We start from the raw sequence: 72,089 nt of genomic DNA on the forward strand, positions 1-72,089 counted from the left end.
TCACTACCTTGGGAAAAGTGTTATCCTATTTGCCCTCCACAGTTCAGGCCCAGCTGGTTTCAGCGTGTAAGTTGGCTAGACTTGACTATGATCTGCCAAGCTCCACCTTAAATGGGCTGGGAAGAATACAAAACCTAGCACTTCGTAAGGTTGCTTGTGTAAAAACAAATATGACCATATTTCTAACCCAAGGTAACAACTTATTTGGCAACCAATACTACTAAAAGGTAAATTTAAGGTCCTATGAATGACGCACTGTGTCTATATGAACAGTTTTTAATCTGCGACCCCTTTAGAGAACCGCATTCTGCTTCTGAGCTTTTATTGCCATTCCACGTAATTGTCCCGCTATCGGGGACACTTCATGTTTTTTTTTTTGAGTTTATGACTTTTGTTCCATCATGACATTCCACAACACCAAGATGCCCTGGTAGGTGGATGCTAGCGCCCAAGAAATACAGAAATCAATCAATCAACCAAACAAACAATCAATCAATCAACCGACCAATGAACCAATCATTCAACTAATCATGTCTTTTCTGTTTATGAAAAAGCTTCAACTCAGTGAAATTCCAGGTTAAAATAGTTTCTCTGGAAAGAAAAACAAGAAACACACACCACCATCACATATAGCTACATACACTATAGATAAGCAATCATGTAGATAGCTCGACACACACCCACAGACACTTATGCCTGTACACATTACAAACACTCCACACAAATACATACCAGCCACCAACAACCCAAAACACACAGCACAAGCATAGATAAAAAATGTAAACACGTATACAGACACTTCAAAGAGAGCACAAACACGCAGACACTACAAATACCACCTACAGACACTCTTATAGGTAAATAATAATTTTCTTTGATAGGCAAAACATGACATAAGACTCCAGATGATGCCACTTCAGAAGAATACTATTTTACTTTTTTTAAGCACAAACTGGATGGTGTCATTGCTGTAAAGCAACTCCATGAGTGGCCTCAGGTGAAAGACGCAACCGTACCTCAAGATCAAACTGTAAACTTATGAACCAGTTCTTACCGCCTCCAAATTCATTGCAATGCAGTCACTAGTGCTCTGGATATCCCTCAGCAAACTTTATTGTTACCTACGTAGAAACCTGAAATAAAGTATAGGTGTGTGGGTCTGCCGCTGTGGTCATCAACTGGGGAGTGCTCCAATGCCGCGGACCCAGAGAAATGAGGTAACATTTTAAACCCAGTATTTACAAAACTAAGGGTCTCATTATGACTTTGCCAGTTGGAATGATCCAACCGCCAAAGACGTGGGGAAGAGGATGCCGTCATACCATCAGTTTCCCCCTAGTCGTATTATGATGTTTCCACCGGGCTGACTGGCAGAAACATCGTATTACAACATTCCAGACCTGTGGAAACAGTGCCAAGGCATTGGCCTCAGCTCCCATACAGCACGCTAGGAATGCACATTTTCTGCACAGCACACAGTGCGCATTCCAAAGGTGCTGGCAGGGATCCCTGCCATGACATGGTCATGGGAAGTGCAGGCCCCCCCTGTTGTCTCCAGCACAGGCTTTCCGCCAGCCTTTTCAAGGTTGGCGGAAAGAGGACTCATGATCAGCATGGCAGTGCTGAACTCTGCACCTCCACAACTCCGACCGCCACCAACCTGTCGGGATCCATGATCCTGGCGCTGGCAGCAGTCCCATGGCAGTCTGACCGCCAGGGTTGTAATCTGGCTGTCCTATCGTTACCATGACTTTACCGGTCCTCAAACCACCAAAATCGTAATTAGGCCCTAAGAGTTACTTCAGAGTTTTTACATTTATCTGGCCTGTACTCACACTCATCTAGCTCAGGAGTTTATTTTGCATTTTGGGACTGGCAGTTTTCTTTGTTTTTCTTTATCACAATATGAATTTCAAAACTTCAAGTATCATATTGCAGCGTAAATATTGGACTGCAAAGGCAACCAGGGAAATTCACGTGCTCCATGATCTGTTTACTTAAAAGTGCAGAGCCATACTTTCGAATGGTTTGAAGGAAATTTGAGGGCTTTATGAAACAGAGATAATTCACTATGATAATATTCCAGCTCCGATGAAGACGTGGGCACCAGGGGTTAAAAAGGCACCTGATACCTCGGCCCGAAAGCAGATCCCTTTGTCATCGAGCAGGAAGTCTTCCCTCAGGCAAGAATGACCCAAGTTTTTTTGTGATTAACTAATTTATCCCTACGAGCAGCAAGGTCAGTTTCTGCTAGTGGTAAACAAATCTGTTGGGTGCTTAAGTGAGAAGATTGAGAGGCTTCTGCAGTTGATGCTCAAACATGGCAAGACGTTTTAAAGGAAACACCTCCTTCGCAGTCGCGGCTCGTGCAAATTTAAAGGGGTGGTGTGCGGGGGTGGGGAGGGGGTTAAGAATTAAATTAAATTAAATAAAAAAACACCTGCGCTCCTGTGCCGCTCCTCTGCCTCCTCCCTTCTTGCTGCAAGCAGGCACACGCTCTCAGCATGCCTTGCGCCAATCCTGACGCTGCTCTGAACAGTGTCATGATTGGCTGGGAGTGCCCAGTCAGGTTGCTCCCAGGCAGACTGGGAGCCTGTGCAGGCTCTCTCCAGCCCAGCAACCGTGTTGCTGGGCTGGAGAGAGCCCACAGTGCATGTGTGTTTGGCCGGGTCTAGACAGCCGACCAAACACACATGCGCTCTGAGAAAGAAGTGCTGTGCACTGTCCCTCAGTGCACGTCACCCCCGTGGCCCCGCCCCTTTTCCCAAAAAACGAGCATAAACACAGTTTATGATAGTTTTATGGGAAAAGGTTTGCAGCTGCCGCTGCTGGCGGGGGTCACACTTCTCCATTCTATGGGGGAGCCGCCCGATCCTTTGTCTTCATTAATTCCTTGTTTCTGTAAGCCAGAGACCTCAGTGAATAGAGCATTGTTTCAGACATATATTTGCAATATTTAGACACTTCTAAAATCCTAGCCTGGCCAGCTCTGCCAATCATCCTCTAGAGGTCAACACACTCAGTGGAATCAAGTTAAGAAATATTAACTCCTGCACTATGAAATGGAAAGACAGCAATATCAAGATACATTTTGAAGAGTTATTCACAATTACTCATGAACGTGTATCATGGACGCCACCTTTAATTTGCTACGCTCACTTTAAGTCCCATTTAATCATGCTTGTACTTTGTATTCCAGCACAAACCTCTTTTTGCATCCTCTACGGATGCAGCCACAGCTCTCAACCAGCTCTCAACCATGTAACTTCCTAATTTTAAATTGTACGTTGCCTTACATTGCTACATTAAAGTGAGAACTATTGACATTGCCAATGATTATCCTGTGTGTTAGAATAACAAGCATATAGTCTGAATAGTGCTTAAATCAGCATTTTTCTAGTTTTTTTTAATCTTAACTTAATGTGATGATTGTATATTCTTGTGCACGTTTTTGCATTTCATACAACGATTTATCAACTTTTCAGCAAGGTCCGTGCTTTCTATAAAAATAATACTACTTCTACTACAACTAGTTAACAGTGATAATATGTAAGAGAGATAGTGATAAGGAATCTGTTGCTAATGTATCCCTTTCCTCCAAGAGTCATCTTGACTCTCTACCCACAAAGACCTACAGAAGGAGTTGTCTCAACCTAAGGGGGTCATTATGACCCTGGTGGTCTTCAGACTGCCAGGGTTGCGCTGGTGGTGTGACCGCCGCCAAAGCGGTGGTCCTGGCACTTTGGCGGCAGTCTGGCCACCACATTACGACAGTGGCGGTTGCGCCACGGCCGGACCATTAGCACCGCCAGTTTTCCACCAGAGGAGGGACCAGCAGCGCTGGATGTCCAAATCCACCAGGGCAGCGCTGAAAGCAGCGTTGCTCTAGGGATTACGACCCCCCTCTCGGACAGCTTTTACATGGCAGTAGCATCGCCATGTGAAGGCTGGCGGAGGCGAGGTGCAGGGGGCCCCAGGGGGGCCCATGCACTTGGCATTTGCAGTGCAGGGGCCCCCATGGCCAGCCCCCTTGTGCTGTTCAGTGTCTGCTTTGCAGAGAGTGAACAGTGCAATGGGTGCTAATGCACCCTATACACTGCAGCATTGCCGGCGGCTCAATTGTGAGCCGGCGTCAATGTTGTAGGCTGTTTCCCACTAGGCCAGCGGTCGGAAACACAGTTTCCATCTTTTGACCCAGTGGAAAACTCCTAATGGAGCCTGCGGGAAGGCGGCCATACTGGCGGCAACCTGACCACAGGAGTTTGGCGGACAGCCTTCTCCGTCCACCAAACTCATAATGACCCCCTAAGTTTTGTGCGTCCTCATCTACCTATTGGGTAAACAATCATTAGCAGGTATTTTATGGTGTGGACACTTTCATTTGAGTACACTAGTCTTTCCAATAATGAAAACATATTTTGTGGTCAGGCCAGTATTTTGTCATGGGGGCTCCGTATGCTCAAAAACACCTATTTGAGTTCCAGAATTTTTCACCTGACACTGTCCATATTCTGTGGATGCCCCATATGTCAAACTTGCTTTCTGTATTTTTGGGTCAGAGTTTTCTCATGGTGCCAGCCCCCAATCCCCATATGCCAAGGGTGTCATTGCTTATGCCAAGAATTACTTCCAATGCCTTGGTGCTTGTGTTTTGCCATTAGTGGCGCCCATATGCTAAGAATTATCCCCAGCATTTCATGGTGACCATTTGCCTGTAGTGCTCCTCTTATGCTAACAATTACCTTTTATGTGGCAATGCCAGATTGTTGCCATGAGTGCCTCCATAAGTCAAGAAATAACTCAGTATGGCAGCACCAGCTATAGACTCCGAAGCAAGTCACACATTCTCACTCATTCATACTCACTCCCACTCACTCACTTATTCTAAAAGTCATTCCCACTCATTCATTCACCTTCACTCATTCTCCCTCACACTCATTCATCCTCACACACATATTCCCTCACACTCATGCTCTCTCACAACCATACAGACTCACTGATTTGCTGACTGACTGACTGACTCAGTCACTCCCCATTCTTTCAAAGGGAGTCACCACCACAGGTAGTGGTATCAAGGAAGCTTTTGGCTTCCCCCCTGTCTTGCCACTGACTTAACAAGTGACACAGGAATGACAGAACTCCTACACTTTTTTTATGCATGTGAGCCTAATAGAAATGGTTAACCAACCTTTTCCTACGTCTTGTTCTTCCCCAGATGTCCAGCTAAGGGTATGTCAAGTGTCAGGTTGAAGATTAACTCTCTGCACAGCTGGGGGACCACAACTGGTTGCCTCTTATTTGGATTCCCTTGCTTCACTGTACAGGAATCCCACCTCCCAGTATACCTTTTGGGTACCACTGACATCACCTTGTTCTTGCCTGATAGCTAGCTGTGTCTGGCCTTCAAGAGTGGGACAAGTATTTGTTTTACCTGGTCCCTCTCCAGAGGGACCCCCCACTCCTTGGAGTTCTGCCAAGTCTGACATGTTTCCTAAAGAAGTAGCATAATTTCAGGCAACAAGCATTTCCCCTAAGGGTTAGGCTCCTTCTAGGCCTTAACATTTTTGGTAATTGGCTCACCAGCCTTCCTGCCTTTTCTCTTGCTGCTAGGGCCTTGGGCCATTCTTCCAGACTCCAGTATTTCTTGCCCTTCCCTCAAGACCTTTTGTGCTCTTGTGGAGGCATATACCCATTCAGGAAGAGCCAGCATTTCTGTATGAGCCCATCTCACCACCTCTGCCCAGGCAGAAGATTCAAGGTCATTTCCCCACAGATGTTCCACTAGGATGGCACAGGACACAGCTACCTTCTTTGGGCCCATAAGTCCTCCCCACTCAAGGTCAGCCACAGCTAAGGGATGTGACCTTGTAACAGTGTTATAAATGACACTCTGGCGCACCCCATCAGGTTGTATTTGGTCTGGGGAAACCAGTTTGACCTTTACCATGGTTCTGCCAGCACCTTTATCCCTCAGAGTCTGTATGTCAACCCCAATGATTCTTGGCCACTGCCTATACTTTCCCACACTTAGAGGCCATTGGGTGAAAGATTCAACTTCCACTCCTTCCACCCCACCTAGGGAATCTAAAGTAGCCACTATGTACCCTTTGTAATTCCTTTGTAATTCCCAGGGACAGCTTCTACACCTATCCCTACACTAGAAACACCTATGGGATGGTCACCAGTGGGTGACCTTTTGGTGCACAAAGCATCTCCCTTCTTATGCCCTGGCTGTTTAGCTAAAGCACACCCCAGACTTTGAAGGGTCTCAATTCTTTCCCAGGTAACCCTCAACATGGATTGGGATGTGGCTCTGGGCTCCTGCCCTTGGGCAGCTTTTGGGGACTCTTTGAGAGACTCACTTTTTATCTTTGCACTCCTCTTTCCCCTGAAGAGGGCATGTCCTTCTTTTTCATGAACACTACCATGGGTCTTTTTGGGCACCCTGGTGCATATCCTCTCATCTGCCATCTTGCCCAACCTTCCCGGGACTAGACAGCTTCAAATCCACCAGTGCTGGAGGAACAGTTAGTGCATATGTGCTCTTTGACCAACAAATTTTAGAGCCACTCATATATATTCACTTTGTTACCCTTTATCCAGCTCCTTAGTGACTTCACAGAAACATCCACAAAGTCCACCCATGTGTGGATGCCCTCCTGTAAGTGTTTCTAAACGTTTGCCTGTGTTCTTAGGGGCTCAGACCAAACAAATCATATTTTATATGGGGATCCGATTCAACTACCTCATTCTCTAGGGTTAAAGACTATTCCTCTCTACTGTTAGGTCCAGTTCCAACCATAGGGACCCTCCAGTGGCAGGCACCCAATCCCCTCGTTTCTTAGAGCTCACTTAGAGGGTGCTAGCTATCTTAACATGTCACCCCCCTCACCATACCTAGGAACAATGCCTTTGGATTATAGGCACCCCTTGCAACTACCTCTGGAACATTGCTGCCATCATCTTCTTTGGCTTGATGCCCAGTTTGGTCCTTCTTTCCAGTACAGTCAGTTTTCTCTTCTCTAAGGACAGTTTTCTCTCCTCTAGGAGGCTTATCTAGGCCTTAAGGTTTTTGGGCCCCTCTCTCAAGTGAAACTCTTCACACTGCCAGATGTGGAGGGCTTCTTTTGATGAATAGAAAGGATCAGGGTGTCATTGCCCTCCTTATTTGCTCCTTCAGAGACATCCCTGTCATCCTCCTCATCCCCCCGTCAGAGGTAATCTGACTTTCCAGTAGTGCCTGGACATTCCCAGGTTTCCTTCCAAGCCCTGAGGGTTTTCTGCACGTCCTCCTTTTTGACAGAAATGCCCAGGCTGATCTTTCTCTCTCTGCACAGTGCCCTCAGGTTGTTGATCCTCAGGAGGGACAACAAGGTGGCCAAGCCGATTTTCATGTTTTTCAAACTTTTTGCATATTCACAAACTTTTACCAACCCTTTCTTGAACTTTCAGAAAATCTTCTAAAAGTTGATAAACATTAGAAAAATGGGGCCTTGGATAATCATAACTTTGCAAAACCTTTAAAATGTCTTCTTAGGTGTTAATTTGGTTAAGTCGTTGGTGGTTACTAACTTGTTAATTATCTGGTACACCTAAACACGTTCTGGAGCCCACAGCTAGGCATCAATGAAAGTAAATGTGCTGTGGTTGTGTGACCTCACTGTAGAATATACTCATGTTACCGACTTTGGTTCTGTCAGGCTCCTTTGTTAAACCTTAACCCAACCCTTGGTAGCTGTGGCTTCAAGCAGTTGGGCTTTAACAAGGGAGTAAGTGTAAAACATTTAGAAGTACTAAAACAACAGAATAAGAAAGTCATGTAACACAAAAGAAATCCACCACTAATTTCTAAAAATAGATTGAATATTTATGCATTTGTACACAGCTGTTACACCTGACAGCCCTAGGATGGTCTCCCCCTCTCCACTTTTCGCCTGTCCCCCCCCCCCAATTTTGTGATCTCATTTTTGCTGACTTTAAACCTCTGTGCACTGTTAACCATACCCAATTGGCATATTTAATTCACACATAAGTCCCTAGTAAAGTGCACTACATGTGCCCAGAGCCTGTGAATCAACCGCTACTAGTGGGCCTGCAGCACCCACTTAATTATCCCCTTGTCCATGTCTTAGGCCTGCCATTGCACAGCCTGTCTTTGCAGTTTTACACTGCCATTTCGACCTGGCAAGATAAAACACCTGCCAGCCCTAACCATTCCCTTTTTATACATATGTAATCCCTAAGGTAGGTCCTATGTGACCCACAGGCAGAGGGCAATGTATTTAAAAGGAAGGACATTTACGTTTAAGTTTTGCATGCCCTAGTAGTGAAAAACTTTTCAAAATCGTTTTCACTACAGCAAGGCTTATCTCTCCCAAATGATAACATTATTATTATCTTACTACATCTTATAATTATAATTCACAATCTGGAAGAGATAAGTTTGTCCAGTTTGATGTCGCTGGACTCACAATTTAAAATCTGAACTTATAGTGAAGGCAGCTTTTAAACTGCAGTTCTGAATGCCACTTTTAGAGAATTGGCATTTTCTTACTTTAGCCAAATGGTACCTACTACCTGTCTCCAATACACTTCTTGGGCGGGTGACAGCTGGGCTTGTGCATTCCCTTTAGACAGCTGCACAGAAAGGGAGCCTACGTGTGACTGATAAACTATCAACATCCTGATGACCATCCTGTGCAGGACAGGTTGGAGGGATTGACATTGACCCCTGAAAGGGCAGTGCCCTGCCACACACAAAGAGCTGCATACCCCCTTGTACTGAGTCTGGAGCAAGGGAAGGAAGGGAGGGCCTCTGTGCACTTCAAAGACCCTTATTTGAAATTTCCCCCACTTCACTTGGTTATATGTACTGGACCTCTGACACCACCAACTCAATACACTTCTGGACCTGTAGATACTCTGTCAGAAGGACTACTGTGCTGCTACCAGTACTGCTGTCTGCTGTCCTCTTGCCTGGGAGTGAGAAGGACTGCACCTGTATCTCTCCATCCCAGAACCAAAGTGACTCCAAGGGCTTGTTGACTTGCCTCCTGTTTTCTAAAGTCTCAGGGGCACAAAATACTTCAAACACACTTCAAACGTATGTCTTTGCTACCCAGCTCTTTTGTCCCTGGAGCTGGATTCAGGAGATCAGCCAACAGGTCCTTGGAGCCAGTGCTTTGTTCTAGGGTTGGGGCACAACGTTTCCCCACACCAGGGTCCACAGGCACAATCCTAACTGTCGTGAAGACCTCTAGGACCCGGGTTGGTCACCCCTGTTTAGCTTAATTGCTTAATTTTAGCATTCATATTTTATTCATTTCAGTAAGGCCACCTTTTAGCTATGAACTTTACATATTTTTATCAGCTGGCTTATTCTAGGAAAGTGAGAGACAGACGGTGTTTTTTAGTTAGCCTTTGCACAACATATAATCAGTACTTTCTGTCCAATGCTACAGAGCTCTGCTTGCTGGTTTGTATTGCCCGTTGAGGAGACAGCTTCTACCCCACCTAGACATAGCATTGCATCAGAACTGTATTTCCAACATGGTATGGTTCATTATATAAATGATGTGCTGACCCAGAAGGGGCAAAGGGCATTCTGACCATGGCTATCCTGGGACACATGCTGTGCAACACAGTTTGGCCTGCGCTGATCTTCCACCCTCCTGAGGGATTGCCATCCACATCCACGACTGGCTCCTTACATTATATCAGGTATGGGGTTGGGACTAATCCCTTAGATCGGGCTCGGAAGAAGGGTACACCGCTATGCTCTCAGTGTAGACACAGTTTAAGTAAGAACTAGTACATCCAGAACCATATACATCATGTTTGGATTTTTTATCTTCTTTACCATGTTTGCAATGCTGATTACCTTGCTTTGTTTCATCTGCCTAATTATAGCAGCTCACTCTCTATATGCTAGATTACAGTTATTTCAATAAATGACTTGGACATTTATCTTGCATTTTTTGTGTCTCGCTTTGGCATGCATTTGTAACTTAGAGAAAGTGATATGATCTGTTTCCATGGATTCACTGGGGATTCGGAGTGTCAAGTTCAGGTTGCTATAATCGCCCTTCACCCCCTTAGGTTTGGTGCTCGGGTAAGGAACTCTGAGCTAGCAAGGAGTTAGGCCGACAGTTACTGAAGGTATGAATAGGACTCAGTCTCCCACACTTCTACCGTCCTAAAAATGCAGCCCTATTACTAAAGTAGGAACCTCATAACACAACTTCACTAGCCCAAGGTGCAGTTCATCATGAGGCAGCAGGGCAGTCCTTCTTCAGTCGTTAGTCCAATCCCGGTATAATCTCCAGTTGAGGGTGCCAGAGGTGGCATGTTTATCACAGGAAAGTGCCCTGAGGGGACCATGCAGTCAATATCAAAGGAGATACCAGGTCTCCTCCCCTGGCTTGACAATTTTCCACTGGTGAGTGACATTTGGCAATCCCAGAGTGCACTATTTTAGCCACTCTGAAGATGACTGAACCTTCCCCCAACGGTGAGGACCTTGGTAGTCCATCCTCGAGATGTAGCTACCTGGGGGCTACACATCCATGGAAAAAATACTGGCACTGATCTTCTCTCTGTGGCCCTGTCTTCAGCCTGTATGCCTTCAATACATTCTTCTTAATTCTATGTTGCAGTGTTAAACAGAAAATTATTCTCAATCACTAAACACTAATACCTAAGCTTTAGTTAAAAAGAACAAGCGGATTATATTTCTTGAATAATTTACAAATAATTGTTGTATCGAGTTCTTGAACTCTATATTAGGTTTTTATTTCATCTCCAGCTTCCTCATTGATATACTTTTTTCAAAATATATTCACAGTATTACTTCTATATTCCTGAAAATACTATGATTTTATTCAGGTTTCAGATCAACTGTTCAACTGTTCAATGAGTCAGACTTATCTTTTTTAAATTGTATCAGAGGGATACTTAAAGAAAATAATTTGTTATTTAACAATGGAAAAAGCAGTGCACTGCTGAGAGCTGAACTCAGGGTCTTTTGTGTACTAACCAGGCACTTTAACCAGCTAAGCTACAGGACCCTCTAGGCATAGACTTTTGGAATAGATAACTCAATGTTGTTCGAGAGAATTCTGCATTTTCAGTTTCAAATTATTTTCTATGTTTGCGCAACTCTGTGCTCATACACTACAGACGAGGACACCAAGGCCCTAATTACGAGTTTGGCGGGCAGAAAAAGCCGCCCGCCAAACTCCAGCGGTCAGGAGACTGCCAGTACAGTCTCCTTCCCGCTAGCCTGATTGTGAGTTGACCCAGCAGAAAATGCACAACAACATTGATACTGGCTCATAATAGAGCCGGTGGCAATGCAGTTGTGCGTCGGGTGCACATGCACCCATCGCGGACATCACTGTCTGCAAAACAGACTGTGATTTGTGTGACGGTGCTGGCCAGGGTGGCCCCGCACTCCCCATGCCAAGTGCATGGGCAGTGCAGGGACCCCCCTGTGGCCACCTGCACCCTGTTTCCACCAGGCTTTATATGGCGGTGAAACCGCCGGTGGAGAGAGGGGTCGTAATCCCCTGGCAGATTGTGACCGCCCACACCGCAAGGCCGCCGGTCGGCAAAAGAATGGCGGTGCCGGTGGTCCGACCGTGGCGGTAACACCACGTTCGTAATGACGTGGTCGGACCGACACCGTCCGACCGTGACCCTGGCGGTCTAGAGAGTTCCAGGCATAATGAGGGCACAAATGTATTTAGAGACATGTCAGTAATGGGTGGCTTATCTTAGTTATAGAATATTGAATTATGCTTTGTTCAGAAATGAATTAGCTTAATTCAGCTCTAGAGCAACTTTTCATCTCTTTCCTCAAGGGGCTAATAATGTCACTTTGTGTGGCTTTGTAAAGAAATGTAATGCAACGCAGCAGCTTGCACTGCATTTCACTACATTTGAAGCTGGGAGGTGTACCATGGGTGGGCCATGACTGTTACAATGCATCCACATATGGATTTTGGAGCATTTCATGTTTATTTAAAAAAAAATCATAACTCCAGTTCCACTGTTTAAATTTTTATCATTTTAGTCTTGTTTTATTAAATTGAGCTCTATTTTTCTCTTACTGTTTGAAGCACTGCAAAAATACTTTACACATTGCCTCTAGATTAAGCCTTATTGCTCTGTGCCAAGCTACTAGGAAGTTGAGTTCACATTAATTTGGGGTTTGCTTTGACTAGAATTGTGGTTTCTGTTTGCTCAGGGCTCACACCCCAGTCAACCAAGAACCCAATTTCTAACAATGTATAGGAGATTCTGGGATTTTTATCTGTGTGGGTGGTGGTATTTTACCTTTGTGCATCCAAACATAATACCAAACAACAAAAATTAATAACAACAAGAGACAGATCAACCTAAAAACAGCCTGACCTGTTGGCTTTGTCATTATTTATATCATAAGGCAGTTCATCCACTTTGCTCTGGAAAGACTGAGCCATAGCAGCTTGTAGTTTGTTAGTGATACCCATAATTTCTAGGTCCTCTTTGGTGATACATCTTTCAAGGTGAGGACTTTGCCTTTCTTGAATAATATTTCTTCTCACATCCACTTGCCCAGAAACCTATCAAGGGCTGACTGTTGAAACAAATATGCTTTTGCAAGTTGTATTGCCTGCTTTTTGTTTTGATGGGATGCTGATGTTAAGAGGTCTTCTTCATGTGGTCAGCATCAAAAACATTCCGATCTTCTAATGAAATCAAGGTGTGGTCATTAAGAGGATTGTGGCTGAATCCCAATCTCTCTTTATTGCCTTTCACTAGCACTACAATTCCTGCAGTATTTTTACATTTTACAGTAGCTAACCCACATACACACCCCTGAAGCTAACAGTGACACACCATTTCACCATCCCATGTGTTACAGTCCCCGTGCATTCAAGTGCCCTCAAAAAACATCCAGATGCATGAGGCATGGCAAACAAACAGCAGATGATATAACATAGCATAAAAGATTTTAAAACCTTATAATATGCTTTATTATTTAAATCGAAATGAGAATGATTTATACAAATATTGGTGAATAAATGTATTGTCATGTTTACGAGTTATACAATGTAGTTGAAGAGCAGAAATGTCTATATGTTATTGCATAAGACTTAACCTCCACATCTTCCATATTTTGCAATAATTCTTGCTTACCCTCGTATGTCCAATGTTGTCAATGTAACATCGCCATGTAACACTGTGAGTCTGCATCTCCTGTACTAGATTTGTGTGCCTCTTATTTAGAGTTTTCTTCTGAACTAATCGGAAATATGGAAAAATCAGCAACTAGATGTGCTTCACCTTCTTGGTTAGACTTGCTCCCCGACCCATTAGATAACCCTTTGTATTCATCTCAGATCTCAGCAGTATGATATAGCACTTGGGAAAAAATATACAGGAAACAAGGCCAAAGCTGGAAGCCAAAATGGCAAAAACCTCCATGGCCACCATGTACTTGCCCCGGGTGCTGAGATAGGCTGGAATAAAAGAGAGCCAAACACTGAGAAAAGCGAGCATGCTGAAAGTGATGAACCTTGCCTCGTTGAAGCTGTCAGGCAGTTTTCTAGCTAGGAAGGCCACTATGAAACTGATGGTGGCCAGTAGGCCAAGATATCCAAGCATGAACCAAAAGGCAATTTGCGATCCATCATTGCATTCAGCTATTACTGTTCCAGACTGAGTGTGTACGTCATACTCGGGAAAAGGGGGAGACATAATCAACCAAGAGGCACACAGGAGAACCTGAGTTAGTGTGCAGACAGTGATGACCATATACGATAACTGAGGTCTAACCCATCTCCTCAAGTCGCTGTTGGGTTTAGTTGCATTGAAGGCAATTACAACCATGATGGTTTTTGCTAGGATGCAGGACACGCACAAGGCAAATATTATACCAAAAGCAGCCTGGCGAATGAGACATTTCTCCTTTGTGGGATGACCAATGAAATTCAAAGAGGATAGGAAGCATAAAGTAAGAGACAAGAGCAAGAGGTAGCTGACGGACCGGTTGTTTGCTCTCACAATGGGAGTATTCCTGCAGTTAATGAAGATTGCCAGGATGGATAAAGGGAGCACGGAAAACAAAATGCTACATGTAGTTAAAGTAGTTCCCAAAGGCTCATCATAGGATAGGAACTCTATGGTCTTTAGCCTGCATTTGTCTTGTTTCTCATTGGGCCAATGGTCCCACGGGCATTTGAAGCACTCAACAGAATCTGAAATAGAAAAGCAGTGTGCCTCATGAAGCACTCCATTGCACCTTCATAGCAATGTCATCTACTGATGACTTACAATACTTACCAGTTTGGTTGGACACTTCTCCCTGAGGACACAAAACACATTGAAAGCAGCAGATGGGCTTCCCTTGTATGGCAGCTTTTCTGAATCCCATTGGGCAGCTAGGGCTGCAGACGGAAAGTGGAACCTGGAGGAAGCATGGAGAAAAGATGAGTAAAATATGCTTTGCTTTTGAAGAATTTATAAAAGCAAAATGTCTGTGGATGACTTTGGAAAACCAGATACCATTCATGTCATACATTTCTGTCAGAGTCTGTTAACATCACATAATGTTCATCCAGAAATACCCATGAATGGCATATGGAGGGCGGGTGTATTTGTGGAATTTCATCAAATAGAATTATATTAAAAGGAAATGAATTGATAATATTGCATGTGATGGCCTTTTTACAGTATTTTAAAGAACACAACCTGCATTCCCAGTCTTAAAAATACTAATACCATACATTAAAATATTCTAAATTGTCAGCTAGTAATTTCCAAGAATGAAACAAGAGTCTGAAGGTATTTTCAAGCTCATATATGGTTGACTTCAGTGAAGAAGTCACTAGTAGCTTAGAAGAGGAAGAGACTAGGGGCCCAGAAGTAGCAAAATTCTGAATTGCGACCTGCAAATTGTGAGTCAGAGCGACTCGCAATTCAGAATGTTGGATGGTTTCCCTGACACCATCTGCGATTCGCAAGGGGGTCGCAAATGTCCATCTCATGAATAATCATGAGGTGGGTCGCAATTTACGAACCCCTTGCGAATGGCGGCCCTCACAGGGATGGTGGGCTACTGCGGCAGCAGACCACCATGTCTGTGACTGCATTTTAATAAAGCAGCTTTTTTTTGTGATGCAGCCCATTTTCCTTAAAGGAAAACGAGATGAATTAGAAAAACGAAAAATGAAACGTTTTCGTTTAAATTTTTCAGAGCAGGCAGCGATTTGCTTTTTGCACGTCGTAAACAGCAAATTTGCTGTTTGCGACGTGTAAAAAGCTTCGTACATGTGGCCCTAGAAGCATAATTCACACTAGCTGAGCCGTCACAACACCCTCTAATCCATTTATTCTGAGGGAGGTGTTTAGAAATTCCTGCAATTACTTCTAATTCTACAACAATCTTTTCAGTCATTTTGCTTTGATGTGCCATGAGGAGCCTAGCATCCAATCTTCAGTGTCAATCGCTGCCATTCTTGCTTTTCAGGATGGAACCCTTCTAAATTGAATATAGGATATGACCTAGTCTCTGATTCCTATCAGAGCTGTTCTGCAGCACATCCCTATAACGGAAATGTCATTGCCATTGCCAGCATGAAAATCAATGTGGCTGGTGCATCATTCCTGAAAGTTCTGTGTTTGACATATCCAGTGATTAGATGGTAGTGAAAAGCACATGATAGATGATTCTGAAATCTGTTTTCCCAAGGCTCTTGCTCACCTCAAAGGGAATACATCTTACAGCAAGAATCCAGGCCAATGGTGCCTTCAGTCAAGGCCATTTCAATCATGATATTGGAAAGCCCAGAGTCCAAGATGGGCTCTGTGTCCCTCAGTCACAGGGTTAAAAAAGTGTTCTTCACATACTTATATTATAGGAAATTAGAGGTTTTAGTTAAAAAGAAATGTTTTAAGTATTAATGCGGCACCAAAACAGTAACAAAGACAAAGTTAAAACACAAGAAAAACACAAAAGAAAAATAACGGGGGGAAACAAGAATTTTAAGAGTTTCAAATACAAATAGTGACAAAAACTATTAAGCATAAATATGGGTCAACTGGTAGCAGTAGACCAAGGTGTAGACATGATTTGAGGCTGACTGGAATAGAATGAGTCTCAGATACAGAAAGCAGGTATGTGACCAGAAGCTTTACACCGAAACTTAGTCTAAAAAATGTACGTCCAAATTCTTCAGTGGGGAAAGGCGCTAGACTGTGATTGAGGAGTGCTCCACAAGGTTAGATAACCAGGGGATGAAGTCTCTGTAAAGCTGTTGGGTTTTTGCTTGAAAGCTCTGAGCAGGAGAAATTTGAATTTCACCACCAGGAAAGGTCCCTCACCATCTGGATACCTTTGGATACTTGGCTTGTTTGATGTTTATTCATTTGTATAAGTCATTTTTTGGACCTTGGATTCCTCCAGCAGAACAAGGCTGCTGGCTATAGCTGAAGAGGGCTCCACTAGGCTGGAACTTACCCCACAAGATCGCACTGAATCATATTTGCTGATGTAGAAAAGCTTCGAACAGGAGAAACCTGAATCTTCAACCCAGCAGCACACTGATCAGATTGGTGGGCAAATTTGTCACAGTTCTTTGGAGGTCTTTGAAGTCAAATAGTTGCTAAGTCTCAGGTTTGCAGAGATGGTAGGAGAATCCTACACAGACCCAGCACCTCAGGTTAAGAAACTTGAGTGGGGAATCACTCAGGCAGAGGCCAACAGCAGGCTCCAGGCCAGGTGTAGTTGGCACTGGTCAGATGGAAGTCTTGAGGAAAGGCATCTTGTAGATTGATGTCTTCCTGTAGCGTAACCAGCTGTTCAGTCTTATGATCCTTGGAGTACACTTCTTTTTCAAAGACAAAACAAGTCCAATTCTTCAGGGCTCACCTCAAGGCTCATACAGCAGATTTAGTACTTTTCAGATGCTTTTCAGGTTAAGAAGAGTTCTGAAGAGGTTACAGGTGATGCCAGGTTTATATCTGGCACCAGTTTGTGGGTGAAGAAATTTGACTCCTACTTAACCAATGCGGTAAAAGTTCCCTGGAGTTACCCTCCCCCTTTTGCAGTTTCTCCTGTGTGCCCTACTGCAAACAATCCAACAGTGTCCCTCTCTGCCTAATTTCAAGATGGTGAAACCCTTCTTCCCTTGTGCAGCGGAATGGCCAAGGAAATGAGCAACACCTCCTTTGTGGTCACTTAAAATCAGCTATTGGGGCAGCTTCCTCCACACTGGGATTGGAGCCTGGTTGCCTGGAGGAACAAAGTAGGGGCTGTGCACATGTCATCTGACATCTGCCTTGAAAGGGGAGGCCATGATGAAGTTGATTAAATTCCTGGACACTACCCAAATGGTCATCGTGGCAGAGAAAGAGAAAATCCTGCCCACACCAGGCCTTTGTCTGTGCAGTTTTCATACCTCATTCGGGGCATGGGCAGTAGGAAAGCTACAACTGGATGCTCATGCTGCTAGGTCCAGGAAACACTCAACTGAATTGCTCCAGGAGTTTGTAGAAGTGAAGTCATGTCCATGAATCCCCCTGAAGGCTGGCACCATGCACAGTACACCAACAACTGTGTACCAGGAGCAGCCCCCAATGGAAAGGGGAGTGGGAAAGAAAAAAAGAAGAAACTCATCTGACTTGTATGATTTGTGTGGATGCTGTCTAACTTCCTTGTCTTGGCCAGGAAACATCAACTCAGGATATCAGGGAGGAGGGTAATTGCCACAACAGAGTTCGATTCCTTATGAACAGATAAGTAGTGTTGAGGCTAAGCAAAAACAAACAGGACAGTAGGATAAACAGACTCCCTTCTTTATCTTTAGAAGTTTAAAAGCCACATAGTTGGCATGTGAAGTTTCACAGCTTATATACAAAAGCGCTCCCTTGATGGTAGCCACCGCCCAAGGCATGGGAGTAGGAAGGGTATTAGGGACTGTAGGAAGGAGGCCAAAATTAAAAGGCAATGACTGAAGGAAGGAGGCCAAAATTAAAAGGGCAATTGCACTGTGGGGCTACGGAGCACTGTAAAAGGGTATAGGAATATGGGAAGTTTGGAGGGTCAAGATAGCAGGAAGAAGAGAGTGGACAGGATCTGAGGTGCTGGGGGACATAACAAGGCAGCACAAACGGAACGGACAGAGTGAGAAATGGCACATGCAAATTAACTTCCAGAGGCTTTGGGCGGGGAAAGGGTAACTTTTCCTCAATAATTATTTAAAATTCTACCCAGGATTTTAAAATTTTACAAATAATCCAAGAATTACATTTGAAGGTGTCTTCTAACTCCAGATAACATTGTTAAATGTAATATTGCATCCAAGTATTTCTCTATGGAACAATATTCTATGTACCATGTACTCGAGAGTTAAAGGTCACTAGAGACATATAGGTGAGTTCAAAATGCCAATCAGGGTTATGCCAATTCAACCATGTTAAAAAAGGGAGCACAGGCACTTTACTACTGATAAGCAGGGGTAGAGTACACAATGTTCTATGGCCAGCAAAAAGAGATGAGGGAAAAATATAGAGGCACATCACACAACAAATGGATATTTCTGACACCCATTGAGTCCAATGCCTTATCTCATGATATAGTGGCTGTGTAAAAGTGCATCAGGTGTCCATGAAGGCTAAGAGATAACAGTTCCCCAACTCAAAGAGTATTTTACTGTCACTGTTTACTTCCCTAACAGATAGCATCCCTTGCACTCCATAAGCAGCATTAGTGGCTGTTGGAAAGTGGTTTGTTAGTTAGGGTAGGGTAGGTACCTACATTTAGTAATAACACCACAATCACAAATAAGGTCCAGCTAAAGACTCAGTAAACTAACCCTTGCTCAACCCTTGGTAGCTTGGCTCACGAGCAGTCAGACTTAACTTAATAGACCGGTGTGTAAAGCATTTAATAATCACCAAAACAGTAACTAAGTAAGACACAACGCGAAATAAAAATTTAATGCCAATAAGAATAGGAAATATATTTATCTTTAATATAACATTAAAATGACAAAACTCCAATGTAGGGAACCGGAGATATACATTTTTTTAAATTAAATGTAAAAATGTGCTTTCTAGCTCCAAAAAGTAAGAAGTGCTAACTGCAGCTATCTGGTCTCACCTGACCGGGCCAAAGTCAAATGTTAAGGCTGACCACGAAAGAGCGTGGGTCGGCTATATTAAGTGGTAGGCCTCAGTCCAAATTTTAGCTTCGGACTTAGTCACGTTTTTGGTTCTTTTTCTTTTGACTCCAAGTGAGGCTCCTCAGCAGGCTGGCTTTCAGGTCGACTGTGGTGGCTTGCTTCAGCATGAGGCCTTGGTGAGATCTTGGAGTTCTTTATTCTTGTCGTCAACAGCAAAGACCTCAGGAGCTTCACCAGGGTAAACGTGAAATCGAGGCAAGGTCACAGTTTGACGTCATTGGCTTTACTCTTGATGACGGGCTGGTCAGAGACGGAGTTTTTTCATAAAATGTCTCCATATTTGTCAAAACTTCTGGATCTTCCTCCAGAAGGCATTTTTGGGGTCTTGAAGTGTCCATGACACCAGCCAAGGTTCCAGAAGCGCTGAGTTGTTCCTTGGAGAGTTGAGTCTACAGTTCCTACAGTGCTCCTGGTCAAATCTTAAAGGAAAAAGCACAAGCGCTTTAGCACCGGTTAGCAGTGATAAAGTGCAGAGTCTAAAGCCAAGAAAAATAAGGTCAGAAAAGTGGAGGATGTAGGCAAAAAGTTGTGGGGGAAGACCACCCTATCGCTGCCTGCCCTAAGAACTCCTAATCACCATCACAGCCATTCTCGAGATAAAGATCTGAGGGGTCCAAGGAGTCCAGCTAATTTTCTTATAAATCACCCTCCCAAAAATCAAAAGTGACAAGCATTTCCAAAACAAGTTGCCAGACTTACACTGTCGTACATGGACAGACCAATCATATATGATGGATTGTAGTTCAGATTTTCTATGTTTTCTATGTTGTAATATGGTGTGTGCCACCCCCTCCCAACAGATAATTATGGGTTTGTCTAGTTTAACAAACAATTCACCACATGCAGTGCTGAAAGATATCCTACCTAACCTCTACCTTACCTCTCTGCTTCCTTTCGTCCACAGGAGGGCACTGACATTGAAGAGCAGGGTCTCTCCAATAGGGGCACTTCCATCATATTCCCCCACCTTTCTGTGCCACACAGTGCCCTGGGGCCACTTTTGCCAGTTTACAATATCGTACCGCGGTGGGGGGTTGCCATCTTTATCAAAGAACACTTCAGTGATGTCTTTTCTCGGCAGGCGCACATTTCTGATGTAGTGTAGCAACTGAAGGTGAGAAAAGCAGGAGGAATTTTAGGCCCTTGCAATTTTTTGTGTCCTTTGATTACTTTTTACGGTTTGACTCTCAAATGTGTATGCATACGTAAGTTACTTTTAGATTTTCAAATATCAAAAATTATGATTTAATTCCACTAGGGTGAGGCACGCAATGAACAACAAAATATTGCTTAGCAATCATGAAGGGGTTTATTCACATGGAAAATGTCAGCAGAAGGACCTAATGTTTTATGTGAGCAATGCATTTCACAGGGTGGATGGCAGGTGCTTCAAGGTAGGAATACCTGCCATAGTAGATGAACAGTCACTTGGAGAAGTACAGCATTATTTTGTAAAGTCCAATAAAGTTGTCAATTTGCTATAAAGGTAGGCACAAGCCTACATGCCTAAATGTATGATGATCTTTGCAATCAGGCCATCCATATTTAAGATAAGCGCTGTCCCTCTTGAAGGGAGTACTTTATGGAAACTGAATCGATTAGAAATTTACCATCCTTACATCACAGCATTTCACATTACTCATCTGAATTTTTTCAGATTATTGTGTCTGTAGCCCCCCTCACTTGCATTTCTAAAAGAGGATCATCACGAGCAGCTTTCGAGGAGTTCTCTTGGGAATGATTTATCAATAGTATGAAGTCCGAAATGTACTGCAGGAAGACGATGAGATTATCACCACCCATACTTATCTGACTTTTTTGTGAATAGAGTTTAGTGACTTCAACTCTGTTATGATTATATAAATGAAGGTCACTTACATAATGGTTTAACTGAGTTCCAACAAACAAGAGGAGGCGTATACCAGAATAAAGTCAATCTCTGCTTGGAAAATAAATTTGCCCTTACCTGGAGGCACTAGGATTGATATCAATAATTTGTGCCACCAGGTGCCTTCTAAAATAGCACTGCTCAGCAAGGCCAAGCATGTTCAAACAAAACGATTATAATTGTATTGCTCTTACAGTGTCATTTCTGTGGTAATAACACACTTCTATAGACAGATTATATTTGAAAAACAAATTAACAATTAGTTGAGGAGGAGGAGAACCTACCTCAAAAAATAATCACAATGTCACAATCCTGGTCAAGCATGGTCAATCCTGGTCAAACATCTCTAAAATGAACCTGTGCTGACCACTCTCCTAGTTTAGGGCAAATCAGTCAGGCTAGAAACAATGTGTAAATTATTTATGCAGTGCTCAAACAGTAATAAATGAGAACACAACACAAGAAAAATCCCAAACCAAATTAGAAAAATAAAGGGAACTTTAATAAATAATATAAGAACAAAATAACAAAAATCTGATAAGTAGAAACAGAGAAATGAGTTTTTAAAGTTTTGAATTAAAAACAGCACCAAAATGCACAAAGCATCAACCGTGGTGATCTGGTCATGATAGACCATGTCAAAGTCAAGCTGGCCGCAATGGATTCTAGTGAGATTCAGGGACCGTGCTAGTCCTGGTGGAAAGTTTACCTTCAGACATACAAACTTTCATGAAGCAAAAGTGGCTATTGACAAATCATCAGCGGAACAAGCTGAAAGGTACATCTGAAGCAGGGCTCGATGATGACAGATTGCTGAAGAGTGGTGTCCTGGTGCTGTTGTTGGCAAAAATGGGAAAGATTCGAGGTGGAAGGTTGAAGTCTGTGCCCAGGAAGGTCTCTACAACGATGGGTTGCTGCTCAGCTTTGGTCTCAATGAAACCCTCTATGTTCGGACTTTGAAACTTGTCTGCAGTCAGATCTCCTTCAGGGGGACAAAGAAACATGGTGAGGCTCACAGGTAGTTCACATCTATGGCTGTGGCTTTGACAGTGATCCCGGACTCTGATGATTCTTCAGGTAGAAAGTTGCTAAAAGGTTTTTAAATCCTAGTTTTTGCAATGTGAATAGGAGGAGTGTACTCTAACACCAGCCAGGGTTTCAGCAACTGAGAGGTACCACTTGGGGATTAGTCTTCACTCCAACAGATTCCAGCAGCAGGGTCAGAGGGGAGGTCCTGATGGAACTAGTCAGCTGGGAAGTTTGAGGAGGCGAGGCCTCTGAGTTTTGTTGTGTCCCTGTAGTGCAAACAGGATGTCAGCCAACTGATCATTGGATTCACTTCTTTGGTCCGGGATTCAAGATATGAAGGTCCAGTTTTTCTTCAGATTCTTCTGAGAGTATGCCACTATTTCTTCTAATTCACCACAGCCCTGGGAATATTATCAGGAGGTTAATAGGGGTGCCACATGAATGCATAGTGCCACCCTGTTTGTGGGGTAGGGTAAATTCTGCCCACGCCATAACCAATGGAGTAAAAGTCCCAAGGGGTGATCTCTGCCATTTTTGCAAATGTGTCCTTTGTTTTTTTTTACTTTAAACTACCCCACAGTGACCCGCTCTGCCTAAATGCCAATGGAAGAACCTTTCCTTCTGTGGTCAGACCTCCCTGTGACCACCAAGAGGTGTGGCTATGATAATGGATAAACCTTCCCTTGTGGTCATTCCAAACATATTCAAGGACAGCTACCCTCCCACTGGGTTGGAGCCAAGGTAACAAGCAAGAAACACAAAGGAGGCAGGCCTAGGTGTGACCTACATCTGCCAGTGTCAGAGTAAGTAACCTCTGTAGCTCAGGAAGGGCTAGGCACAGCTCTAGGCTATCGTGGAAAAAACACCACCCCACACCCAAATATTTGTTTACTGTTTGGATGCGATACACATCAAACCTATAGGGAACCCATCATCAGTCAGTCGACACTGGTCACTGAGAAAAAGCTCCTTTTTGGCTTAGGCAAGAAAATGACAACTTTCTAAAAGTGGTTCTCCCACAATAGCAACATAAATCCAACTTCATCTTTATGTTGGATTTTAAATTAGTATTAAAATGAGTCCCTGGACAATTTTCCTAGCTATTCCCAAACTGGTTTTAGTACTTATTAAATGTAATAAGCTAATCCTGCAAAGGCGTGTAAAACAACTATACATGCCTACTGGTGTTGTACCCTGCCCTATGAGTATTTATGGCTTATTATAGAGGTGACTCATAAGTACTGAAATTGAAGGTTTAGGACTGGCAAATGTTATGTTTGCCAGGCTGAAATGCCAGTTTAATATTGCAGAGCCAGACTGCTGGGGCCTAAAGTCATGTTTTACAGTGGTACTTTAGTGGGTGGTACAATGAGTGGGGCAGCCCACGAGTAGCATTTTATTTACAGGCTCTCAGTAAAAGTAGTATCATATACTAGCCACTTTTAAGTATATTAAATGTGTTAATTAAGTCTATGTTATTTTCAGTATTTCTAAAATGTAGAGCACAGGCCCTTTAGCACTGATTAGCAGGACGAACGTGCAAAAAAGTCCTATGGCCAACAAAAATGGGTTCAGCAAAGAAGGAAAAAATCTGGGGAATGCCTCACAAATTACGGTGTTTCCCAGCAACATTCAATAATTTAACACTTCAAGCTATGAATAAATTCAAATTCTCTGTATTCTATAATACTTGCCAACAGTTCTGTATGCTCAGGGTTTATTGCTCTTGCCTAGTCTCATTAGAAGCTTTCTAGATAATAGAAGGTATTCAAAGAAAGTCTGAGGAAACACATAAATATACACAAGGAACAGCAAGAAACAGAAAAATTACATAGGTGCTACAGTTACACAGCTAATTAACAGATCTTGATCCAAATTGCTGGACTAAGGGGATACAAGGTCAAGGCTCAAAACTCCTCTTGCTCCTACATGAGTGTCCTTGAGTTATCTGCACAATTCAACCGGAATTGCAATAACCTGGTAGTAATCTCAGTAACAATCTTCAGTAAGGTACTATAAACATTCTCAGTACCCTTCCCAATTCTAGGAGAATTCTAATGCCTACCATCCCTGGGATAAAAGAGGATAGGCATTAATTAGGTACAGGCACAGATGCTTAGATATGCAATATGTTTTAATAGTTTTTATATCAAATTTTCACCTGTGCAAAAGAGTCTTAATTTCTTGCACCAGGTTCCTTCGATCATGCTTATTCCCATGTTCTGTTCACAGACTATGCCCACGTTTACCTGCTTAATGGATATTTCTTTACCTGCTTGATGGTTATTGCAGACCTTGTAGCACAGCAGAAGCAGCTCAAATCCCCACGTTTTACCATAGCAGCTTCCCACTACAAGGACCACAATGGTGACCTCCCACTGAAACAGGATAGAGACAGCACAACAGATCCAGCACAGCAGCAAAATATCGTCTGCTGTTACAGCCCTCCAGGCTGAATGCAGACAGGTACCCAGCACATTGGTTGTGGCCTCTAGATTGATCGTCATGTGTGAAGTGTCTACGTCAGCTGCAGCCTTTGAGACCAATTGAGCAACCACCTGAGCAATGACCCGGCTCCAGTGCTCCTGCGTCAGCTGCAACAATACCTTTTCTCAGACCCACAGCAGGCTGTCAGATGACATAGTGATGTTTATGCTTGAAAAGCCTGATACAGTTCACAAAGGAACCACACAGAAAGGCAGGACGACCCCTCCACAGCCTGGGTTGTTCCTGGCTTCACTCTCTAAAGTCAGCTTTCTCTGGCAGTTGGGGCATCCCCTCCTGGACAATCAATTTTCCTGGAGGTCTCTGAGCAGACAGGCATGCTTCATGGCACTGGTCAGGCTTCCAGCATCTCTAACAGAAAGTTCAGACTTCAGTTGATGTCTTCCCACCTCTGGAAGACTGTGATCATCTAGACATCAGCCCTGGTCACACAGTAGCCTCTGAGTATTTTCTGGAGCATTCTCTTCCTTGGTTAAGAAAAAGGTAGAAGTGCAACAAAGTGAGGTATTCTGAATCCCACTTTTTTACACATTTTTCAGAAAGGCGATGTGAATACACTCTCTAAGGCTTCATAACCAGTTTGGGCTGGTCCACCAATGCATCATTTGTGCAAGGGGCTGGCTCCCGCATCAGGTAGCAATGGGGCTGGAATGTAGGACAATGGAGTGTGGGTTCTCTCACCTGGCTGTCACCAGCCTTCCTGAAGCATTAATGAGGCACACAGAAAAGGAAGGCCCTGCCTAGAAACATTTTTACCTTGAACAATGGAAACTGCAATCAAATCCCTCAATGCTACCATCTACCAAATGACAATGAGCAGGACAACTAATGAGCAGTCACCTTGCTAACAAGGTCCTCATTGAATTTCCAAAAGCAGCAATACACTTTCCTTGTCTGGGGAAGCAATTCTTTGTCTATTGCCATAATAAATCAAGGGCAGCCAAAATGGTTCCCACTGGTCCTAGTACTAAGACCCTCATAACAGGCAACATTATATTACCATACATGTGCTGCACACTTACTGCACGTATATACACTCAACATGCACCCAGATTATCAGCACAAGGTTCTGGGTTTCTCATAACAGTGGAAGTTTACAGAGGAGCCAGTAGGCTCACCTATCCTGAACAAACAGGAAAAGGCCTTTATGTGATGTACCCAGAACATGGAGAGTATTCCAGTGTCCAGTACGAGGACATGCAGGGTCAGCTTTTCCAGATAACAAGGTTCAGAACCTTGCTTTGCCATGGACAGGCACCTGCCTCTCAGTACATACTAAATTAGTGTGATGCACAATAAAACAAAAAGTCAGGATTCCAGTTTCACAGGTAGCCAAATATCAGTTTCATAGGCAGGGCTACATGTCTGTTTGCTATGGAGGGGTCATTTCCATCCCAGCACCTTGGTCGCCTCTTAATATTCCACCTATCACTGAAAGCATGAACACAATACACCGATGGCCACTCTGAAACACCAATACACTCTTGAAAAAAGGATACAAAAGAGCTTTGTTCTTTCCTGATCATATTAAACTCCCTACAAACAACCACCTTCACCCTTGATTTCTGGCCCTTTCCCAAACATACTTCAATCAGGTGTAATCATATTACGCACAGACCCGTACATAGAAAAAGATCTTGCATCAACTGCATACACAAATAGTTACCATTTGACTCCATATCACTTTTCCAGTCCTGCGCTGTATTTTTATTATCCATTTTTTTTGTCCAATTAGATGCACTGAATTACAGTATGTACTGCAGCTCCAGATTGCACCCATTTATTAAAAGTCCAGGACTAGAAATAGCATATCCCATTGTTATGGAGTTCTTTGTAACCTTATACACTATCAAATTCATCCAAGTGTTTACTTAAATAATACATCTTGCAGTTGATTGTTTCCTTGTTTCAAATTACCAAGTTGACTGGAAATTATATCACACATCCTTCAATCCATTATCATATCTTTGTGCTACATCGCCTTCTGTAAAGAAAATGCTGCCAGTATTATTGCACTGAAGTATACACTTCATTAATCAATTCAGTGATCAGATTATTCATTCACTGTTTCTCATAGAACATACTTGCTGTGGTCTCTCTGCTGTTCTAGATCAACGTTAGAGAAATGTAGAGGAGGGGCCGGGAGCAAGGAAGGATACCATAACAGGTAATTTTGGGAAGTGGGGATTTATATCTTTCTCCAAGAATTCTGGAACAGTGTATGTAATTTGTGACTAGGCAGTCTATAAACAATGGTATGCACTAATGGAATTAGCTCATGAGAGTCCTCCCTTAGCGGAAATGTAGGGTGGCAGTTATGCAACTTGTCATCTATGGATTTCTGCAACCTCCTCTTAATAAATTGCCTCTACCAGGGGCCAGCTACCCTCAGAACAGTAAATGTGTTTGTTTGATTCAAAATGCACAATGCACTCAATGCAGTGGCACAAGTCACTGCATTCAATTAAATTGCAAAATATACAAGCCATCCAGATTATTACCTGCCATGGTTGAAAATCTGCACTGTCCACACAGATTCCATTATAGAAGGGTCCACTTCCTGATCTGCATGACATCATATTATGCAATGCATTTGCAGTAGCACGCACCGCTGTGTAGATGTTATATTTTATTCGGAAGGTGGTGAAATTATTGAGATGTGCATAAACACTGTCCAGCTTTTCATTCCCAGTGCACATTACTGTTGTGCTATTCTGCACTTCTGGGTCAGGCCACTTGCAGCCAAACACAACTTCCCAGAACTGTCTAATATAAAAGTAATCTGGAGAGTTTAAAGGATTAATTTTGGTGAAATACTCCCCTAAACTATGGACGTACCCACTGTTGACATCAAATCCAAGAGTCCCACTTAGGATTTCTGAGTATTTTTCATGTGAAAGCAACCTAGAGGTTGTCCAGCCATCAGTGGAAACCCAGGTCTTCCCAGTTACTCTCTGCTGCACCAGCTCATCCAACAGTGGGATCATGATGTAGTCCGTGGAGAAGATGAGAACAACATTGGCTGTTGAGTTTTTGATTACCCAGGCAATGTGAAAGGTGTTACTTTTAACTCTGTTTGTACGGATGGTCTCAAAGAAGGCAACACAAGCCCCTGCCCGGGTGAGCTCTTCTTGTACAATGTGTGCACCTTGTTGGCCATAGTCACTGTCTTCAGCCAGAAGGCCGATCCAGGTCCACCCAAAATGTATTAGTAGTTGGACCAGCCCTTGAGCCTGGAAGTCATCACTAGGCATGGTCCGGAAGAATGAAGGGAACTGGTTGCGATCACTGAGAAGTGAACTTGATGCCGAATAACTGATCTGGAAGAAAAATGTTATATATGATTCAGATTTAATAGAAAGGTACTGCTGTTCGTTACTTCGTCTGTAGCACAGGAAGTCAAAACTCAGGGCCATATTTACAAGGAAGTGGTAGTGATGCATCAAAAATAATTGTGCTGCGTCAGAACTGCTTACCACACCATGGATGCATCATATTTACAATATGGTGCACTATGGATGGATCTTAAGGATGCGTCAGAAATACTGATGCATCAGAGGGGAGGATGCTGCAACGCATCTGGTCATAAAGTGATGCATCGCTGCCATTGGGCTTAGAACAAGTGCAACGTCAGCACTGGGTTACACAGGCGATGCATCCGTTCTGACTCACACAAGTAGCCTAATGTGTGGGGACCAATGTAGTAGAGTAAGAAAATGGTGGAAAACTAATCTTTTACTGAAGAACACTGGTCGTGGATGTAATACAGACAAGGATGGAGTATGGCCATGTGTCACATTACAGTAGGCATAGTCTGCTTACATGTACGCTTGCACCTAAGTATGTGACATAGTGAGGGACAGTGCAATGTGAGTGAATGCAAGTATATGTTGTAATGTAAAGTGGCAAATAATGTGGCACCTACCTTATGTGTGTACTTATCTGTTGTACGTTGGAGTACGCTTGGCTGGACTTGGGGACCCATTCCTATACTGAGATGTGTCAATCCTGGCCTGCCCCTTACATGGTGTACACAGAGTCACATTACATTGCTGCAACGGATGTTGATATCTCAGGTGCCATGGTCCCAGGTTAGACAAGGGGTTCTGCAATATGATTGTTACATGTGAAGGCCTACAACTGTTTGAGGGGATGTGATATAATTACACATTACTGTGTGTAAAGTGACTTCAGCTGGTCAGATTTCTATGCAAAATCCACTGTGTCATTCCCATCGCCTGGGTTAACGAGGCATAGGAATTTTGACACACTACAGGCTTAGCGTGACACATCTGAAAGATGTGTCACACAATGAAAATGTTTTAAATATCCCTGTGTCAGTCCTACGTGTGTTTTTTTACAAGGGAACGCATACCCTGCATACATTATAAACTGTGTGGTGCAGCCGGTTTCAGCACAGGTATTTTTTGACACAGGCCTACAAAAACTGACACATTGGGCCTAATGCGTCACCTTGTAGAAATGGAGCAATGAAAGCACTGCCACATCGTAAAAAAAATGAAGCAACGGCAGAGCAAGCTCCTTGTAAATATGCCCCTCAGTGTTACACCTCTCTCCCAAAATTCCAAACAAAAGTACCATTTTGTTAATTTAAAATGACATCAACAGGTGATTTCTCATTGCAGCACTTAAAATGGGTGGTTAACCAATATCTAATCTAAGCATTTCTATTTTTAGCCAGATAAGATGAATGAGGTACACAGCGATAAAGTGACTTTTGCTGAGCATGGCTTGATCATTTGAGTGAGCTAAGATTAGTTTCCACTAGCCTGATTTAAAGTTAGTTGGTATTATAAAAATCCCAGATTTCTTGAGGGCTTTAAAAGAAGCCTCTAAAACCTTTCTGTTTAGGTAGAAAATGTCCAGCTCACTCACAGCACTACCGATATTACCTGTGGTTGTCTGGTAGCATCAAGAAGCCACTATTGGATGTAAGCTCTGCTTTATAAATCAGTACATCAAAACAAATAGCCTGGCGGCTGTTACAACTCCCATGCAGAGCTCTTTTGTTTCCCAGATCAAGGTGGGAGCAGTTGATTCAGCCAGATTTCTTCTTGGCTTCTAGTACTTGTAGTCCTGAATTTATAATGGTGTGACAAACACTACTCTGTCAAAATGCAAAGGAAAAACCTGGACTGGATCAACTATTTGAGCATGGAAAAGGGAAACTTGACTGCAATGCCACTGCAATAAGGAATGCAGAGAAAAGCAAAAGGCTGATACTTTACAATAGAGATAGGTTTATGTACCCAGTAAATACTTGAATACAATTTAGCTATACCAGCATCTAGGCAGTTCTGTAGCATGATGTTTGGAGAAATTACATCATTTTTTGCTGCCCAAAGGTGAAAAGCCAATGCCTCTTTTGGACAAATCATTCCTTGGTTTTCCATAGAACCCCTTTGGTTTCACACCCCTGGATAGAATTACGTTTGGAGTCCTCAAACAAGCACCAGTTGATACCAGGCTGAATGAATCTGAATCAATGAGCACTGGAGATGCAGGTTCTATTTGGGAGTGGACAGATTGTGGCCTTCATTCTGAAGGGTTCATAGAGGCAAGGCACTGATCTGCCTTAGGCAGCCTCTAGGTCAATGTTGGCCAAAGTAGGTCCAGGAGAGCCAGATCTTTGACAATTACTGCCCATATCCACATAAGATGGGTTTGCTTACTATTTAACAAAATTGGGCTAATATATATATAGGAAGAAATCATCCTGAAAGTGTGGCATGGATTTGACTCATGAGAGGGCACCTTGGACACCTATACTCTAAAGAGATGGCAGGACTGAGAGGAACACAGGCTTGATGTGTGGCAGAAGCCAAACAGGCGCTGCTGCCATTATCTAGGCTCCACACCAATGAGCCCAGAACCCCGTCACTGTATTGTCCTATATCCTAACTCCAAGGACTAACAGCTAATCACAGAAAAGAAACATGCATCAGTGGGTGACAGATGTACCTCAGAAAAGTTTGAGCCACCTCTTTGAGGATCAGTGTGATCAATATGTTTGGCTGATTTCCCCCCTTGGAGCAGACAGAGAATGTGCTCTTTTGTTTATAGATGCTCAGTTACATCCATCTTCATCTGGCCCTTTGTTTCTATTTGCTGTAGCTAACACAATGGAGTGGGTGATCCATGGTTTGTTTCAGTCACACACTTTCTGTGAAAGCTCTGATACTAATACATTTTCTCTCATTGTATCTTACCTGGGGGTGTTGGTACAGACCGAGGATACGAGCCATCACAACTGAAATTGATGATGTCATCTCCCCTATGATGGTGGCGGGTGGGTTTGTCCTAGAGCACTGATAGTTTGGAATTGGTTCCTCTAGCCCCGTCAGCATCCATAGGGTCCCCTTGATCGCATGTTGTATCATCATGCAGGAGTCATAGATTCTAAAGCCCAGAGTAATGTTGGGTAAGAGCTCGGAGTTATTGTTAATCTCTTCGATGGCGAAGACCATGACTTGAAACCATTGGTAGTAATCAGAGATTAATCTGGAAAATACATTGAGAGAATACAATTTTTATTTTAGACTCTTCCTATCAGAGTTTGGTAAAATACATTGTACATTTAACTCACATTATGCAGAAAATCTTGTGTTTGCTTTTATTTCTCTTAAATATATCCGTGCACATGGCTGCCACACATTGCCTGCATCATGCCATTCATGGAAAAGAGGAAAGGGAGTGATTATTCCATTTAAGAGAAAACAAGTTGAATTTTCAAAACAATCTGGTGCATTTCAATGTATAGTACGGGCTTTCCTATGTTACAAGGCCACTCGTCTTTGAGAAATTGGACTGTTGGTTAACTGGAATGTGAGCTCTGGTCAAGCAACAGCCACAATCCTTGCAGGGTGCACCAAAAGATGTCACTAATTAACCTGTGCTTAACCCTGGGTAACTTGCCACCAAAGGCAGCCAGGCTTAACTTAGAAGTAATGTGTAAAGTATTTATGCAGTACACAAACAGTAAGAAAGTCAAAACACAACACAATAAAAATCCCAAGCTAGTTTACAAAAACAGAGAACATTTTAATAAATTATGTGGCACCAAAACCATGAACATCCAATTAGTAGAACAGGAGTTACGAATTGTATGGTTCAAAATAGCACTTAAAAACAAAAAACGCCAACCGTGGACAACTGGTCAAGCTAGACTGGGGCAAAGTCAAAATGTATGGCCGGCTGTACAATTCAGGTTCACAAAGTGGATTGGGCCTGGTCAGCGCTTACCTTCAGACTTAAAACATGTTTGAAGAAAAAGTCTCTGAAAAGGTAGAAGTTCAGTGGGGCAAGGCGGCAGGAGTGTCAGAAGAAAGAGTGTTGTCATCTGATAGCCATGGAGCGAAGATGCAGTGAAGATTTATAACTTCAGACGTAGCCCTTGAGATGGAAGTCGAAAATATCCAGCGGGATGAAGTAGAAGGCTGAAGCTGAAGGCAGTTCCACAAGGTTGGCTATCCCTTATCCTGAAATGGATTTGAGGCTGCAGACAAGAATGTAGCGTTAGAGGCTGGGAAGGTATTCAGACCGGCGAAGCACCAAGTAGGCTGGTTCCTGTCTCTTCCTGGTTCTGAGAGCACTTTTTGGCCAAATTTTGTCTAAGTGCCCAGTTTGGGAAATTAGCCCGTCTGGGCACCTTTAGCACCACAAACAAGAGTCCAGGAGTGGATGGAGACTTCTTGGGGGTTTAGACCTGGCTGGGTCCAGGTGTGGGTTCAAGATGGTGGGAGCCTCTTATGTGCCTGTGGCTCTGAACAGGAGGCCAGCAAACTAGATCCTGGAGTCAATCCTGGAAGTCCTGGGTGCAGGTGAAGATGCAGGTTCCAGACAGCAAAGTAGTCCTTCCAGTTATAGTGGCAGTCTGGCAGAGTTTACAGCAGGTCACAGAAGCAGGCAGTCTTCTCAAAGTCCTTCCACGGGTCCAATACTAAAGAGTGGGTCTGAGAACTCTATTTTATACGCTGGTGCACTACTCCTAGCAGGTGGGGAACGTTTCCAGAGAAGTTCTTTGAAGTTCCAGGAGTTTCCAGCCTTCCCCACCCTGTCTAGCTGCACTGACAATAAAGAATTGTTAAGCCTAATGTGCGAAGGCAGAGTACAGCCTAATCATGTACAAATGGGGCTGTGATCAGTTCTACCCTCCCCCCACCCCCCCTCCCCCCTGTCCTGCCAGGGGAGAGCCCATTCAGTCTCAGCTAATCCCACTATTCTGTGACTTCCTGGGGTGAATTAATAAAGACTTAACTGTCAGTTACACCTAGTCATGTGACCTAAGGTAGGCTGCAGGCACAGAGGGATAAGTTCACAGATACCAATCATGCCATATCTATCTCCTCTCCTTTAGGAATGACAGCTTATTAAATATAATAAACAATGCCCAATGTTATCCTAAGGGACGGATAAGTCTTACAGTAGTGAAAAATGAATTTGGGAGTTTTTCCACTACTAGGACATGTAAAACTTAAAGATAAATGATCTACCTTTTAATTACACAGCACTCTGCCCTACAGGCTTCCTAGGGTCTACATTAGGGGTGACTTATATGTAATAAAAGAGGAGTTTAAGGTTTGGTAAGAGGCTTTAAATTCCAAGGTGATATGGCAGTGGGACACTGCCTCCAGGCTGCAATGGCTGGCCAGGGACATGTTTTAAAGTGCTAATTAAGTGGGCGGCAGGCTTGCTGGTAGCATTTAATGTACAGGCCCTGTATACCACTCTACAAGGGACTTTCATGTAAATTAAATGTGCCAATCAGGTATATTCCAATCAAGCTATGTTTAAGGGAGTGAGCACAAGCACTTTATTACTGATTAGCAGTGGTAAAGTCCTAAGGCCATCAAAGTAAAAATCCAGCAAAATGCAGGAGGAAAGAACTCTGATTTTTCGGGTGGTCCTCTAGAAAGGGCCATTTCCAACACTTTCCATGTGTATACTAGCCTCCAAATTAAAGGCTAAGTTCACTCCTGTAGCATTTATTTTTGCGTACAATCTCAAAAAAAAAATCTCGTAAAAGAAGTGTTGCCTGTTCTTCTACAGTAGTTCACTTTTCCACCCCTTTTTGGCAGCCTTACTAGTCATAGATTTCCCTCAACCTCTTCTAGGAATTGCCAACTGAACATCATTAGTTTGTTTTGGAAAATTGCCTCAAGTTGATCAAAGTAGTGCTATGCACAACCTTGCACTACTTTGAGTCAAAGGGGTGTATCATGAGTATTTCCATGCAACCATCCATGGTTTTTACCATGAATCTCTATCTAATAACATTGGTTACCGGGGATTTGTGTGAAAATGTGATGCCTACTCAAGGCAGGGATAACAGTGGAGCAACATTTAAAAATCTCCACATTTTTCTAACTTTGCATGTGTGCTGTGTAGTACAGCACACATACAAAGAGGAAAAAGCATAACAGCGTAATTTCTGCATTGAAAGGCTCCCCTTCCTGTACAAAACCGATGCTTGATAGAATGTAGGCATTCTTACACTACGGTGCAAGGGAGTGGTCATTGGCGCATAGCAGTCTAAAGTGCACTAGAGCTGGGACAGTGAAAGGCAGCGCCATATCTTAGGTGATATGGTGTTGTATTTTTCTCTCCCTTTGAAGCAATGCAATGAAGCAACTTTGGTTTATGTAGTTGGTTGTGCCAAAAGTTAGCAAATTGGGCCCAAGAATCACAGGCTATTCTTATGCAATCTGCAATGCACAATAACTAGCACATTTGTTTATGTGGTCCCTGCCTGACCACATGTCATGTCATCTTTTAAGGTGGACCTCAAAGCTCTCCCCTTCTAACAACACCTGGCCAAACTTGCTCCCACATCCTCACACTCCTGCCAAGTGTGGCCCATTCTCTACCAACATGACCAATTGTTGTCCATCTCGTAGTACTGTACCACCTGCTTGTCACTACTTTGTCTTCCAATGAATACATGTGAAGCACTGTACCTCATAGGGAGAGCAATGTGGTGTCCTCTCCACGTTTAACGTTATATCTATATTTCCTATTGGTTATTGATTTGTAAAGCACCCATTTCGTACCACCTAATTGTAACTGCTATGTTTCGCATTGAAAACATGTGAAGCGCTACACCCCACGGCGAGGCTAGCAGAGGTCTGCAAGAGAACGTAGGCCTCACCGAGGGTTTCCCTCAACCTTTAATGTTACATGTATATCATCTATTTATTACTGATAGATTCTGTTTTATTGTAACACCTACAGGTCATGTCTACCACGAACAAAATCACAAAAACAATTAAATAAAATTTAAACAACAGACGGTACATCTGTTGTCACGGCAGTGAGAATTGACCATAAACATGTTCCCGCCACTAGTTTTGATGTTGATGTTTTAGATGCACAGTGACATCTTCAGATAAAAGTTTTTGGAGATATGTGGCTATTTGTTCAGATCTGTTCAGGTGATGGTAAAAAAAGCCTTCTGTAGGACGTTAAGAGAAAAAAACAATCCTTAGGGGAGGCATCAGTCTGTCTAATAAAAATTAGCACCTGTAAAAAATGACCTGGCAAATTGTCATGTGACAGGCAGCCATCTCCACTGCCCAGGGATTAAGAGTACAGCAACGAACGGTTTTACTAAAACTACAATCTCTCTTGGGTTGGCATTTGAGTTACAACAGTTAGCAGAAACTCAGCAATTTATTGACACCAATCAGGCTAGGAGATGATTGGCACTTTAAGTGGTAATAATCAGGTCATTGCTTGGTCTAAGTGTAAATTGAAAAAGTTCAATAATTCTGCCGATATTAGTTATCAAATAAATGTCAGCCCTCCAGAAAATTTGCAAGAGGAGTGCAACATGTGAATGACAGGGGTGAGGGACAGAGCCAAATGTAAAAGGTGGACTGCAAGTGTCTTGGTTGTGCTTTGGAAGTCGAGACCAGTTCAACATTGTATTATGGAATCATGTTCCCTGGATTCTATAGGACATGTTTATTGACAGTATTAAATGCTGCCAATAGAGCTAACATTTTGAGGCTGCTATTCAGCAGTGTAAATCCGAATATTTCTGTATGTCATCTAGAATTGAGAGAAGCATCCTATCGGTGCTCTTTGAAGACCTAAAATTGTTCGGCCACATAAAAGGTCACCAGCTAAACCTGACAAGGACTTGTTCTATAAGTCCACGTTCCAGGATTTGTGACACTGGAGAAATTGTTATGGATATTTGGGATCTGGTGCCATAATAAGTTTGAAAGCTCTCAACACACTGTTAAGCTGTCCCTTCTCAACATTTTTCATTGTTCCTGAAGGTGCCCAGGCTGTTTCTTTTTGTCCAACATTTTGGGGGGATCCTAAATGCCTGGGGGCTCCTCACACTGCTGCTTAGTATTCTTCAGTGTCACCCCCTGTGAATCCTCAAAGGGAATAGACTCAAGTGATTGTCCCGAAGGGCAGTCTTCTTTTGTCCCCTCTGTACAGTCCCTGGCTCGTAGTCCTTGACTATAGCTTCTGGAGCACCTACTTGCATCTAATGGAGTCGCCTAAGACTTGCGACAGTAAGAGGCCCATTCATTTTTATTTGCTTTACTAAATCTAATGTTAGCAAGCATTACCTGAAGTCATCGTTTTTGTAACACCTCAGAAACTTTTAAACAAGCAAACTACGACAAAGGGCTTGTTCAATATTAAGAGTGCGCCAATTATTAGGGTTATCTGTAAGTGATTTACTTTAAAGTAATGTGGAGTTTGGAAGCAGGAAGGTTAGTGCTGCCCCCAAATAACCACCACGCCCCCACTTCTTCCCGCTCAGCACTGCTGGAAGGATTTTGAGAGTGGGTGCTATCTAGGGGAGGAAAGCTGCTTCAGTCTGATACATTAGCTCCTTACAATTTTGAGATGCATTATTGCTGTCCAAAATACCATTACATCCTTTAGCTGGTATCAGGATTCACATACAGGGGGGCGGAGTCTGGCTGCCGTCTGAAATGGCCGCCTCAACGTAGAGCTCCGAGTCTCGAGGGGAGAGGGATTACCCAAACAGCTGTCAAAAAGCCTCCTTGGAGTCAGAATGAAAGGAAATATACATGTGATAACAGTGACATAACTCTGAAGTTATTTTCGAAGTAAGAGATGCCAGTTGGCTACAAATCACCTGAACAGGGCCCCTCAGCTGAGCAAAGAACAACACTTTCTGTCAGGACACAGAGTCAGCTGCTGAAGAGATAAGGGGCTTTCTGGGAGGCTGCACCAGGGGCATTAAATTACTGTTGGCCTTTGGTTGAACTCTCCACACAGCACAGGGAAGCCTCTGACAAGTCTCAACTCTGAGGTATTTTCTCTTCACTTAACTGTTCAGACTCCATTACCTGAATGTGTGAGCACAGGATTTTCTTGTCAGCCGAGTGTGTGGAGCAAATGCAGTTCGGAAAGTGAGTGTTGTACACCATTTCTGCAGCTGAGAGAGTCTGTGAAAGTTACTCATTCTGTCAGGAAATACAGCCAGTTTCTTAACAGATAAGTGGAATTCCCTTTCTTAAAAGTTGAAAGGCTGCTGTAGGGGAAACATATGGACTGTCACTTCTGAGGTATTTCTCTTCATTTGACAGTTTAGAGTCTGCTACGCAATTAAGTAAATGCTGGAATTCCTATCAGCAGAGGGTGTAAAGCGAATTTGGATAGGCAGGCAAAACATGTGAGCTATTTCTGATGCACTGATTCTCAGGGACACCTGTCTGAAAGCATTCAGTCATTATTTTTTAAAATGATAGAAGTCTGTGGCAAAAACTAATTCTGTCAGGAAACACAGCCAGCTGCTGATGAGATAAGTAAAAAGGCTGCTGTAAGAGAAGCCGCAGACAACTCTCAACTCTGAGGTATTTCTCATCACTTAACTGTTCAGGATCCATTACATGATTATGTAAGCGCAGGAATTTCTTGTCTACAGGTGTGTGGCGTGAATACAGTTTGGCAAGTGAGTGTTGTACACCATTCCTACAGCTGAGAGAGTTTGTGAAAATTACTCATTCTATCAGGAAACACAGACAGTTTCTGAAGAGATATGTGAAATTCCTTCCCTTGGATGTCGAAAGGCAGCTGTATGAGAAGCATATAAACGTTCACTTCTGAGATATTTTTCTAAATTTGACAATTCAGACTCTACTACAAAATTACATAAATGCCGGAATTCCTATCAGCAGAGGGGGTACAGTGAATTTGGGTAGGCAGGCGAAAACTGTACAACATTTCTGATGCACTGTTTCTCAGCGACACCTGCTTGAAAACATATAGCCATAATTTTAAAATCCCAGATGTCTGTCACCATTTACAGTGTTAACATCTACCTACTTTGTGAGTCAATTAGATATCATATTTGATTACTAAGCTGTACTTATTTATTGTCTTCTCTAACATTAAAATACAACAGTATGGCCAGTGGCAAATCTAATAGAAAGCCTGTGTTTACACAAATAGTAGGGAACACTGTACCTCCAGGCACGTCTACTATTGTCCCACAAGACATTGCTTCTATGGACCTTATTTTAAAAGAGATCTCTGCCGTGGGACAAAGATTGGGATCTATGGATGTAAAAATTTCAGATCTCGCAACAGAAATGAAGACAATACGGATGGATCTAAACTCTTTTCATACCAAAGTGGAAATTTTAGATCAAAGAACCACTTTTTTGGAAGAGAAATTAGATAATGCAGAGTATTGGGGTCCGGATATCTGGCACCTAAAACAAAAAGTTATAGATTTGGAAGACAGGGCCCGAAGAAATAACATTCGTTTTTATGGAAATCCAGAAAAAATGGAAGTCAACAATGATGTGAAGAACTTGCTAGTAACGTTAATACCGCGGCTACTGAACATACAGGGAGTGCAGAATTATTAGGCAAGTTGTATTTTTGAGGATTAATTTTATTATTGAACAACAACCATGTTCTCAATGAACCCAAAAAACTCATTAATATCAAAACTGAATATTTTTGGAAGTAGTTTTTAGTTTGTTTTTAGTTTTAGCTATGTTAGGGGGATATCTGTGTGTGCAGGTGACTATCACTGTGCATAATTATTAGGCAACTTAACAAAAAAAAATATATACCCATTTCAATTATTTATCATTACCAGTGAAACCAATATAACATCTCAACATTCACAAATATACATTTCTGACATTCAAAAACAAAACAAAAACAAATCAGTGACCAATATAGCCACCTTTCTTTGCAAGGACACTCAAAAGCCTGCCATCCATGGATTCTGTCAGTGTTTTGATCTGTTCACCATCAACATTGCGTGCAGCAGCAACCACAGCCTCCCAGACACTGTTCAGAGAGGTGTACTGTTTTCCCTCTTTGTAAATCTCACATTTGATGATGGACCACAGGTTCTCAATGGGGTTCAGATCAGGTGAACAAGGAGGCCATGTCATTAGATTTCCTTCTTTTATACCCTTTCTTGCCAGCCACGCTGTGGAGTACTTGGACGCGTGTGATGGAGCATTGTCCTGCATGAAAATCATGTTTTTCTTGAAGGATGCAGACTTCTTCCTGTACCACTGCTTGAAGAAGGTGTCTTCCAGGAACTGGCAGTAGGACTGGGAGTTGAGCTTGACTCCATCCTCAACCCGAAAAGGCCCCACAAGCTCATCTTTGATGATACCAGCCCAAACCAGTACTCCACCTCCACCTTGCTGGCGTCTGAGTCGGACTGGAGCTCTCTGCCCTTTACCAATCCAGCCACGGGCCCCTCCATCTGGCCCATCAAGACTCACTCTCATTTCATCAGTCCATAAAACCTTAGAAAAATCAGTCTTGAGATATTTCTTGGCCCAGTCTTGACGTTTCAGCTTGTGTGTCTTGTTCAGTGGTGGTCGTCTTTCAGCCTTTCTTACCTTGGCCGTGTCTCTGAGTATTGCACACCTTGTGCTTTTGGGCACTCCAGTGATGTTGCAGCTCTGAAATATGGCCAAACTGGTGGCAAGTGGCATCGTGGCAGCTGCACGCTTGACTTTTCTCAGTTCATGGGCAGTTATTTTGCGCCTTGGTTTTTCCACACGCTTCTTGCGACCCTGTTGACTATTTTGAATGAAACGCTTGATTGTTCGATGATCACGCTTCAGAAGGTTTGCAATTTTAAGAGTGCTGCATCCCTCTGCAAGATATCTCACTATTTTTGACTTTTCTGAGCCTGTCAAGTCCTTCTTTTGACCCATTTTGCCAAAGGAAAGGAAGTTGCCTAATAATTATGCACACCTGATATAGGGTGTTGATGTCATTAGACCACACCCCTTCTCATTACAGAGATGCACATCACCTAATATGCTTAATTGGTAGTAGGCTTTCGAGCCTATACAGCTTGGAGTAAGACAACATGCATAAAGAGGATGATGTGGTCAAAATACTAATTTGCCTAATAATTCTGCACTCCCTGTATCTTTTGAGCATCCCCTTGAGTTGCAGAGAGCTCACAGAATTCGATCAAGAACTTCAACTTCAACTCTTGAATCTAGACCTAGATCGATTATAGCATGCCCCTTACGTCATAAACAGGTCCGCCAAATATTAACAGCTGCTCGTAAACATGGTCCGTATGACTTGGAAGGCCATAAAATATTTATTGCTGCAAACTTCTCCACTGAAACCAATGCCAAACGAAAAGCGTTCCTGCAACTTAGGCCAAGACTTCGCAAATGGGATATCAAATATGGTCTTTTAGAACCTGCCACAATGTGGATCACAATGGATGGGAACTCAAGGTATTACACAGAGCCTGAGGATCTGGTACGCTTCCTGGACAGTTTGGATGACCAACATATGGACTCAACGCCACTGGTCAAAACATCTATGAATAGTCCGCTTCAATTACAGAAAGATCCACAAAGCCATCACACCGGTAGATTACATGTCCGGACCTTTAAGAAACAGTTTGACAGAGATAAAGCAGTCTACTGCGTAAAGTCACTCACACAGGAAAATCCCAGGGACAAATCGAGATCACCTCTAAAGTCACCCACGTCTTTTAATAAAGTAATTGATGCTCAACCTTCCACTATCACTTCTTCCAGCTAGATGAGTATATTTATACATGCTATGTATTAATATAATGTTATTAGTGTTTTACTACAGTTATTAATTCTGATGGATATGATTTATTTCCTATCCTCATATATTGCTGTTCAATAACCATGTACATTTCCTACTGTGTTTGTATTTGAAGATTTTCTCTTGGATAGATTTTATAACTCCATGGAGTGTTTTTTCTTATAATTTATTTACCATGAGTGGTTTTCCTTTCCTCCCCTCCAGAGTCTGGGTTTCGAATTTAGGCTTAGACCCACCGACAAAAGATACATATTATTTGATCTGCAGTGTTCTTTTACATTCTAGCATTTAGAACGGTGTACTTACACCATTTAGAGTTTAGTGTTAACAATATTTTATGATTATAGTTCCACATAATTGGTTTCAGGTTTACTATACTCCAGATAGTTTTTTTTTTTTTTTTTTCCCTCCAGTAAGTTCTCTTTATCACATTACCATATAATTTATCTACTTCCTTTTCCCTTTTTTAGCATTTTGACTCTGTTTCACACAGTACAAATATACTCTAACATTTTTAGTCATCATCATGACAAGTCCTATGCAAATTGTCTCTCTCAATGTCAATGGCTTTACTAATTACATTAAAAGGAAGAAAAATCTTTCCTATTTAGCCTCCAAACATACTGACATTGCTCTCATCCAGGAGACTGACTCATCTATCAGATATAGAATCAGAAAAATTAAAACGAGATTGCGTAGGCCAGATTCTTTACAGCTGCAAATCCCCTTCTCACATATCAGGAGATGCTACATCCCACACTACTACTAGAAAAAGTGGTGTATCCATTCTAATACGGAAAACACTGCAATACCAAATACTTCAGTCATGGTCAGATGAGGATGGTAGATTTGTTTTAGCGAAGCTTAAAGTTGGTAGCAATAGATTAGGAGTGGGTTCCATTTATGCCCCTGTTGGGACTAAAGCCCCCTTTTTCCTTCATCTAAATAGAATTCTAACAGAAATGGGAATTTCCAGAATAGTTTTTAGAGGCGACTGGAATCTTGCGCCAGATGTGATCTTAGACAGAACAGGTCCCCTGGACACAACTCATGGTAGAGATAGAGCCATACTGGGAGACATCAGAGAAGATCATGGTTTGATCGATATCTGGCGTTTACTACATCCATCAGATAAGGGGTTTACATATCACTCGACAGTACATGATTCCCATCCTAGAATAGATTACTTCCTTATTTCACATTCTATTACACCACAAGTACTAGATTGTGATATTTTAGAAATTGCACTGTCAGATCACGCTTCTATCTGTCTCCAGCTTGATTGGGGTCTGAAAAGCCCTTGTAGGAAACCATGGCGATTAAACATATCACGCTACAAACTACCGGCAGAAAAGTCACAATTACAATCACATTTGACTACTTTTATGAAAGATAACAAAGGATCAGTTTCTTCTCCACAAATCTTATGGGCAGCCGCAAAAGCCACTATTAGGGGACAAATTATGAGGGATTCTGCCATAACAAATAAACGCAGAATAGAACAACAGGCCATTTTGGAAAATGATATCAAAACACTGACACATACTCATTTTAGTAATCCAACTGAAGCTTCCAGATGCAGATTGGAAAAAGCTAAGATGGAACTTAATACACTATATACTTCCAAAGCAGAATATATGCTATATAGACTTAAGGCTCGCAATTATGAACAAGGAGAAAAAGCAGGCCGTTTACTAGCGGCACGATTAAAACAGCGAGAAGCTATGACAGCTATTCCAGCTATGTATAACCCTGAGGGTAAACTAATAACTGAGTCTCAAGCAATAGCTAATACGTTTGCAGATTATTATACCAAGTTATATAGTTCAGAAGTTGATGATGACCTCCTCAAAGAACAGGAATTCTTTGATAAAATAACACTCCCGTGTCTCAATGAACATGACCGGCTCATACTGACTGGCGAAATAACAAAGGATGAAATTGCGCAAGCAATCTCCAGTCTCCCATACAATAATGCACCGGGAGAAGATGGTTTTCCTGGGGAATTTTACCGTTGGGTAAAACTAGAAGCAACAGATGTCCTTTATGAGGTTTATAAAGAAGCAGAGGAAACTGGTAGTCTCTCCTCACTCTCAAATAAAGCTATCATAACTGTCCTTCCCAAACCTGAGAAAGATCCATTATACTGCAGTAACTATCGTCCGATATCTCTTCTGAATACAGATTCAAAGCTATTAGCCACCATTCTTGCCAAAAGACTCAAACAAGTTATCTCTAAACTTATACATAATTCTCAAGTTGGATTAATGCCAGGCAGAAACTCTCGTAGCCATCTCCGCACTTTGGCTCACATACTTTGGTTTTCCAAGGATGCTGGAGAAGACAGAGTAGCATAATCCTTAGATGCAGAGAAGGCCTTTGACCGCATTGAATGGAGCTATATGTTCCGTACATTGCATAGGTTGGGATTAGGTGATGATTTTATCTCTAAGGTTTAATGGTTATACAAGACACCATCTGCACAAGTGAATTGTGGGGGTTTCCTTTCAAAAACCTTTTTAGTGCAAAGAGGTACCCGCCAGGGTTGCCCTTTATCGCCCCTCTTATTTCTTCTTGCACTTGAACCACTGGCTGCAGCAATAAGACAGTGTTCACAAAAAGCAGGCATTCCTACACCAGCAGGCATCTCAAAACTACTTCTATACGCGGAAGACATATTACTCACACTTACAGATCTACCTACTTCACTCTCGGCACTCATGTCTACTATTTCTCACTTCTCAAACATTTCTGGATACAAAGTCAATTGGAATAACAGTGAAGCTCTCCCATTGTCCCGGGCACAACAAAAGCAGCTATCTTGGGCTACAATTTTCAATGGAAAGCGGATCGCCTGAAGTATCTAGGTATTTATATCAACACTGGTTTAGAAGGTATGATTCAAGATAACTTAGATCCACTCATTGCTAAAACGAAGTCAGAATATGAAAAATGGTCCCATCTTAACCTGTCCTTTTGGGGTAGAGTCCAGGCAGTGAAAATGATTATAGTGCCTTGTTTCACATATGTTTTAGGTATGTTACCTTTGACAGTTAAAATATCAATACTGCGAGACATTGACAAAGGTATTAAAGCCTTTATTTGGGGATCTCTGAGACCTAGACTCAAAATCTCCAAACTGATTGCTCACAGGCGATCTGGTGGCCTTAGTTTACCATGCATTGAACATTACTATACAGGCCTCCATTTATCTCAATTGGTTTATCTTTGGCCAATACAGGATGACCCCCTACTATGGGTTCTCATTGAAAAGCAATCTTTACAGGTATCTTCAGGTTTGAAATGTTTTATACTCATAAATCACCGGCTTTACAAAGTTCTAACCCTATTATTCAGTCTATGCTTAAGATTTGGATACACTCCCACAAACTCCTTAAGAGTAATCCAAGGCTACATAATAAGGCTCCCATATGGCATAACGCTGATATTAGAATAGGGAAACAGACAATTTCCTGGGATACATGGGAGAGAGCAGGTATTCTAATGCTGGATCATTTATTCACTTTAGAAGGCAAGCTTAAAACCTTTACGATGCTTCAGATAGAATTTCAACTCCCTAGCTCTCAAAAGGGGAAATACTTACAATTGAAACAAGCTCTACTTAGTAGACTAGGACCATTTCCGTGGATACCTGAGGATTCCCCAGTCGTACAATACTTAAAAACTTGGGGGAAATTGAAAGGAGCGGTCTCTGGATTTTATAATCTCATTGTGCATAAACTACATTCATCACCATTACTAGCACAACTCCACGTCAAATGGCAAGGATTACTTAATGTAGCATATTCCAATGAGGACTGGACGGATGTTGTTATGAACATGGATAAAGGAATCAGAGAGGCAAGAATGAAATGTACTCTTTTCAAAATTCTTCATAATTGGTACTGGTCACCACAAAAACTCAAGGCAGCAGGTTTACTACACCATTCTACCTGTTGGAGGTGTCCTCATGAGGACTGTGATATCCTACACATTTTATTTCAATGTCCAGTTTTGACGGAATACTGGTCTTCTATAACTTCCTCTATACACAGAGCTATACATGTGCCCATTCCTTTAACAGAAAAATTAGTTATATTACATGATGTTACTGATCTCCCAAATCTAACAAACCATACAAGACGATTGATTGCTATTGCACTCACTGTAGCAAAAATTTGTATATTACAACATTGGAGAACACCACAACGTCCTACACATGATGAATGGCTTATTGAAATGTATAACATGGCATCATTTGAAAAGCTGATTTACAGATTGCAAGATAATGTTGGGATTTTCATCCAAATTTGGAAACCCTTTCTAGCTAATACATATTCTATTAATATTCACACGTAAACGTTTTCTCATTCTTTGTCTCCTATCTTTATTAAGACTTTTTTATTATTGTTTTGAGTCATGCTGTTATTAAGACAATTGACATCTCGGCCATTAACACTGTTATTTTAAGTAGGACTTACTGTTCACCAATTCAACACTGTTGAATTGGCAGGAATATCTCCATTTGAAATGTTATATATGTGGATTTGCATGATATTACTATCTCGACTGTCTTCTAACAACCTATAATATATGGTTTAATACATATTGCATAATTCTTTCTTTCCAGATTTTCTGTTATAGGTCTACTTCTAAGAGTTAATGCACAGTTGGATGCCTTATAAATAATCGCATATATTGCAGATATTGATATCTGTATAATGTTTTTTTGTTTTTTGTGTTTAGAAATCTGAGAAGTTAATATTTCATAATATTTGTCATATATGGCCATAATTTGATGTATTGTTTCTCTATTTAACACAGTCTGTATATTGACACGTACTTCTCAAAAAACATATACAAAAAAAAAAAAGGATTCACATACGATTACCACTCTTAGGGTTTAATTGCTATCTCATAGTGAGGTTACATTGGTACAATGGTGTGGTTTCCAGATTTTACCATTACTGTTCATGCTGCACACATGCTTAACATATGTGAAATATACTATTACAATTGTTCTGTAACTTTACTGCAACTATGATAATTGAGTTGTGTTGTAGCTAGGCTTGTGTCACAAACGTCCCATTCCTTACGTTAAGACTTAGCTGCTAACTCACTGCTACCAAAAATGTCAAGAAGGCTTGGGCAAGGCTCACGATCCCTTGCAGATCTCGTTTTTTAAGAACTGGTTACTTTGGGGCGCTAAGATTTCTTGCTTTTAAAAGAGATCAGTGGCCCAAATGACTTTGTGCCTAGAGGAATCCTGTCTGACAGTCAGATTGACACACATTGTACTAGGCACCCTCCTGCAAATTGCAGAACACTGATGCACTCGTTGCAATTCAATTTGCTTCTCCATTACTACTCGAGTAAAGTAAATTTTTCTTCAAGTGAACCGTTTAGTGTTACCCATTTCTTTCATTAGGGTCTCTGAGCATTCACTTTGATATTGAAAGATGTCAGCTCCATTCTGACGCTAGATACAACTCCTGTTTACTTTTGGAGGAGTGTATCTAAATAATTCACTTTTTTGTCTCCTTTTAAGTGCCCAAGATCTTTCCTTGCTACATACATACTGTCGCCCTGTAGAGTGTGAGTTAATACTGTTGCCCCTTACTTTTCTGTCTTCACTCATCCCATCCTGAGAAGATGAGAGATGTTGCCCTATTTTCCCATGAGGTACGCGCCTCTCCTGAGAACGGGGGTTGTTGACATACGCCATGAGTTCTGCATAGTTTATAAGATCACAAGTGTAGTTGCCTCTCACTGTCTGGTCTATTGCTCCCTGCACTTGTGAAGGTCTAACAGTGGCATTCTACATGCAGCATTTGGAATGATTTTAAACAGTGCTTAATTTGTAAAAGAAGGTGTGCTGGTGCCCAGGACTCTTCTCAGAAGCCCGCAACCGGTGCAATTAAATGTCAGCACCTTGAAAACCAAAGCAGCTTAATCTAAGTTAAATCCAAACAATTCCTCATTAATCCACTATCAGACAATCCCTCTGCCTTATCTCACTCTTGAAGGTTCCTACTTTCTCCCTTTGTGACGGTTTCTCTTTCTTTCCCTTCCTCTTTCTTTCCTTTTGTGTGTTTTTCCCTCCCCTAATTTCGGAAAATGTTTGATGCAGAAAAATAGCTGCCGATCCCAAAACCTAGTGTCAATGGCCCCCACTGGCAACCTCCGGCTCAAGTTAAGCACTGGTTTTGAATTTGCTTGTGTCCCTGGTTTGCCAGCCACAAGACAGGTTCCCATATTAAATGGCGTGACACTGTTCCTTCTCAATCCCTATCGTGACTCCCCTCTGATCAGCTTACTCATCTTTGACAATAATTTACTCATCCTAATCTTGATGTGAACTCAGTGACCAAATACGCCTCTTACTAGCTGCACTTTGTTCAGGGCATCTTTCCATTCTTCCAATTCCCCAAAAGGCAGTGGCTGTCTTCACCTGGGTGTCTGTTTGATTGGAAAGCATTTCCCAAAGTTCAGAAGAGGCCTAAATGCACACCCATTGCAAATATCAATTGGCTAGTGCTTTCATAAATTTGGCTAAACATTATTACCTGGCTACTTGGTCAGGCTCCAATATCTTGGCTATTGTAAGGGATGTGGGTTCTATTCATGGAAACCCTTATTTTGTATTGCTTTTGGAGACTGACCAGTGGCATGATGCAAGATTCCCTGATGGAATTTCACTCACTGAAAGCATTCACATTAATTGGTTTTAAATTGCAACCTGCAATGCCCCCTTTTTAATGTAAGGCCAACTACTGTGGACAGCTGGAGTAAAGGACTCTGAGCAAGTTGCACATGGCAAATGTTAACTCGTGTGCACAGCGGAAGGGAGAATGTTGTCTAACTCAACCTGGTATCAGCCCACTGGTGCTCTGTAGCAGGTTGGGCCCAATCTAAATGGTTGCAATTCAATTGGTTTTCAAAGAAAGTGCATCATTCTTTTTGGATAGAGTCTTCAGTGTGTAGTGGTTTTCATTTTGGGCATTTGAAGTTTAAAACTGCAAACTTGGGTGGTACAAGTGTCAGAGATGCTGTCTGTTATACATGTTCCTGGGCCTGACGGTCATACCTTATGTCAGCTTCACCATATATGATTCCCTGAACACATTTTTGTTAAAGTCTATGGGCCTGATTACAACTTTGGAGGAGGTGTTAATCTGTCCCAAATTTGACAGATATACCAACAACCGTATTATGAGTTCCATAGGATATAATGGACTCGTAATACGGCTGGTGGTATATCCGTCACTTTTGGGACGAATTAACACCTTCCTCCAAAGTTGTAATCAGGCCCTATGTCTCTTAGTCAACCATTAATGTAATTCCCCTTAGGAACTGCCTGTTAGTTGAGAATAATTGACGAGTCCACCAGTTGGTAGATCAAATACAGTAGTGCATAGGCCCATTTAAGGGAGATTGATGTTCTCTTGGTGGGGAGAGTGGGCTGGTGGAAATGTCCACAGCACCTCCTGATTAATTAAGGTAGGGGAAGCTTCTGCACTAACAATAGTGAGATGGCAGACTTGTGTATCTGCTGACCAGCAGAATGCCTTTTCAAAGTGCCAGAGAGAAGAGGCTGGGCCATGATGGATGAAGGAAAGCCCAGAGAAATTATGTTCTCTGGTTTTGGAGAGGACTGCCACCTTGGATTTTATTTATGACAGAGGTTGCAAAGTCAGTATGTGTGTTTAGTGAACAACAGTTGTGGAGGGCTGAGGAGGCACCTTGTGGTTTCAGTGCTGTACCAACATATTTACTTGCTGATGGCACCGGAATCTCAGCAATTCCTCTCCTTCTAGTTTTCCACTCACCAAAATTCTGAGGCTCATCAGTGGCTTCTGAGTGACCAATCGAGAGACAGAATAAGATCAAAGCTGTAAAGAGCAGCGTACATTCCCCAGTCCACCGGGACAGGCACCTTGTGATCACAGACTCAAGCAGTTGACAAGTATGTCTAACAAGTCGTTCTGTGTTGGTGGAAACTTAGGAGAAGGGACAATACAAACCTTATGACATCATTGATGTCATCACGACTACATGCCACTTGATGACAATGACATCACCATGAGTTTCATTGTATAGTCTATAAAAACAAGAAGGGAATATTCAAACTTTACAATATGGCAAAACAAATAAATAACACTGAAATCTCACAGAAGCAGAAATAGACAGAGGATATCCAGGAAAATGCAACCCTGGTGATCGATAAACGTTGACTGTGTCACAGAATGTTTGGCCACATGCATGACCTACAGCAACACTGACGTAGCCTGCATGTGAGAGACACTACCACACATTTGGATGTATACATGTAAAATGGCCAGCTGACTTACTTCTCACATCGCATTTGCTGTGCAGGTTCCTCAGTGAAGGTGAAAGCCTTGTGCAAGCTGCCGCCATGGATGGGAAATATTCCACCAATCAGGATGTCTCCATCCCTGGAAAAGCCCCCCACACTGGTTCCTTGTAGATGGCACTGTGGCAAAGCATCCTGCGCTTCAGACCACCAAGACACCAGGACCCAGAAGAGACCGAGGCAATGTTTGAGGCATCTGCTGAAAGACATTCTTCCACCAGCCAGCAGCCCCTGATTTTCTACTCCATTGGAAAATGTGAACTTTGAATTTTGTCATCCATTTCTGTTGGTTGTAGGCTATTAATTTCACTTGTTGTTATACAGATCAGGACATCAGCACTAGAAAGAAACAAATTAGTGTAGCACATAAATGTTACAATGTAAAGAATGTTGGGAAAATATGTGCCTAAACCTCAAAGAGATCCAAATATTTACTCTCATGATATGCAACATGCAAATACCATAGGTCTACCTACACTGGCTTTGGGTCCAATTCACAAAGAAGTTTTCAAGCAAATGTTTTACATATGCCAAACAAACACTCATAACTGACACTTATGCAATTTACACATGATACAAACAGTGAAAAAGAAACAAACACATGCACAGTACCAAAGTGTAATTAATCTACTCTCTCATCGCTAGGTTTACATTTTTACCTCAAGAAACAAAAACAAGATTTATTTGAAATGCAGAGAACACCCACTCAGACTATGCTTAGTGATGATTCGCAAAGAACTGAAATTTCTAAAGGCGCCTCACCTACTACTGTTCGTGACACCTATATTACTCCTGAAAAATACAGTATTGTGCAGGAAGGGATACATGATAAAGAAAAATATGGTTAACACTAAACAAAAAAGAAAATGCAACACATTTGATGTAACTTACTACATATATTATGCTGTACAGCATCATCTAAATGTAGAGCTGGCTACAGAAATCACAACTATTTGGCACACTCCTACTTTTTTATATACCAGGTATTATGTCTCTGACAAAAAAAACGCTCTTAGATTATGAACTCTATTTCTATTTATTTACTTTAGATTACTTAAAGTTTAAAAAAATATGAATTCCATTATTACAAAAAAACTCAACATAAGTAAATAAAATACATAAAATCAGTCTCATTGATCACATTTGTTTTTTTTAAAGACTGACACCCTAATTTGAAAAAAAGACTTCAAATAATGAAAAATACTGGACACCACATTTATCAATGAATGTATCGTGTCACAATCGATTATTACAATTCATGAGTGCTGATGTTTCCATATGGGCCCACATATTGCCATACTCCTGTGGTCCCCAAAAGAGGAATATGGCAAAATGTGATTCACACCAAATGTATGAGCATTTGCAGAACTCCTAAATTTTGAAAACATGCATACCTAGTAAGAAAGAGCACCACATAAGATATGTGTGATTTGATATTACTGAGAAGAAATCAGGCTATTGTGCCAACCAATGAGTAGCTTGTTTAGTCCTCCTCTTAAGTGAAATATACTAGAGTGGAGAGCCCAGCAGCATGTCCTAGACACTTAAATAGCAAAACCACTGTTAACAAAATTCTCTGTAACATTCACATTACCAAACGTTTTTACATCCCCTCTATCCAGTGCAATAGCATATTTGGAGAAGCTCTGTTTAGATTTATGAATCTGAATAGAGTGGAAAGTAGCCAGCATGGTTTATTTGTGAACAAGTCCCAATTAACTCAATTAGAGGAATTTGCTACATCAGGGTATCCCAGGTACTTTTTGTAAAGCAAGCACCTCTAGACCATTGACAGGAACATTATCTAAAGATAATCAAATGGGAGCTCCTCTAGTGAAGACTGGACTGATCTTTTTGTGACATCCCTTTAATGGAGGATGAAATAAATAGCCTACTTATCTGTGACTGAACCTTCAAATGCCATTAGTTACACATGTAAGACAACTTCGTTTTGCTCCCACTAAGGCTCCCCAATTCAATGTATCATCAACTTTGATATCTAATTTTTGGTAGGTTTTTTTTACCTGTGCCCAACATTACACCATCTACTTATCTGCCTATTAAGACTTTCTTGCAGAACGTCATCTACGTATCTTAATCTAGGTCTTACTATAGTAATTCTAACAGCATGTGTCTGGCCGTACGCAGTTAAGGAATGAGGTATTCTCATTCCTTAACTGGTTGTTGGCATAGTTCATTATCCTCACCCTTTTTGATCCCAAGATAAGTGCCAACCCCACAGAAGCTGACAGGATATCCCCATACTGAAGACAAAATAATGTAAGAAAGAACAGAGCAGAGGGCAGGTGCCCCCATCTACGCCTCAGATCTAGCACAACTTTCCAGCTGACATGAAGCTAGCTGCAATGCTGTGACAATTCAGGATGAAACTGAAGACATATCTCTTTTGGGAACACTCCCAGCTAGCACCCACTTTCACATGTCTTGTCAGAAACTGATGTGAATCATATTCAGGTCATTGTCTTATTGTAAGAAATTGGATCACTGATTGAGTGTGGTAAAACCAGTGTAGGAGAGGCCACGTGAGAGAGGGGAAGCAGATGAAGTAGTGGAGGGCCTGCAGGAGAAAAACATGCAGGTGATGTAATCATGAGCATAGCCTGCTTCTCACTGTCCCCCTTCATTCTTTAATCATCAGCATATGACGACTGAAGAGCCAAGACATGCAAAGTCAAAAACGCATGCCCTCAAGCATTCTCGAACCCAGCAACTTACTTCGTAGCATTGCTGCTTGCAGAGGCGGGAGGATGAGAGTAGGAGGCAGGAAGCTGGCACCAGGCGTCAGCCAGTTGTCTGTTTATCTCAGCAGGCAAAGTAGAGACAAGATAAAGGTGTTCTAAAGACCAAAAAGTGGTGTCAAAAGTGAGGGCCGGAGAAGAGATGGGCCACTGGCATATATTACCCATTTTAGTGACATAAGTTCAACTTTACTGATATTAGCTGCATTTTTCAAACTGGTGAAACTCTCAACCATAAAAAAATATTTGCAAGTTTATTTAAACCTATGGATTCCATCCTAAATTACTATGAAGCAAAAGAGGAAAGCAAGACCGTGAAGAACATTAATAGAATTATCAATCAAATCAAAACGATCACCACCCCTTCGGACGCCTGTAATTCTGAGGCAATATGTCACAGTGTTGATTCTCACGAAACTGGTCAGAACACCTTACTAATAGTGCTTATACCTCTTAAACGCAGACAAAATACTATCATACAATTATTTAACATGCCTACCCAACACAAGAGTCTTGCTGACAGTAGACTGATCCATAGCCTCCCTTCGTTCGCAAAAAAATCTGTGAATATTTATGGACAAGGGCCATGATAAACTTATGATTTGAACTGAACCTACCTTTCAATCAGGCTTCAAATCTTGGTGTGATAAAAACACTTTCTTAATGAATATTAGTGAGGATCTCTCCCCCCAAAGGATGAAGGCTACGGGCCTTCTGCTCTTGCTAGTGACCTTCAATACATTTGACCACAGCAGCCTCTTTTTTTCTTTAGAGAACTTTGCTTTGGTGAAGAGTTGTCTGCTCCAACAGTTCAATCATTTGTCTCAAACTGCACTCAATAAGTAACATTGGATCTCTACTATGAAAAACAACTAAGCCAACAGATGTTGCCCTCAAGGTTCATTCCTCTCACCGGCCATCTTCATCACCTTTTATGGCCCCCTTGAAGCCAGCCTCTGAACCCACTGGTCAGTCTGCCAATCAACAAGGTGATTAAGATCCCGAAAGAAGTGGAAAATAGAATGGTCGTGTATGTTTTTTTTTTATATCACTTACAGATAAGGATGTCAGACATCCGGCTTTGCCTTGAAGCTCATATTTATTGGCCACAGCCCTTAAGCTTCCATCAGAAAACCTGGAGTTATCTTCGATGCGTACCTGTCATTAACCACACAAGTCAACATTGTGACTAAGCCATGATTTTACACTTCTGACGCCTCAACAGGATCAGGATACTGTCTAATCTGCATATTTAAAGACTGGCTCGCCCCCGCCCCATTCCAGCCTGGTGTGCTTTGATATCTTCAATTCACAAGCTCCTCCTGGAGAAAATCAAGGGCATGCTTGTTTCTACCAGTTGTTTATCTTGTTGAGGATGAAAAGCTACGTCAGTCCTGCTCTACAGTGAGCGTGGTTGAGGCAGCCCGACTCCTTACATGCCTTTTTAAAGAGCCATATGTTTAGTGATGTCACACGGGTCTAAAAATTGAATAAAATGAAGCCACATTCTATAATGTCTGTTATTTGTGATTGTGAGTCATGTGACATACGACTGTTTAAATATAATTGCGATTCTCTTCACTGGATGGCCCTTTTAAAACAATTTAACATCATGCAGCTCTCCCAGCTTTTAATGTCTGCCTGCCTCCTTGACACGCGTTTCATCAACCTCAAAGTGACGGATGGTCGGGACAGTTACATCACTCATGTGACTAACTTTACCTATCAACTTTTCAAAGGGCATTGGCCTGGAAAGACGTGTTCCTGTATGAAGCTGCCTTTACATGCGATGGTCACTGACCTAACCTTATAAAGCCCTCAGAAGCCTTGGCATGTGCTATACTCTACGGTTTGTGGAAATGGGAAATGCGGGCATCATACCAAGCTTCAGAAATATAAAAGGCTGAGTCGTCCCTGTCACTTACCTGTGACTGACAAACAGATCGTCAATTATGCATTAATTCAATAAAGTACCTTAATGCAGACAAACATAGGCTCGGGTGCGCTAACTTCGTACGGTACCTTAACACAACGAATGCGCACGGAAAAAAAAATATATATATATATACTTACCTATTCACTACTCGCCGAAAACCGCTTTAATGCATCTTCATGGGTCATAAACGCTAAATAAGTAAATTTACAATTACATTTCATGCTGATTTTAATTTGCAGTTGAGCAAGTGAGCAAGCGATAAAGGGGCCACCAAGGAAGAGCTGCAGATTAAAATCTGCATGAAATGTAATTGCAAATGTACTTATATAGCGCTTCGACTGAACCTCTTCCAACTTTTAGCCTCTCGAGGTCGGACAGCAATTACACATTTAAATAAAGCGCCAAGATTCAGTTGCAGGGCGCGCTATTTAGGTATATTTTGAAGGCCTCTGCTGAGTTCCCCCACCTGCGCTCAGCATCACCCATAGCAGTGGGCATCCGTACCTGGGTGGACCGTCGCCGGGGTCACCGCGGGTGGGGTCTGAATCGGCGACCTCCCTGCTGCCCCCTCTACGGTGGCCGCAGAGGAAGCTTCAGGTCACACCTGTTTTTGCCTGTCCAGCTACTCACTCCCGGGCGCCATTTTTTTACCTGGACATCGAGGATGACCGACAGTGACGGTTTCAAGCACAAGGATGGCGCAGAGTGAATGTCTCCGCGGGGGTCAGGACGGTAGTCTGCTGTCTACTCGTGTCTCTGCTGAGACAGGTTCAGGCCTGCTTCTAAGTGTCTCGGTGCGTTTCGGATACTGTAACGCCTGCTGTCTAGGGGTGTGTCTGGATGTCAGGGGTGCTGCTTCTGATGTCTCAGTGGTTTCGGGGTCCTGTAAACCCTGTCAGGGGCGTGGCTTGGTCAGTAAGATTGGGGAGGTGAGCTTCAAATTTACCGACAATCACTGTGAAATATAATGTTAACATACATTATACGACTAGCGGATGAGAGGAGCTTAAGAGGCATTGGAAAGGGAGAGGCATGTAAACTGGTAGAGTTCTAAGTGAGAGAAACACTATATTTTGTAAAGTAATTAACATTTGTCACGGCTTGAAAAACAGTGTGTGTGTTTTTTGTCAATGTGTGCGTGCATAAATCCCAGGTGAAATGCGACCGACGCCTCACCATACCCAACTGAAAGCACCTGTACCCAACTATTCATCAAAAAATACACTAGGGGCTGTAACACCCCAAATGCCCCCACCCCGAAGCTCTTTGTGAGTGCCTCTGGATCCAAGGCACTATAGGCCTGCGCCACATGAGCGCCTCGGTCGGTTCAAAAAGCACTCATGGCTGCCTCCGTGAGACTAACAACTCCAGAATGACTTGTTTCAGAGACTGTCTCTGATAATAGCAAACTCTCACACCTGCTCCGAGTGTCTCTCTACGCAGGGCCCTGTACGCCTGTTTCTTCAGATTTCCTCGTGGGTCCAGGAGACTATCACGCCTGTTTCCCGTGACGGTCTCTGTGTTTTATGGATGCCGGTCTGCGCGCGGTCCCTGGAGTGCCTCAGTGGGCCCGGCCCATGCGGCGACGGCTTGGGAAGTGTTCTCTGTCCTAAGCTAGCCACCTTTATGTGAGTCCCAGTTCCCGCGGGGGCGGAGGCGGGCAGCGCGCTGTGCATGTGCTGTAATTGTTTCAAAATTAATATAAACCTTTAAATGGAAAAGGGAAAAATTGCTTTGCAGAACTAAATGCTTAATTCCACATCACTTGGTGACAGTAACTAAGCAAAATGCTGGATTATTTTTGGAGATTCCCTCACGTCTGAAGCGACACTTAACAGATTTGCATGCAAAGAGTTTTAAAGATTTGCAAATGTTTGTTTCCTGTTTTATAGGTCACTAGAGCTGTTTACCCAGAGCACGCGTAGGACCCAGCGCCGTAAAACTTGCAGATGACCGCAGTGCATCATTTGTGCAGGAATAAGAGCCTGGGCCCGCACTGTTGCTCACAAGCCCGTGGCCGGCGCTACTCAGCGCCGACCACATGCGCATGCCTAGTATTTATCCCACCACATGCCTTTGTAACCCACCACCCCACACTTCCTGTACATTGTAGGCTTAGTCAACTGAGGAAAAACACCTGCCAGCATGAAAGTCGATTCACCAAAATGCTAGGGTTAGCAGAAGTGACATCTCGCTCCCTTTGACCTTCAATTTCACACACACACACGCTTTTTTCCCCATTACTGTAACAAAAACGATGAGAGAAAATAGTGGAGCCCTAACCAATGTCCATAGGGAGGAGCAGCCGCAGTGTTTCTGGCACTGATTGTGCCACCTCTAAGGCCAGGGTTCTCTCAGACAGTGCCAGGGTTTGCAAAGGGCAAGCCCGAGGTCGCCCTATATCCTGTAGGAGAGGTAGGCCTCACAGTATGAAAGGTGAGTTTCAGACTTAGCAAGGGCGGTTACTTTGCCAAGTCGACATGCTAGCCTAGAGCAGCTACTAGGCTGCAATCGCTGCCGTGAGACATACTTTACGGGGCTGCGGTAGACGGTGGTATAATCCGTGCAGCAGGTCCATTAGTAGCCTTTAATTTACCCACCCTGTGTATATGGCATACCTCGCTACTAGAGATGTATAACTTAAGTAAATATGCCAATCAGGTATAAGCCAATTCTACCAAATTTAAGGGAGTGAGAACAATCACATCAGCACTAGTTAGCAGTGGCAAAGTGCATAGAGAACTAAGGCCAGCAAAAACGAATTCAGAAAAAATATGAGGTGGAGGGCAAAAAAAGGTTGGAGGTAACCCTGCCAAGAAGGCCAGGTCCTAAAAGAGGAATCAGAGATAATAGGTGATTTGTTTTTTTCAGTTTTGGATGAGGTTGTTGGCAATTGTTTGTGGTCTCTCAAGATGTTGTTTTGAGAGGGGAGCCTCTGGAATGCTTAATTGTGAAAGACAATTCATGAAATGGTCAGTGCAAGGAAGAAATCGAATTTCTGCGCCATCTACAGGGATAGGATCCCACAAAGCAAAAGAGAAAGTCAACCAAAGTGTTGATTTGCAAGAAGAGTGACGACTCTGTGCACTCTTTCAGGAATTTATTAAACCAATTTCTAGAGCTTACAGACAAGATCTCAACTTTTACACCCATTAGGCTGGGCCACACGCAATTCATCCTTGGTTTAATTGCAAAAGGAGAGATGTCCATTTGCAGTACCTGATGTTTTCCAATATGGCTCTGGTCATCACAAATAGTTATAGAGTGTCCATGTGGCTTCAAAGCATGGCTGGCAGGAGTTACATGATTATGAAGGTATTAAAGAGGATGAAGGGTTGTACACCACTCTACCCTTCTGTGAATTTGTCAGAAAAGATTAAATACCACCTCTTGGGTATAATGTGAAGTAGGATGGCCTGACTCACCAGACTTTTTGCCTCAATACCACCATAGGTATGCAAATTATTGGAAGATTATTATTAATAAAGCTTTGGATTGGTTGAGGAAAATGAAGATGCAGTCCTTGCCTGGACTTGATGAGTAGTTCTTCCTAGATTAAGGCAGTTTTACAAGTCTTACTACGTCTGAAACACAACTGGAAGTCACTAAGGCTACTTTTATTCCAAACTGGACATGATTTGTGGGGTGGATCAATGTTTCAGGAATATTTGCTTCGGTTCTGAAAGACCAAGGTGACCTAAACAGTGCATGGTGGGGGCTCATGTTGTTCAACAACTGTGTTTATTTGGTGTGTGGAGCAACAACTATGTTTTGCCTTTTAAAAATGCATCACTCTGTAAGCCTTTATTACCATAGTTGGGTGAATGTACAGACCACCTACTCTCCCTGAAAAAATACATTTCATAATATGGAATCTGAAAAAATATATTCATACATAACTTTCAAAAGCAATTAGATATGTTTTTTTAATATAGTGTATTCAGTTACTTTCTAATGTAACAGTTGGAAAACAATTGGTTTTGTTTGACCCTATCAGTACGTCACATATATTTAGCACAGGATAGCTCTGTGCACGTACGCATAGACATTACACATTTCTATACCTTTTGAGCAATACACGTGTCATATATTACACATTTTTTTACAGTCAATGGGTATGTTAAGACATTTTTTTTATAAAGTATTGCTTAAGTGAGGCTCATATGTTTTTAAAAAAAGATATTGACTGATTGGTGAGAAAACCCGTTTTTCATTGACCGGTGAGTCTGCATTAATATCTTCAATCACCAGTGTCTCTAACAACTTTCTCCATGCAGCAATAATGGCCCGAATGAGGTGAAAATGCTAAGCGTTTGATAAATGCTGACGTTGAGGAATGCAAGGTTGTGTTGGAATATATTTAGCACTCAAAGCTTGGGGTGGAAATGGACAATATCTCACATTTGTCAACCTGATTTTAGAATTGTAACCTCAATGTGGGCTTCATAGCAAAGTCAGTTCCTTCACAATTACCAGGTTTACCCCAGCCCCCAGTGTCTGTGTGCAGTCCAAGCTGTCCACCTCGCTTCAGAAAAGTTGCTGAAGAAGGGCAACCTGTCCGCTGCTTCAAGTGTGTGCCATGCCCTCAAGGGGAGATTTCCAACCAAACAGGTGAGGGATCATCAACACCAAGGTCCCAAAATTCCAACAAATTACACACAGATGCAATAATTAAATATCTATTGACTATTGTAGATTCCATTGAGTGTTTGAAGTGCCCTTGGGATCAACGGTCCAGTGAGAAAAAACACTGCTGCATCCAGAAGCTCATCGAGTTCCTTTACTAGGAGGTGCCCTTGGGAGCCATGCTGACAGCCACTACCATTTTGCTTTCTTTTCTGCCTGTTTCAATCCTAGGACTATTCCTTTGCCATAGCAAGACTCCTACTGTCAGAGCCAATAGTTGCTCCATCAGCTACCTTCTACTTCTGTCTCTCACTTTGTGTTATCTCTGCTCATTGGCCTTCATTGGCTACCCCTAAGGAGAGAGGTGTCTCCATCGACAAGTTGCCTTTGGCATCATCTTTGCCCTTTGCATCTCCTGCATTTTGGCTAAAACCATCATAGTTGTATTTTCTTTCAATGCCACCAAACCCAACAGTAGCTTAAGAAGATGGGTTTGACCTCAACTGGCTTATACCCTCATTGGTGTCTGCACACTGATTCAGGTTAGTCTCTGTCTCTCTTGGCTAAATGTCTCTCCTCCTTTCCCACAGTCTAACATTCTCTCTAAACCAGGAGTGTTAATACTTGAATGTAATGAGTGGTCTTTTATTGCTTTCTGGGATACCTTGGACTTCTAGCTACCTCCAGTTTCATAGTTGCTTTCACAGCCAGAAAACTACCCGACAGCTTCAACGAAGCACAATTTATCACCTTAAGCATGCTTGCATTCCTCAGTGTTTGGCTGTCATTTATTCCAGCCTACCTCAGCACTAAGGGCAAGTACATGGTGGCCATGGAGGTCTTTGCCATTTTGTCTGTGAGGTCTTCCTTGGTAGCCTTTATATTTTTACCCAAATGCTATATCACTGTATTCAGATCTGACATAAATTTAAAGGAATATCTGATGGGGAGGGGACATACACAAAAGAAGAAATCATAACATCCTTGCAGTTATAACCTCTGCTAATCAGTGAACCATAACTTAAACCTATGAAATGAAATAGCACATAGTGAGGTAGCATAATGGGGGTGGCATTCATTTTGAGCTGGCAGCACTATTACAATGTTTTTGCGTAACAAATCATTGATTGTGGTTCATGTCCAATGTTGTGTCGAAGTTGTTACACTAAGTGGCTACAGACAAAACATGATATTTATAGCATCTAATTAAGTGTGAGTATGAAAATATATATTCACATGGGTAAAAGACTGAAGTGCAGCATTCATGAGTACTCAATGGTTAAATTTAAATAAATCTACTCATAAATAGAGATGGAGATCTTGTACACTGACACACCTACTGGTCTGCAGTGGACACGGTGGCAGCACAGGTGGAAAAATGAATTAAACTGCCCCCATCCACTGCAGTAGTCTTTGTTGTAGTTAGGATTCTAGGGTGATCCAAATTTCCATGCCTATTCAAAAATAGCCCTATTCCCCTAAACAAGACTTTCTTTTCTAGGATGTATATGCTGCTCAGTGCATTAGTATGGGGTGGGAAACAGTCTAAACATTGATGGGGGATGCTGATGCTACCATTCGGGAGGGGTGGGGTTACGTAACTGATATGTCTTTGCTGCTATGTCACACCTTGTGATTTACCCGCTACATGCGACAAGGTAGATGGTGCATTTATCAATAGAAAAGGACTAGGTAGAAAATTGTAAAATTAGGTTGGTGCTGGCTTCCCGACAGACCCAGCTTTCCAATTTTATCTATAGAATTTTGTTTTCGCATTGGTCACTGAAAAATGGGTGGGGCTGCACAACATCCCCAACTTTATTCCCCATTCATAACTGTAGCTGGCAATCCCCAATTAGTGCCAAGAGTACTATGATGAACAGTCTTCTGCTTGTCGAGCTCCTGAAAATGGGACAACTATTCGAAGATGGTACATATGTTATACTTTAGGCTGGATATGCTACTCACCTTAGTGTACGGCAGGCAGTGAGTGCGAGAATTGATTAATTTCCTGGGGTACCTGTGGAATTACCTCCAGTAACTCAAATGATACACTATTCTGGTTTTCAAGTGGTGGATTTTGAAACTTTATGGCTCACATAGTGAGTCCAGCATGAAGGCAAGTAACACGTGTTAGAATGGGAGATGGATGTAGGGTGTGCGATAGATAAGAAATGCTGGCAATATTGCTCTTGGCAGTCTACAGCAGTATCCATAAATCACAGGCGCAAACATATATTTCAAAGTTCTGGAGAAAATGTATTTAACTCTACCACTTTTACATATATTAGATCCCTGGACCAGTCCAGACTGTAGCAGATGTGCAGACTTACATCATTTGACCTGGAGGGAGATTGAGGCTATTATAACTTAAATAACTTTGATGCCGGTCAACTGTACACCTCTAGTGATGCTACTGAAATATGCAACACATGTACCTCTTTCCACTAGGAGGTTAATTGCTCTGCAGTGACAAAGTGTACAGTAAGCATTCATGGATAAGGAGCCCATCCAGAAATTATGGGGCTGGTTGAAATACGCTGCTGTGTGTCATGAGGTAGCAAGAAATTACATTACCGTGGCTGCGGATTAAATCCCATGCTAAAGACATTTGGGGGACACCGCTAGCCTACCTTGTGCAGCTTGCATTGTAGGGATGCAGGGTTTAAGGAATGCAAGATAGGACAAAGCTGTACAGACATATTTAGCTATTGAAGACTGACTCAAGACCCCCTATGTGCAATGAAACCCATATACGACAACATGCTGCTCCTGTTCTGTAAAGTAAAAAACCATGATGTTAGAACCTTCTGATGACTGCAATTGATTCTACCGATAGATGAACATTAGCTACTAAGATGTTTACTTATTATCTGCTGTTTGTATCAGTGTGACAATGTCTGTTATTGATGGAAAAGCTTTCATAAAAATTGTAAGAATTTGGGTTACTGGTTGGGTTGGGGGGGGGTAAAACCCTACTCAAGCAGCAACCACAATCCTTGTCAGGGTGAAGTCCCAATCAAACCCCGCCATTTAACCTGCGCTCAAACCTCTGGTAGCTTGGCACAGAGCAGTCCAACCTAACTTAGAGGTAATGTGTAAAGTTTTATGCAGCACTTCAGTCAGTAATAAAGTGAAAACACAGCACTAGAAAATTCCAACACCAATTTAGAAAACTAGAGTATGTTTTAATAAATAATTTAAAATGAAAAAAAAACAATCAGTAGAACCAGAGATATGCAATTTTGAAGATTTAAGTAAAAATAGAGCAAAAAACGCACAAAGGGCAACTGTGGATATCTTTTCACGCCAGACAGGGTAAAATTACAAGTTCAGGACGACTGTGAAGGAGCGCTGGCGGCCTACTGGAGCCTACATAGGCCGCTGAACAAAAGTACCTTAAATCCTGGTTGGGAAGAGTTGCAGATTCCCACATCGAGGGTGAGTCACACAGTCGAGGTGATGCGAGTTTCCTGGTCGGAGAAGCATCATGCAGTGTCAGTTCTGAGGGCAGCAAGGCTGTGATGTAAGGTTCTGCATGGTCGTTAAGGAGACTGTCGATGAGGGGCTTAGGATGCAAAGTCCTGTGTCAAGGATGCGTCATGCACTGTCTGGTTCTGAGAAGTAGAAAGGGTTTCTGATGCGGAGTCCTGCGTCATCGTTGTTGTTGAGGACATGGCAGTGGAGGTCCAGAAGGGGCTGCGGGCTGCAAATGAAATGTGTATCCTTCCTCTGGGAAACTCCATGCAGCAGGGGCGATGTGTTGCACAGAGAGGAGATTAATAGGTTTGGCTGAGTCCACAAATAGATCGGTGGCTGAGTACCTTCAGACCAACTTCCAAGTGTCCTTAACTGGGGTGACAGCACTTGGCAGGGTAGGACTCACAGGTGGCAGACTCTAGGTGCTGGGTTGGGGATTGGGGGAAGCCTGTTATATTCCTGTGGCATTTGATCAGAAGGCTAGCCAACTAGCCCTTGGAGTCAATCTGGGGTCCTGGGATTAGAGATTCAGATCCAGTTCTTCCCATCCAGCCCAAGAGAGCAGCAGGGGAGAATGGTAGCACAGCAGTGCAGCATTCCTTCAGAGCGGCAGTCCAGCAAAGCAGCAGTCCCTTTCAGCAGCACAGCACTCCTTCCTGGCAGAGTCCACAGGTCCAGAAGTGTAATGAGGAGTTGGTGTCTGGGGTGCAATATTTATACCTGTGCCGACTTTGGAGCAGGAGGTGTCAGCATCCCCTTCCTCACTGCCCTGGACACAGTTTGTCTGGGCTGGGGCCACAAAAGACTAGTGACAACCCTTTGTGAGAAAGCTCAGGCAGAGCCTTTGTGATGTGCAAGTGTGGTAGGTGACAGTTCCTCTGCCTCGTTAACTCTGAGAGGCCCAGCCTGTCAACACCTATCTCACCTTTGTCTCACTGTCTGGAAGCAGTACACAAAGATGAACTGCCAGCTGCACCGAGTCATGCGGCCCATGAGCAGGTTGCAGGGACCAAATGTTTAGGACAAGAAGATGTCAACTTTCTAAAAGAGACATTTTTCAGAATTGTGGCTAAAAATCCAAATTGACCATTAAAGAAAGATTTTAAAAACAAATCTGTAGACACCAAACTTGACTTGTCTAACCGTTCCCAAATGAAAGTTATCACTTATTAAATGTAAATAGAAAACCCAATGTTATTACATTTTTAAATACACTGCAATCTGTGATCTGGGCTGTTCAGGTCATAACCTAGGGACGACTTACATGTATTAAAAAAGGTTTGGGCATGACAAAATTTTGACTTAGTCAGGTTGACAATGCAATTTACAAACTGCACACAAAGGCTGCAATGTCAGTTTTGAGCCATGTTTAAAGGGTTTCCTATGTGGGTGCTACAATCAGTGTTGTAGGCCTGCTAGTATCATTTAATTTACAGGCCCTGGGTGCATATAGTACCACTTTACTAGGGACTTACAAGTAAATGTAATATGCCAATTGGGTTTAAGCCAATTTTACAATGTTTAAAGGAAAGAGCGCACACACGTTAGCACTGGTTAGCAGACTCGTATGGACAACAAAATGATTTCAGCAAAAACATGGATGCTAAAGGCAAAAAGCTTGAGGATGACTCTACAAAGAGGGCTAAGTCCAACACAAAATGTTTTTAAAAGTGACTGGGACAGTTCCATTCTCACTTATCAAAAAACAGAAAATGGCTTGGAGTCCCTCAGTCATTAGGAACTATGTGAAAACTGAGCATTTTTTAAGATGTGATATTTCCATTCATTCTGTATGTTAAGCGTAATGCAATTCTAATATATTTTAAGATAAGCTTTCATTACTTTTGTAGTGTTTTGTAATGTTGTGAAATCACATTTCCAATCAGTTATTATACCAGGAAAACAGTCTGTACACTTACTACACCATATGTGCAGATACTCTAAATATTTCCCATCAAGTTAATGAAAGCAGAAAATCTCCAGTAGTCACTAATGAATTACTAGTAGGAGGGCATATTAGTATGAATATGTGAGCTGAGATTTCTTGCTTGACATTTTGTAACACAAACATTTTAAAAATAACTTTTGAAAGATTGAGGGCAGTATTAAGTGTATCTGGGAATAATGATCTAAAGTAAATATCTTAAAAGTTGTTTACAAATTGCAAACATGGACTCGCAATGTGTCCTTAAAGCACCTGGTCAGATGTTTTGGGAAAGGAAAGGTAGATGCAAAAAAGGGTTGGAAATCTACATCTGCCTGAGAGCTTTAGGAGCCATAACCCTTGAACCAGATGAACTGGCATTTTGCAAAGTAAAGAAGGACTAAATTCCCAGTGCAGGTAACAGATCATGCAATCATCAGAAAAGAAATAGCTTTGGGTTCGCTTTTACCCCTTCACCCCAATCTGTGACTTGACCAGCAACAGTGGATTCACATAAAAAATGCAAAAGCCTCACAATTACTTTATCCATTGGCTTCAACAATCACGGAGGACCTATATATGTGTTGTTTGCAGTTGTTGGTAAAATAGTGGGATCCATCTGAATCCTTTCTGCATGCTGCACAACCTGTTGGTGCTTTTTTAACATGCTTTCTTCCTCCCTGGTAGACATGCTAGCCTGTGCAAACTGCCCTCCACGTTCCCTTTCCCTGTGTCAGTTTAGGTTGCTCGCTACTTTAGTACATCTTGCCTATTTATATGTTACTTCAGGTCTCTGATGCAATGGGAACAGATGCAAAGCTTTGTCTGGTTGAAATCTACGGAACAACCTTGACCAATCCAAAATGGTCTGGCTTGTGACATATAGCTCCAGAGCCTTCTCTAGGTTCGCTGGTCTTTTTAGTAAGAGGATTTGGATTTGATAGCAGGTGTTATTGTCCCTTGAAGCAAGAAGCTGTGCATTTCCCTAACTCCATATCCATGACAGAAGGGCAGTCTGATCTTGAGTCTGAGACCCTGTAGTGCAAGTTCAGATATTTTGTTTTGTTTATTTATCTTATCTAACTCTGAATCAGGACAATAGTTAGGCAATGGGCAGGAAAATATACTGAGGTGATTTATGAAAATGAGGAGATTGAACAACACAGTAGAAAGAAGCAATGAAGTAAGGATTAGGTTCCAAGAGGTAGGACCATTATATGAAGGGGTTAGGAGAAACAGGCGAGGGAAAATGAAGAGGTGATGTTGGAAGGTAGTTTCTGTGAGAAAGGGGAAAGAGATAGATATTAATGAAATAGATGGGCATTAGGAATAGAAGTAAAGTGGTTACTAGAGAAGAGACAAAGCATTAGAAATACGCAAACGTCTAGCGTCATGCCTTGTTCACAGTACTATACTGCCTTAGCTAGCATTTTGTAGATCATTTGAATACAAAAGGTGCTCTGTACATTAGTACTGGAAAGATGTATAACCAGTCGATAAATGTCTGTAAAGTTGCTTTACTACCTCCAGATAAGTCCTATGCTTGGTATACTTCATAATGCTTTGTTTGCTGTGGCATAAGGAGAGACACACAGCTTTTATGAGAGCATAAACAGCTGAAATGCCCTTGGTATGAGTAGCTGACTTGATCCCAGACAGACCAGAATGAGGCCCAGATGGCTGGAAATTGAGAGGAGAGGCCACATCAATCGACAGAGGTTGCGGGGGAGCCATGTTGACCTCCACTGCAAAGCTGGCCAAGTAGAAATAAGAAGCTAGAATTACAACATCTTTGTTATGGAGAAGCTACATCACCTCCCTTTTGCAACCTGGTGAGCCTGCACCAATCACTGTATCTCTAGAGTGCACATATAGGCATCTCATCAAGAATAGCCAGGAGGTTGTTCACCTCCACCATCCCGACCTGGAGTACAGGTATGTTGGTTGGATAAGGAAGGTCTGAAGGTCTGATTATGGAACAATGTGAACAGTAGTTCCAGCCCATATGGTTCTGGAGATATTGATACTTCAAGTCATGGTTTTAACACAAACCTTAATTCTTGTTCTGCATCAAATGTTAACTACTCTCAATGAAGAAATAAAAATAGCCATATGCAAATCAGGCTTAACCCTGCTCCAGTAGGAACAGTAGTGTGTTTACAAAAACAAGAGGAACCCACAGATACCAAGGGACCTAGGGTACAGTATTACTAAAGGAACAATGGTCCCTTACAAAAAAACACTTCACAATACAATAAGCACAGATTTACAATGAACTTGATGAATAGTGTCCAACTGGATAATGATATATATATTTACTACATAAAAAGTAGCAGACATTGTACTGAGAAAACAAACACTTAAAGTCCATAGGAGTCTGTGTCCTCAGGCATATATGTTGTGACATAAGAACACTATTCAAATGAAGTTACAAACTTGTAGTACATATGCTCATATCAACCATGAAACCAATTAATCCGAATGGAGTCAAGGTACTCTTGCCGACGATGTTTTGATCCCATACATCATTATCAGGGTCACCATCAGGACATAAGAATGTGCCTGAGAAACCTTAGAGGTTACCACATGTGTAACCAAGGTCTGCCAAATCGTAACTGCATGTGGTCATATTGATCATCACTAAATCAGCTTAGTAGCTCCACCGACTATAACTTATCACATAGATGCAGTCTCCATATATGCGTAGTACAGGAAGTATCATATAAAGTTCACGCCATGGCAATTATGCCCATAGTCCCGACAGAAACGAAGCAGTACTGGTATGTGGTCGGGAGCTGCTAGCTAACTAGGTTTCTCACCACATTCTTATGTCCTAATGATGATCCCGAAAATTTGCATGGGATCAAAACGCCGTTCACAAGAGTACCTTGACTCCACTTGAAGTAATTGGTTTCATGGTTAATATGAGCATAGGTACTAAAAGTGTGTTATTTCATTTGTATAGTTTTCTTATGTCACACCGGATATGCCTGAGGACACAGACTCTGATGGCCTTTAAGTGTTTGTTTTCCCACTACAATGTCTGCTACTTTTGATGTAACAAATATATATCATTATCCAATTGGACATTTTTCATAGCCTTCATTGTAAATCTATGCTTATTGTATTGTGAAGCTCTTTTCATAAGGGACTGTTGTTCCTTTACAAATCCAGTAGGAACAGTAGAGCACAAACTGCCAGGCCAGGTCCTCCCTGAACCAGAAAACAAGTAACCCAAGACCTCGCACTTAGGGCAAGACTGTTAAAATGAGAAAAGAGTCAAGAATGATTTGCATATGGCTGAGTCCAAAGTGAGGTTTCATGGTGGGCAAATACAACAGTGTTTTGGAATGCTACCCAGTGTGATTGGCAAGAGTAAGGCTTACTGCAAACATTTCTCCTATCACATTTTGTGTGATGATGCATTCTTTCAGCCTGCAGGCCACTGAGGCTCAGTCTGCCTGGTTTGGAAAACAGCCTTCCGACCTTCAGAGCATGTTTAAACTGTCTGCTGGTCCTCACCTACACTCTGCCTGTCTCACCTGTTAGAAGTCATCTGCTTATCTTCTTCCTAGGTTGATTGCACCTTAGCCAATGTCAGAGCTTCTCCACACATCCCTGTTATTATAACCTTAGTTAAACAATTTTGGAAGCACTCAAACGCCCAAAAGCTTTGTCTCATAGGCATTTGGAGAAACAGTAATATTGCTGAAAATGGAACAATCTCTGAGTAATATTGGAGGCACTCCCTAAAAATCACACTTGACTGAGATCCTCTTGCATGTACACATCCCTCTATTCTGTAGTTTTACTGAGTTCCCTCTGTCGGACACTGTTATAAACTATATTTAGGCCACCCCAAACTGCATAGCTAGCAGATACCTCAAGATCATTAAATCTGCCTTTTGAGGCAGATAAAGACGTGTTTGGCATGACAAGTCATAATCTACCAGTATGCAGAAAAATTACCTGATGGTTAAAATTTTCTGGAAAAAAGTAGTACCTGAATGCAATGCTTAACCCTTCCTGGAGAAGGATTTTCCTAAAGTTCAGCCTCGGTTTCTGACATCTGCTGATTGACAGCATGTTAGGGCAATTTCAAATCTAATGATCCCTATTCTGAATCTGCCTGAAAATATGATAGCTTATCACAAGTGTCTATACTACATTTTTTCTGTCCAGGCCAGCGGTGTAGAGTTCCAAAAGGAAAATGGCTAAAACCTAACCTCATTAAATACAACATCAGAAATTTGGCAAAGGATTATGTTAGTATTTTTTAATTTATTTGTCTAATACATTTTTAATGTACTTGTATATATAACCATTTGTTTTTTTATTCCAATAGATTCCAAACTGAAGTAATACTGATAGCATTTACAGCCTGCCAGTGTTCAGGTCTCTGCTTCTATTCTTTGGTCTCAGTGCTACCAGTGCTATCCCTCAAAGCCCCCCAGCTGGCCCTCCGAAACCACATATCTTCATACCTTCCTTTGGTGACCCTCGCTACCACTTGCATTCCTCTCAGCTAGCCTTTAAACCCCTGTACTGAGTTCTGCCTAATATCACTTGATTGATTAAAACAAATTGGGCACACGTGTGGCTTGTTGAATTTCTTCAAGACTGTCTACAAACTACATAGGTTGCTTTCATAATACCTGGATGATGTAGTCAGTGATTTTTACCAATTCTGTAATTTGAGATGTCTGATATCATCAATGATGTAATTTGAGATATTGTGTATATCGTAACAGCGAGTGATCCTATATCGGCAATAGGGTGCGGCATCAAGAGAGTAAAGAGTATACAAAATAATACTCTCTACACCATGGATTTTATGTAATGCTTGAACAGGCTATGTGATTATTCTGTGCCTCTCATAACCAACATTAATTGGACAATTATTGATATTACTCTTCATGTGTATCCCCACACTCCTCTACCTTTGAAACTCTCATGACATATGGATCAAGACATACTGGCAGACATATGGTGCACCAATAAAAATAAATGCTATACACAGAAAGAATCTTTGTTATAGATTGTTTTGATCCGTTCACATACTCATCAGACAATGCAAAACATATTTACGTGAATGATACTTTAACCAAAATAAAAACTTAGATAGTCCCACAAATGACATAACTTTGTGAGTGAGTGGCTGAGACCACTGGGATAGAATGTGGCTTGCTCAGTACACAAAAGGTTGAATGCCACACATAGGGGGTTGCTGGAAAATCTACTTTATGATCATGTATCTAGGGACTGTGTTGTACAAAAATGTGATTGATGCAATGCTTGAATTATTCTCAGCTTTCGGTTATCACTTGGGCCTCATCTCAATCCATTGTTATTTTGTGCAGTATGTCACCTCATTTTGGATAATAAGCTGCCTCAGTATGGACCCAGTCATATGAAAATCAGCATTGATCCTGCTCCAATAGGAGTAGTCCAGTAAAACCGCTGCCTCTGGACCTCTGTGAACTGGAACACAACCAACCCAAGACTGGTTTTGCCCTTATTAGGGCTCTTTTATTGGGTCTAACCTGGTTCAAGTGGCGCAGTGTGCACAGGGCCCATGTCTCTGTGTATATATGTCTCAATTAAGTATATAAAAAGTGATGGATGGAATGCTTGAATTAATCTCAGCCACTGGTAAATATTTGGAGATCTATCTCAGTCCGTTGTTATTTTGTACACTAAGCCACCTCATTTTGGACCCAGCCATTTGCAAATCAATTTTGAGCCTGCTCCTGTAAAAACAGCCTAACCCAAGCTACCTATCTAGGGACTGTGTGCACAGCATTTTCAATTGTGAGATAGATATCAAACCTTTCAATACAGCAATCCATTTATGCAAGAGTAAAGGGGAAGCTAGATACTCCCTGAACCTCAAGGGATATTAGGCAGAGTTGTTGCAGCGTTCTTATATTCCCCAGTACTTGTTTACTGCAATTTTGCTTTGTTCCCAGCAAGCCGATTCCCATGCACGTCAAGCAGGCTATGTGAAGTTTCTCACTTGTTGATGATGTATTTCTAAGGAGCAAGTATGCACAAGCTGGACAGTGGCTAAATAGGAGGGACTAAAAACGGTTATCTGTCCCCCAACTGCTATCCTCCTTGTGATCCTCATTAATATTAACAATGTGAATTTTATATCATGTGTATGTATTTTGACTTCTGCACGTGCAATTCTTGAGATTCTTGTGCTTTTAGTTTCGTAATGTGGCCTTTTCATTTAATAAATAGTTTGTAGCCAGCTGGGGTATGTCAGACCCTTCTTGTCTCCCCTGCTTCCTTCTATATCCTCTATATCCTTTTTTCTAATACTCATTTACTGAGTTTGATCACTTTGATCTATGTTACAACACGTAAGAGTGTGGGAGCTGTATGTTTGAATTGTAGAGTTTAATGCATTAGTAATTAAGCTTACATTAAATAAGTCAGTTTCATACCATCTTCTAACTTGAAATAACGCTGTAATACACCAGGTGATCACTGCCACTGTGGTTTTCTCTGAGGCAATAAAACACTGAGACCCTTCCATTGAAGTACTAAGGCTATCGAAGTCTTACTACCTGTGATGTACCTAATCAAGGGCAACTTGTCTGTCCCCGTTTGCACTGCACATTTTGTACCAACTTGTGTTACCTGAATAGACTCTGAGAACCTCTGAATCTAATGTTTTAATATTATCAGAGAATCTTCAAATGTATTCTGAGGTAAAATGTTTCTTGTTGTTCTTCTTCTTCTGGTGCATATCCTTAGGACCATATTTTTGTGTAGTGAGTGGGTGAAATCCTATGTCTAAAGTCCTATAAAAGAACCTGTTTTTTTATTGTTGTTAAACATAATTTTTCCCCATTTAAGAAGGCAAATCTATGCTGAATTTTCAACAGAACATTATTAAGTTATTTCTATGTATGATTTATACAGCAATGAAACATGCCGGCCAGTTGTAGCTTACAGGTGGGAGAAGGTATCATTCTGTTTTAACCATGCTCCTAGGCACTATAGAAATAAAGTGTGAAAGATACATTTTGTTTACTGTCTGGCATGAGACTAACTGAGTGCACAGTATGTTCTGAACAGAAGACTGGAGACAACACCAAACATTACAGTAGTAGAACTAGAAACACAGGTTTTCTCTAAGACTAGTGATTTTGGATTATAGATTTCTCAGGTATAAGACACTATGACTATCACTCACATTACACGATTGTACATGCTCAGGCATTTGCTAGTAACGGTACGCCTAACATTGCACACATCTGACAGTAGCAAACTAATGACAGCAAGACAGATTAACTCTATCAGCCTCAGGTCTATGACAGAAGAACTTCCTCCCAGTTCACAATGATTTTCCATGTTCAGGCCTCAGACATAGATACAGTAGCCATATATCTCAGACAGGAGAGTTATCCCTTAGAGTCCAGTGATTTTACAAGATAAATACTATTCATCAGGTTAAAAAGACCTCACAAGCTTAAGTCTCTAACAGCAAAGATGTAAGTTGGGTAACACATAACGTAGCAGAATATATACCAAGACTGGATACTTACTTGACAAGGTGCTCCTTGAGAGGACATCTTTCCCTTCCCTCAACTCATTTTGTCTACATGTCACTTATCACCAGGCAATGAGATTACTGTACAAGCTCACTGGGAAGCTCTCGCTCATTTCAAACGGCTTTCAGTAGGTAATGGAAGTAGTTTGATTATCTGTTACTACCCTCAGGTAGTGAAGATGACAGAGGGTTTTGGGCGCTCTTTAAGGATAAGATTTGAGGTATAAGAAGAGGAAGTAAGAGGTAGCGAGGCACCTTAAAATGGGTTTGCCACATAACTAGGATTTTTCTAGCACAACTGAAATGGAAATTGGAACTATCAGTACACGTTAGAATGTTTCCCTTTAAAAATGTAAATATAAAACAACCCGTACAAGAAGAAAATAAGTTCATTTAAAGGCTTCTAAGCTACTCTGAAATATTTGTTAAAGCAAACATAATTGAATTTTGCCAAATTAGAGAACAAAGGATTTTACAGAAGTCGATATTTACATACAAGTTGCAGACCCTCTCACAATCTCTTAATATGAACAAATAGCTAGTGTTTCTCTAATAAAGATGACACATGTAATCCTGCTAGTCTGATTAAGTGTGAAATTTCCGTGTTTGCATCACACAACTGTTTGATACTTCCAGGTCGCAAATGTGAATTTTTGTCACAAGCATAGTCACCAATC

The 72,089-nt window shown here is 42.0% G+C and overlaps 1 protein-coding gene across 1 annotated transcript; it reads right to left on the reverse strand.

Moving 5' to 3' along the window:
• Window positions 1–13,059: 13,059 nt before the first annotated feature.
• On the reverse strand, window positions 13,060–49,333 carry LOC138267238 (extracellular calcium-sensing receptor-like). The gene is made up of 5 exons (XM_069216094.1): window positions 49,101–49,333; window positions 30,882–31,173; window positions 27,444–27,971; window positions 14,329–14,452; window positions 13,060–14,243 (listed from the first exon to the last, which is right to left on the reverse strand). Exons 1-5 carry the CDS (start codon window positions 49,331–49,333, stop codon window positions 13,315–13,317), a joined length of 2,106 nt encoding a protein of 701 aa, XP_069072195.1. The 3' UTR covers window positions 13,060–13,314.
• Window positions 49,334–72,089: the final 22,756 nt, after the last annotated feature.

This window comes from Pleurodeles waltl, chromosome 12, assembly GCF_031143425.1.
Source record: "Pleurodeles waltl isolate 20211129_DDA chromosome 12, aPleWal1.hap1.20221129, whole genome shotgun sequence".
Taxonomy (NCBI): Eukaryota; Metazoa; Chordata; class Amphibia; order Caudata; family Salamandridae; genus Pleurodeles; species Pleurodeles waltl.

Bases quoted from the DNA above. Each gene is read 5' to 3' on its own strand.
- LOC138267238 (XM_069216094.1), bottom strand. From the start codon at position 49,333: ATGTCTTTCAGCAGATGCCTCAAACATTGCCTCGGTCTCTTCTGGGTC. The intron at 27,972-30,881 runs GTAAGATACAAT...TTTTTCTTCCAG, and splicing joins GTCTGTACCAACACCCCCAG to ATCAGTTATTCGGCATCAAG. The intron at 14,244-14,328 runs GTAAGTATTGTA...TTTCTATTTCAG, and splicing joins AGAAGTGTCCAACCAAACTG to ATTCTGTTGAGTGCTTCAAA.